Source organism: Phaenicophaeus curvirostris, chromosome 1, assembly GCF_032191515.1.
Source record: "Phaenicophaeus curvirostris isolate KB17595 chromosome 1, BPBGC_Pcur_1.0, whole genome shotgun sequence".
Lineage (NCBI taxonomy): Eukaryota > Metazoa > Chordata > Aves > Cuculiformes > Cuculidae > Phaenicophaeus > Phaenicophaeus curvirostris.
The window spans coordinates 6,945,497-6,995,969 of record NC_091392.1 but is presented as its reverse complement, the minus strand read 5'-3'; the positions used below and the strand labels follow the sequence as shown (position 1 = coordinate 6,995,969).

The 50,473-nt window shown below is 45.2% G+C and overlaps 1 protein-coding gene and 1 long non-coding RNA gene across 2 annotated transcripts; one reads left to right on the top strand and one right to left on the bottom strand.

The window, feature by feature from the left end:
• Window positions 1-3,628: 3,628 nt before the first annotated feature.
• LOC138716571 (uncharacterized) lies at window positions 3,629-7,836 on the bottom strand. The gene is made up of 3 exons (XR_011336685.1): window positions 7,745-7,836; window positions 5,102-5,210; window positions 3,629-4,715 (listed from the first exon to the last, which is right to left on the bottom strand). It is a non-coding gene; the product is annotated as an uncharacterized lncRNA (long non-coding RNA).
• A 644-nt stretch (window positions 7,837-8,480) lies between these two features.
• Window positions 8,481-49,746, top strand: CCDC3 (coiled-coil domain containing 3). Its single transcript, XM_069872031.1, has 3 exons — window positions 8,481-8,896; window positions 10,266-10,440; window positions 46,600-49,746. The coding sequence occupies exons 1-3, from the start codon at window positions 8,496-8,498 to the stop codon at window positions 46,873-46,875; spliced, it is 852 nt and encodes a 283-aa protein (XP_069728132.1). The 5' UTR covers window positions 8,481-8,495; the 3' UTR covers window positions 46,876-49,746.
• Window positions 49,747-50,473: the final 727 nt, after the last annotated feature.

Genomic DNA, 50,473 nt, shown 5'->3' with positions numbered 1-50,473 from the left:
CAGCTTCGTTGCTCAAATTAGTTAAATTCCTAATTCCTTCATTCCCTCCTTCTTTTCTTCAAGTTTTCCTTGACCAGCTACCTTCCTTGCTGTCCCTTACCTCTTGTCCTGAATCTTTTTCTGCTCTTCCTTCCACTTCCTTTCCCCCACTTGTTTTTAGCTTTTTCTTGGACTCTGCATCCCTGTGTCTGCCTCATTCCTCATGTTGTCACCTGTTCCCTTCGTCTGTTGGAATTCTTGGGGTGCAGGGACATTTCTCACCCTTGTAGTAATCTACAGTAATTATCACTCAGTAGTCTGTGCTGCCTTGTTCCTCTTCCCTACATGTCTCTCCCTCCAGATGTGCATGCACATCTGTCCACAAGGCACACACACCTCCAGAGCCAGGAGGCTGGAGTCAAACCCAGTTCAGGGAACTGCCAGATTCAGTGGGATTGTTTCCTCTAAATCCAGAGCTCCTTGCGTGTTGCATGAGGCATGGATGGTGGGCAGTTGTGTTCCTTACCACATCCCTGGAAAAAGCCAGATACTCCACTGATTAGTGCAATTTGAGACAAATGTGCTGAAAAATAAGCATACATTGTCCTACAATGGAAAACATGTTAAGTAAAAACATGTTTGAAGGTGTTTTGTAAGACAACTGTCATATACCATGAGACAACTTTACCGGAAAGAACATCTATAATGAGAAACAAATCACGCTGACCTTTGCTATAGGGCTTGAAGGCAGTTTTTGTTGGGGTTATGGAGGCTCATTTGCCCTCCAGCACTGGAAGAATTAAGATGTTATGTTTAACATAAACAAGAGAGGTTTAATCCCAAATCCTCATGTGAGAGCACTTTGTGTTCTCTTAAAAGTTCAGTAATTCCGTAAGTAAGATGGACAGTTGGGTTATTTTAGACTCAGAGAAAGCAGGGGAGGGACAGAAGGGACATCAAAGGGAATTAACTCATCAGAGTAAGTACCCAGTTGCGAAAACTGAGCAGAGTGTGAGTTCAATTGCATTAACTGTACATGGTGCCAAGGTCTCTTATTATAAAATGCCTTTCTCTCCTTCTGGTTTTATTCAGGCAATCTGCAGGAAGCAACATTGATCTGTGTGGGACCATCCCAAGTCAGGGCTGTGCAGCCTCCTGGACGCACGTGACTATTCCTGCTCAGAAATAGCATGACAGTCATGATTCTCATTACCATGTGAGCTCTGCACAAGATCCTCTGAGGTCAGATGCTGGTTTCCGAGAGATGAAGGAAAGGTAAAGTGGCTCCTGTACACTGGAAAGCTGCACAGGGAGAGGTGTTATCTCTGATGACCTGCCTCTTCTGGATCTACCTTCATATCATCTCAGCACTCGGTGAAGACAGCAGGCTTTGGTTCGGGAACATCTTGGCCCTTTTAAAGGGCAACCCCTTCCCCAGCTCAGTTTTGTTCTGCTGCTCTTCTGCTGGGGGCACAGGGAGAAGTCAGCCCTGGAAATCCATTAACATTTAGCAGCGCTAGATTAATTTTAGAAGACAACAGTGTCAAGCATGTTAGCTCCAGTTGTGATTAAAAAATTAAAACAGATTCAACTAATTGAAAATAGAGAATGGACATGATATAAATCCAGAAAAATTGAGCTATTAAAGCAAAGGCAAAACATTCACATCTCTATCTTTTACTTTCCAGATAAGAAGCTGAAGTCCTACAACATCACTGCCGCATTAGGACTTAGACACATACAGCATCACTCTCTTCGTCACTCTGTGATCCTGCAGCTGAAGAGAGCCAGGGTGAGTGAGTGGGTGATGGAGGGAGGATTGCTGTGGTCCAACCCCAAGCTGGAATTGTCTTCTCTTGACTGAGCTAGGACTGAAGTGCAAATTGTACTTTTCCAATACATTTTTCTTTCAGGAATGACCAATGTATCATGTTGGTCAGCAGAATAAATATGGTTCTTGGATAAAGGAGTAGAAATCCAAATAGGAGTGGTGGTACTGCCCCCTTCCTGGCTCTTTGGAGACCAGTCTGTAGAGTCCAGAGTTCATCTCTAGTCTCTGCAGGAGAAAAGGACGTTGAAAATCTGGGGCGATGACACTACAACCATGACTGACAGGCTGGTTATCCTGCCACTGCATAAAATAAACTGTATTCAATTTATTCAAGGGAGTGTTCAATTGTTGTATTATAAATGCCAAAACATGGCGAGGATTTCTAATAAAACAGTTTTTTTCACATAGAAGGCAACAATACAACATGACCCTATGCCTGGAAGCTGATGCCAGGCAAATCCAGAATGTGAAAAAGCACAGGATTTTAGCATTGTAACAGCTCACCTGCAGATAAGCTTGCTTCTCCACCATCTGAGATTTTAAAGTGAGGGCTGGATGTCTTTCTTTCACTTTCTTCTAATGTCAGTTATGGTCTTGACACAGGAGCCTCTGGGTGACATCTAGCCAGTGTGGCCAGATCAGGCTTTCCTAATGATCCTTCTGCCTTTAAAACCTCCGCTTTATAAGAAACACATTTACCTGGACCAGGGTTCACCCCCAGGACAGGGGAGTTAGACATCTTTATTCATTCTTCCACAGCTGCAGGAAGGATATGTTTAGATTTTCTTCCCATCGCCAGTTTTGTCAGTGGTATGTGTAATGCAGATGTGTGTGTCTACTGGGAGCTATGCTCAGACAGCGCATTTCACATTGATTTATGAACAGACTTCTGAGCACAATAACTTCTGGCCTCCGCCAGAAGCTGGAATCAGCTTGCATGTTGTTGCTATTCTTATTCTTGGACCTGCAGTTACAGCTTGTGAACCAGATGGTGCAGAAATGCAGAGCCGAGGAGCTCCTTGTCTCAGAGCTCTTCTGTGAGACCCTGGCATGAAGCAAAGGGTGGATGTGGGTAGCCGAGGAAACTCAGGGAAAAGTCTGATGTGAACATGGTCAATAGCGATGTGCTATAATAAAAGTGTAGCAACAAGTTGGGTGGACCATGGTGGGCCAAGGCTGGGTCTGCCCAGGAAAAGATGCTGCAGAACTCAAAATATGAGCAGGAAGAGCCTGCACAGCACCTTGGTTGCGTAAATTGTAGGAAAGGCCATACCTGAGAGATGTTATGGGGAAAGTGTCTACATGACCTTGAGAATAGAAAAGAAAGTCTAAAGTGAGGATGACATCCAGGTTGTAAGCCGAAATGATGGATAAGAGGAGGTGATTATGCTAGTGACTGAAGAAGAGAAAAAGAGTCACTTGGAATGAGAACAGTTCCCCCTAAGCTATGATGGGCCCAAGAGGAGGGCCAGATGTCCCCAGATGTTAGGGAGCCAGGCTGAGATGGGAGTTTGGGTAGGAGGACACAGCTAACAAGACAGAACTCCACATCCAAAGGAAACTATTTAAATTGGTGAGGTTTCTAATGGATTGGGGCAAAGGGAGAGGAGAGCAGGACCCTGTGGACACAGTGAGGGCAGGATGGGCAAGATGGACAGTGGGGAAGGGTAAAGGCCAAAGAGGCCAAGAAAGGCCATAAAGACACAGTGAAGGTGTAAGCAAATTTCTCTGTCCAGACCAACTCTTTCATCCTTCTACTCATTTTTCCATTGAAATTTTAAATGGCATTACAGAAAATCTTTTTACTGCTGTGCATAAAGTAAATCTTTGCAAACTCTTTGAGACAGCAGTGTATTCCCGTCTGATCCCCAAAGACATATCCCGTTTCTTCGTGGTCATTATTATTCTTCAAAAGGAAAGAAATGTAAAGAACTACAGGGAACTTTGGCTGGGGAATATGTTTTTGGTTTTGGGGTTTTTTTTCTTAATAGGAATCACCCAGCCCAGACATTGGTGGAAAAGTAGTTAAGTATGATGGACCAAATGTCAAACTATGAGAAGAACTAGACAAATTAGAGAAGCATAAAGAGAAGAAGGAAATGAAAACATCTTTTCCTGTGGGGACGATTACACAGCCTAATATTCATCTTTATAGGCTGCCCAGTTTAAAGAGTAGGCAGGGGAAAAGAAATCTGGGTTTAATATTTTGTAGCTTGGACTACAAAGGAATCACTACGGATCTATAAATACCAGACAGCCAGGCTGAGGTTTCAGATCACCTACGTCCATCAGAAAGGCAGGCAGACTCCAAACACCGTGCTGTCTTGTTTGATACCTGGACTAACACTCAACTTGGTCAATACTTTAAAGTCAAAGAAAGAGACAGATCAGAGCTATGTTTTATTAAAAGGCTTAAATCACCCACATCACCACAGAAGCAGCAAGGAAAATGACACAGCCCAGAGGGAGAAACCTTTGGTTTAAACGTTGGTAAAGATGTGTGGAAGAAAAGGAAGAGCTCCTGCCTGGGAAAACACAAGCCTGTCACAAAGTCTACAAGTCTATCAAAGTGGAGGAAGCGAATGAATAACTGTGGCACATGCATGAGTGGCTGAAAGCACAGCCTGAGCAATAATTGGCTCTATTGGTGCTTCTCTGATTAGCTGGTTTTGGCTACAGCACTTGTAAGACCCATGCTGAGTTCACAGCATAAAAGTATTCACTCTGCACTGAAGAACGTCTCAGATCAGCCAGTGGATCCCTGCAGAGAAACAGCAAACACAGATCTGAAGGATGCAGTCTCCCGGGAGGGTTTCTAAATCCTTCATGTCACTAATTCCTTGTTATCCAGAGCTGGAAGAGAAAGGAGTCCTGGAGTGGATTCAGATGCTCCTGCTAGTTTTCACTAGAAGGAAGAGAGAAGAAAATTGATAGTGCTTCTGTGCAGAGACATTTAAGAGCAAAATTACATTAATCACTGTGATCTGAATGCAGACGGTTCTAGATCTTTACTAAAATACCGATCTGAAAGTTGCTGATGAAGTTAAATAGTAAATAGCCCAAAGGACAAGCTTGTCAGGATGGGAAGGAAAATCTACACCCTGATGAACCCCTGGAGAGCCTCCTGACAGGGAGAGGTCTCAGCTGGGGAGGGAATGGGAGAAGATGACCCACCCCAACCCCTTACAATGGCACTGGGCACAGCACCAGCAAACACAAATGGAAGAGAACATGGAAATCGGGCACTTTCAGGTGAGAGGTATTTTTATTTTTATGTGAAGACTTGCATACATACTGCATCTGCTCCACAGTTATGGCCAAGACCTCCTTTCAGTTCATACAGCTCTGGAGTCATCTCCATGGACTCCTGCTGTATCCTCAAAACACCAACATGACCACTCTGCAGGATGGTAGAGAAATTCCAAAGAACATCATTAAATACTTGCTTCCACTCTCAAAAAAAAAAAGAAAAAAGAGCTGGAGATCATCACCCAGAGCCAGCGTACACCTGCAAATGTGTTTTCTGAGATGTCTCACCGATTCAAATACTCTGGCCAATATAGCAGTTTCATTTAGACTGTTAATAGTAACATTAAGGAAAGACACATCCACATTTTGGGTGTGAGCTGCCTGTGTCCTTCCTTTCCTTTCTCCCCCTGTCCTCCTTCCCAGCTGTTACATGGTAGCTAACAAAAATGTGAAGAACAGCAGAACAGATCACAGCTTAGATTAGGTATTTCAAAGTCGTTTGAAGACAGTCGAGCATTACTCGCTTGCAACACATAGCAAACCCAGAAGATATCAATTTCATACATATACGCAAAAGAAGTAGCAATTGTGTTTCACACAAGCTAAGAATTTGGTTCCCAGGACAAAACAAACAAACCTATGCTTGCAAATGTCTCATCTGCTTCCTGGAGTTCTACCTTCTCAGCAGCAGTGCTGGAATAATAACATACCTTTATCGTGCTGCCCACACCCAACGTGAGATTCATGTTGTTGAAGCTGCCAGGCTCTGATGTCAGTTGTACCACTTGGAGAGACATGGAGAGACCACCGTGGACGGGCTGAACATCTCTCCCATCACTTGCAGCACTTCCCTCTTTCTTCATGATCTTCATGTGTTTGCCAACGTCTTGAAGTGCTGTTTCTCAACAGAAACCTGAGGCTCATATCAAGGCCTCCATGTAAATTAGATTGCACAAAATACCTCCAGGGCTGCCCCAGTTTTGTCTTCATCAGTCTCAATTCTTTGTTTTTCTTCTTATTTATGTACCTAAAACATACTAAACAAGGCTCTAAAACCTTCTTTACCACAGGTAGTCCCTTCAGTTTCCAAAGCAAAAGCAGTGTTTCCTGGTGGTTAACATTAAAATAATATTGAGCCTGTTGGTGTGTTGGGATTTCCTGAGGATATTTTCTTAAAAAACTTCTTTACAGGATTGTCTTTTAAGCTTTTTTCCTGAAAGCTGGAAGGAACTTGTTGATCTTCAAGAAATAGATTTAAAAAAAAAATAGAAAAGCTCTATCTGTCATTCTGGAGTTTTTGTCAGGAAAAAAATAACCAAAATCTGTTTCTGTTTTAGTAAGAATCAGCTTTGCTTTTCTTGCGTAAAGCTATGATGAAATACCATGCAGGACCATGCCATCATTAAATATGAACATTTGCTTCGTTAAACTCTTCAGCAGTCCGATGAAACTATTCCAGAGGGAGACACTTGTCACAGGAGAAGCCTTGTCGCACTGTTGTGAACTTGGCTCAGCAGTATTTGACTGACGATTCATTACTTTGCACTTTATTTTGAACACCAGCCATGCACAAGGACCTCCCTACACTGGGCACAGCACAAACATGGAACAAAAAGGCACCTTCTGCTCCCAAGAGCTCCTAGTCCTTGTAGAGGACTGGAGAGGTAGATGTCAGCCTCACCTCTATGCCTGGGAAGATCATGGAACAGATCCTCCTAGAAGACATGCTAAAGCACATGGAGAACATTGAGGTGATTAATGGCAGCCAGCACAGCTTCTCCAGGGACAAATCCTGTATGACCAACTTATTGGCTTTCTATGATGGGGTAACCACAGCAGTGGACACGGGTAAACCTATGGATGTGATCTATCTAGACTTCTGTAAAGCCTTTGACACTGTCCCCCACAACATTCTTCTCTCTAAATTGGAAAGATATGGATTTGATGGGTGGACGATATGGTGGATAAGAAACTGGTTGGATGGTCGTATTCAGAGAGTAGTGGTCAATGGATTGAAGTCCATATGGAGATCCGTGACTAGTGGTGTCCCTCAGGGGTCCGTACTGGTGCTGTTTAATACCTTCATCAATGATATTGACAGTGAGATTGAGTGTAACCTCAGCAAGTTGTGGATGCCCCATCCCTGGAGGTGTTCAAGGCCAGGTTGGATGGGCCTTGGGTAACCTGATCTAGCGGGATGTCCCTGCCCATGGCAGGGCAGTTGGAACTAGATGATCTTTGAGGTCCCTTCCAACCCTAACTATTCTATGATTCTATGTAGACACACAGGCAGATGAAGGATGAGATTAAAGGAACCAGCCAAGACATACCGTCAAACTTTCAGTAACCATCAGAGTTAGGGAGAGTAACTGGGACCATGTCCCTATGATGTTCATATTCTAACAAAAGTTTTCAAGCACCTCATTCCTGACTCTATTACTCACAATGAGATAAGATGTGGGGGAAAGGAGAACACTGAAACGGAAAGAGGCTATTTTGGGCTGTGAGTTTTGTGGAGCCCACAGGGATCTTTGAGAGAAGCTCCACAGCAGTTTGTATGTGGGGAGAGGGTCAGTCTCTGAACCATCTGCCAATGAGCTGGAGAAGCCTGAAGCTGCCTCAGCCAGTTCCAGTAGAAAACATTGGAAAGCGAAGACATATTGAGACCTGTTTTTTTGTTTTTACCTTGCTCACCAGATGCACTTTGAAAAACGGCTGCAGGCTGCCAGGAAGAGCTGCTTTCCTCCACTCGCAGGTTCTCCTCTGCCTTCATCTGAAGGGGGAGAAGTGGGTGCCCAGAGTTAGAAGCCTTCCTGCCCCGCACATCTTCAGCTTCCCAGGCTCTTTCCCAGCAGGAGCCGCGCACACCCCCTGCTCCTCTGGGACTTCACACTTCCAGCCCCCTTACCAGCCACCCCTGCACCTCCCAAAGCCCTGGGTGCCACCAGTCGGAGGCCAGAGGCAGCCTGGCAGCGGCTTCCCTCACCCCGAGGTGGGTTTGCCCTCCGCACCCCTGCTCTTTCTCGTCTAGCCCCGTCCCGTCCTCCTCTTTCCTCCGCATCCCTCCCCTTCGTAACCCTCCCTTTCCACCCTCCCCCTTTGCACCTCTCTCGTTTCCATCCCTCCCCTTCGCCTCTCTGCCTTTTCCCCAACCCTCCTCCCCTCCGCATCTCTCGCTCCTCGCCTCTCCGGCCCCGCGCATCCCCTGCCCCTCGCCCCTTAGAGAACCGCTGCCCTCTGGGATCTCAGCCCTTCGGGGTTCCTAACTCCGCTTTCCCCTTCCCTCCCCTTCGCCCCCCCCCCGGCCTTTCCCCCTCACGCTCGGCCGCCTCCCTGCCTTCCCCACTAACCCCCCCGCCGCACCTCCCCGGGCTTCCTCGCACTCTGCTCCGTTCCCAGCCTCCCCGCCCCGGCTCCGACGACCCCTCCCGGCCCGATGCGCCCTCCTGCGGGGCTGGTGCTGCTGGTTCTGGGCTCGGGGCTGGGCCTGGGGGGCGCCGGGGGGGGCTGCCAGCTGCCTGCCGAGTGGCGGCCGCTCAGCGAGGGCTGCCGGGCCGAGCTGGCCGCGATCATCGTCTACGCGCGGGTGCTCGCCCTGCACCCCGACACCTACGGCGCCTACAACTACCTGCCCTGGCAGAGGGGCCCCCCCTCGGGCCCCCAGCAAGGGCCCGGGGGGCTTTTCTATTCGGCGGAGATCGAGCTGCTGTGCGACCAGGCGTGGGGCAGCATGTTGGAGGTGCCCGCGGGCTCCCGCCTCAACCTCACCGGCCTCGGATACTTCTCCTGCCACTCGCACACCGTCATGCAGGGATACGCCTATTTCTTCTTCCTCCGGTGAGTCCCGGGGCGGGGGGGCCCGGGGGAGATGGGGGTGGTGGGGCAGCATCCCGGGATGCTTCGTCCCGTCCCGCTCCCCGCGGCGCCTTCGCGGGCTCTTCGGGGGAAAACAACACCCGAATCCCTGAAATTCCAGCGTCGCCGGGCGGCAGAGATCCCGGGAGCTGCTGTCGGAGTAGCTCCCGGGTGCCGCCGCGTTTGTTGTTACGGTGGGACGGTCACAGCGCTGGAGAGGGGCCAGCGCCTTGTCTTAGAATCGCAGAATCACCAGGTTGGAAGAGACCCACCGGATCATCGAGTCCAACCATTCCTATCAAACACTAAACCACGTCCCTCAGCACCTCGTCCACCCGTGCCTTAAACACCTCCAGGGAAGGTGACTCACCCCCCTCCCTGGGCAGCCTCTGCCAGTGCCCAATGACCCTTTCTGTGAAAATTTTTTTCCTCATGTCTGAACCTCCCCTAGCAGAGCTTGAGGCCATTCCCTCTTGTCCCTGTCACTTGGGAGAAGAGGCCAGCACCCTCCTCTCTACAACCTCCTTTCAGGTAGTTGTAGAGAGCAAGGAGGTCTCCCCTCAGCCTCCTCTTCTCCAGGCTAAACACCCCAAGCTCTCTCAGCCGTTCCTCATAAGGCCTGTTCTCCAGCCCCCTCACCAGCTTTGTTGCTCTTCTCTGGACTCGCTCCAGAGCCTCAACATCCTTCTTGTGGTGAGGGTGTTTGGAGGTTTCTTCCCTTGGAGTTTAAAACTCATCCCCAAATACTCACCTGACAGCCTTCTCCCGAGCCCCAGCTAAATCCTGACTTTGGGCTCATATAAAGAATAAGAAAATAAACCACAATGTGGGAACAGAGCCATTGCTGTGACCTTTCAATTCAAGAGAGATTGTGAAATATTACTTGGTGGCTTGTCTCAAAGTACTCAGTATGTTCTTACACAGGGTGCGTAAGGAAATTTTGCTGTCTAGTTCTCAGTCTGTGGCAATGTCTTTAAACACCTTTTACAGAAGTTATTTATTGACTGCTTGAAGGAGTATTTAAACTCCAGGATCAAGGGCAAAGCGCTAGGAATTCAGTAGGAGCCAGGGGCTAAAATATGGATTTACCTTATTCATGGGGCTTAATTGAGGTCTCCAGGGCAGTGGGAGCGTGTTAGGTCCTGACTGCCTGGTCCAGTTCTTCTGGTGGCGATTGCGGTCTTGGATGCTAAGTGCCTGGAGAGCTGAGAACCACATGCTGGCTAGAAGTCTGTCTGTGCAACTTTGGTGGCACTTGTTGAGCCAGTCTGAGGGTCCGATGGGTGACTTCTCCTGGAGAGAAAGTGCTGTTGACCCTCACAGTGGGTTGTTTGTGCGATTTGTGTTTCAGAATGGATGAGAACTACATCCTCCTGCCACATGGTGTCAACTTCCAGGAGGCGATTTTTCCGGACACCCAGGAGAACAGAAGGATGTTTGCCAGCCTTTTCCAGTTTTCCAACTGCTCGCAGGCACAGCATATGTTAAGCTTCTCCAGTGACTGGGAGATCCAAGAGGACAACCGGGTAAGGGATTTATTTGCTCTCCCGTGTGGGTTTTCTGAGCAGGCACAGGCATATGCATGTCATTTGCAAACAGGTATATATGAATGCAGAGCAGCAGGTCCCTGATTTTCCTAGTATTTTGATAGTATCACTGGAAAAGTAACACGCTGGTGTGAAGACGTTAAACTCCTTTTTTCAAAGCTGACATCTGTGTTAGGTCTTTAGCTTCCCATGGACCTGAGCGAAGCTCACGAACAGATTGATACCAGTATTGCTTGCGATCCTGTCCTCCTCTACCCAGGTCCTTCCTGGGTTTGCTGTCTCTAAACCCTGTACTTTAACTTCGGCAGAAATGTTCAGGAACAGAGCTTTGTTTTTGTACTTCTGTGTTTGTCTCACATAGAGAGAGCGGTGCCTGGGCTGTGACAACTGTAAGGGATTATTCTTGCCTAACTCCATATAACAGCATAAACATCTACTGAACTAACCGCCCTAAGCTGTCTTTGTAGAAGCTGGGAAAAAAGAGAATCTTGAGAGCATGTTTCGTCTGAGCGATGAGGGCATGGTTTGTCTAAGTGAAGTCAGCGCTTATTCTGAACAAGCTGAATGAAATGCCTCTTTCTCCTCTCAAGGGAGGCCACAGCAAGTAGTTCACCCTCTAGGTGACCCTCCCTTAACAAAGTACATTTTTAATATGGAAAGCCCAACAATGCCAGTTGTTAGTGGCTTCTGAGACCCTTTATGGGTCTGTAGTGTGTGTAATAAATGAAGGATTTTAATAAATACTTCCTTGGCAGAGAGAAGCAACATGCAGTTGTGTGTGTTCATGTTCTGAATATGCCTATATATTTCTAAAAGTGGAACTTGGAGAGCTGTTTTAGTGCTAAAATGTTGTTTTATGAGGTTGGTGGTTTCCACAGATAGTCAAGAACGTTTTAAGCATCTCTTTAGATCAGGATGAATGGGATATGTGGCATTGCTTGCAGCTTCTGTGGATTCGTCCAAGGCGTGATATTTGTGTATGGCAGCAGATGCACTAGTGGCTTGTGTGATGGAGGGAAGGAGCTTGGTAGTTGGCAGGGCCCTTTTCCTTCTCTAGCTGACCGACCACCAGCATACAAATTTGAGCTGCTGTGTGGCCGTCTGGCCAGTGACACAACAGCCTTGTGGTGCCCTGTGAGTGAGGGAATGTGTGACATTTTGGGGAGGGAACGGGGAGCGGTGATGTTGAAATACATGTCTGTGGACAGCAGCAGGAGTTGGTGTTTAAGTGAAAATCAAGTATCTTACAATTAGATCGCAGAGCGGTGACTCTGGCTGGGCAAGAAGGGGAAGGTAGAATGCCCCAGTCCCAGCCCTGCCATCTCCTTGCCAGACCACAGGCTCCCCAGTGCCCCAAGCAATGTATTTGGCAAGCGAAGACTTTGCTGCTGCCAAACCCACAGATTTTTCTTCGGAGGAGCAAAGTTGCATTTGGAGACTACCAGATCCCATTTGCAGTGTCTGCTTGTGGTGCTCCTGCGCTGTTTGTTTAGCTGTGCTAAGTGTAGGGAATCTTGATGGGTTGGCTTGTTTATGCCAGCAGTGAATCTTGATGGTTAACTTTAATGGAAATGACAAGGCAGAGACCTCCAGCGCAAGTTAGGGCAACTGAGAGCATATGTATCGAAAGTGCATTTCAGCTGCTGTGCTTTTTGACCTGGTGCAGCTGTGAGCGGATTAGGAGGGGGATTAGAGCTGCTGGTCGCACAGACTGGGGCTGGGGGCTTTACATACTTCAACACCCACCCGCTGAGTGGATAAATTCAGTGCAACTGATGGACGCTTTCTCTATCCCCTTGGTAATGAAAAGTAAAAGCTTCCTCTGCGCCAGTTAAAAATAGTTCAGGCTGACTGTGCTCCCATTCAGCTCCTGCATCTGTGTTTGCCCAGCTGAGCGCTGTCTCCCAGTGCCTGGCGTGCCCTAGACTGGGAAGGGGATGGTGTTTCTGGCTGCCATGGTGTTAGGTATTTGCTCCTAATCTCTTCCAGTGCAGGTGCCCATGTCCAAGGTGCAGATCTCTTCAGTGTTTCGCTCCTCTCTTCGCCTTGTCACATCCGATGGTGACTTTCCCAGTTGCCTGCTCGCATCCCATCCCAGTGCAAACAGCTTCCATTTCCAAATGTGCTTGGACAAGCTGTTCCATGCTGGCTCCTGAGCCAAAATCTAAAGCATGTGCCAGCTTTATGGCACAGTGAGCATCACTCAGAGCATTATTCTCGAAGCTTTTTGTAAAAGAGGCTCCTCCTAGGGAACCTGGGGACATCAGCAATGGTGTCGAGTTGTGAAGAACTTAGAGAGAAAAGGGTCTTCTGATGAGGCTTACACCACAGCGCAGAGTCAGAGGTCTCACTAGCTGCTGTATACTGACATAAATTGCTAGTTCAAATCCATCACACATGTTTTATGCACTCAGAGGGAAGAGATGGAGGTGCTGAGATCCTCAGAGCAGAAGGCAGAAGAGGTGAAGGTCTGGTTCCAGGAGTTTATAGCTAAAGTCACAGAATCATCCTGCTGCTGGGTTTTGTGCCAGCTGCATGCAGGGACATCTTAAAAAGTGGCTCTGTCAAAAAGCAGCACGCTCTGGTAGGTTTGGGATAAAGGAGTGATGAAATCTGTTCACAGCTAGATCCTGTACTCCAAAAGACCTTTTGAATCCCTGTATTTCCTCATGGCCCTGTGCCATATTCTTCATGTGTTTCTGGGGTGCATGTTTTAAGGGAGAACTACGTACTGGAAGCATGTGCAGTTGCAATGAATAACTGATTTTTGCAGTGCTGGGACGAGGGGTCCCCATGATGTCTGAACATCTTTAGCCTCACATAATGCTGCTCGCAGCGAGAGGTTCATTCTGCAGGATGTGCCTGAGTAGACCGTGGAGTTGGGGACCCAAAGGTGACCGCTGATATGCTGTCTTCGTGCTCACACTCTTCTCTCTGCAGTGCTCCTTGCGTGCAGGCGGCCTCTTCTGGTCTATCCCAATGAGTGAAATGAGGACATTCCAACTACTTTTTTAAGCCCCTTGATGTCTGAGCTGAGTGTTAGATGCTGCTGGAGGGCAGCAGTAGCTCCAGCTGTTTCTTAAGGCGCTTGCATTTTGGCTTTCAGGTTTGCAGAGGCATTACTTAACTGGGCTGCATCCTGAGTTTTCTCACAGCCCTGTAGTGATGTTTGCAGACCTCCTGCTTTACTCCAACTTGCTGTCACAGCAGTTTCTGCAAGGTTGCTGAAGCCCCGAGTTCCCACCAGGCTTGGGGTTGGAGCTGGGTTTGTAATGAGTGGCTGCAACTTCTTGCAGAGCGAGGGGCCCCTTCTTGCAGCACGTTGCAGGTATGTGGGTCTCAGGCTTGGCCCAGTCCCAGAGCTGATGCTGATGGAGATAATTACACAGGAATGCTCCTTTTTCCCCCTTCAGAGTTACAGTTTTATGGATTGTTCCTGCCCTCTGCCTCTGGGAGAAATGCAGTATTCGCCTATCCAAGGAAACTTGCAGTCACAGCAGTTTCTTTTAATCAGGTGCTTTTATTAAAGAAAGGAACAATTAAGAAGTAATAAAAACCTAGTTGAAATTCTTAAAAGCTCCTTGTTTTTACCCAAGGCTCTTGTTGACCCCCTAAGGGAAGGCCCATAGCCAAATCAAAGAGTTTGCAAAGTCTGACAGCCTCCTATGTAGATATGCCAGGCTGTCCCATACCAGCTAGTGTGCAGCCTCTGGGCCGCCCCTGCCTTGGGAAACCACTCCAGAAGTCTCTTTTCTTTACCCGCTGCTTCCCCCAGTGACCCTGACATTGCTCACAAACCGCTGTGTGCCACCCAGTTACTCTCCAGTGAAGCTGGCAGTGCTGCTGTTTTATTACTGATGCTTTCAGGAAGCAGCCTTGCGACCTTCTCTTGCTTGACAGGAGTTCAAGGGGCCAGATTTTTTTGGGGGGAGATAGGGATGAGCATCCAGTGGCGCAGCCAACATCATCCTCCAGGGATGGAGAGGGGGGTATGGGAAAATTCCAAAGGCCTGGAGAGCATCCTTGTGTGTCAATGACTCTTTCTCATGACAAATTTTTCTTATGTGTAAGTAATAAACGACACTTTTCTACATGCAGGTGGTTGATTTCTGTTTGCTCAAGCTGGGAGGTAGAAATCACCCCTATGGTTTCCCTCTCACACTGCCTGCTGCTAAGCCTGGGGGTGATGCAGTGGGTTGGGACTGAAATCTCGTCCCCCTACAAAGTTCTACCATTTCAGTGCAAATCTAGAGGCTCTAATTTCTCCGCCTGACTTGCTCTTCTGTAGGGTGGTGCGATCACATAAGTAAGACCTCGTTGCCTTGTCTACACATGAGGGATTACAACAAAGTGACTCAAGGTTCAGTGATAATAAGGTCTATAGAAGTGTCAAACAGCACTTGTGGTTATTTATTCAGGGGGTCTTTAACGCTTGGTTTTGTCAACAGGTTGAGAGGAAAACACGGTCTTTTGGCCTCTCCTTTTTTTCACATGGGGGAGTTGCAAAATGACCCCATGTGCATCATAACAAGGGAATAATAGCAGTGTGTCAAGCTGATTGTAAGCAACTGTGAGAGCACTGTGATAAAGCCCACAGAAATTAAGGAGTCCAATAACTTCAACGAAGCTCAGCAAGATTGCAGGGGGAGATTATATCTGTTATTAAGCCTCTCTCCCTGTATCACCTCTTCTTCTCTCAAGCATCAGAGCTGCAATCATGCTGTTACCTCAATTGATTTAGATGAATGGACTTGCCTTCTGAGAGACCTCCAGAGATTTATCTGGGTAATAATAAAGCTTTTATGAGAGTAATCAGTGTCCCAAACAAAAAGCAAGGTAATTAGTGGGTTAGCAGGGCAGTCTACAAATATCTGCTTAGCATCTTTGGGCCTGGGTCCTCTTCTCTGGTGGCACTTTGGCTGATGCAACAACCTGATGACATGATTAGGACACCTGCAAGGCTTTGGAGCAGCTGAAAAGGGAACAAAATAAGAAAAGCAACCTAATTGCATAAATGGCCTTGCCATTATTATGCAAAGCAAAAATTAAATTAAATTGCATTCTTCCTCTGCAGAAGTGGAGGAAATAGTTTCAGAGCTATTTATTTTTTAGCAACGGTCGTGTGCGTGAACTTGGGGACACTGGGTTGGATCATTCCTTGAACCCGTCTACAATCAGCAGTACACGTGCTCTGCAGTGGCTCCAGCGTGTCTCTTCCTTGATGATCTCAACCAGGTGAATGGTAGCAGCCCCCATTCAGCAACACTTCACAGGACCATGAAGGCTTAAATCACAGAGAAATAGCAACTTACACAAAAGCTCTTTGGGGTACCAGAGATGGGCTTGCATGATTTTTGCTGTGGGGACCTGTTTTGCTCCATCTCCCCAGGCAATGTGCCCCTGGAAAAGAAGGAAAATAGTGTAAGTTCCCATAATTTTTCTAACCTCCCTGATTTTGAGTCTGGACAGTGATTAAATAGTATCCTGGTTAGAAAGTGTGAATGGGTACCTGCTGGAGAGATGCCCTTTACCTTTCTGGAGAGAGCGTGAGCTGCCCTGGGTACAGGGACCAGAGCTCTTCCTGCCGTGGCTGACTTGGACATGGGTGATGGCGAAGGTGACTCTGCTACATGAATCATGCTAAGCCCAGCTTCTTAGAAAAAATAGCTGATAACTGTAATGGATTTCTGCTGAGATTTCATCCACAGTATCCACCAAGATAAAATGAAAAAGCAATATGTTTTTTCTCTTTTAAAAGTTAAGAACTACTCTTGAGAACTACTCTCTGCTCTGAGTGCTAGGAGAGGAATCACAGGGTTGGAAGATACGAGTTGTGGAGTCCAGTGCCAGCAGTTTTAGGGTAAGGACTGGCCTAGAAAAGAGCAGGCAGTGGTTAACACAGTTTTCTTTAATTACCATGTACTAGCCTTTTGTGTTTGCTTGTGGCATGAGCCGCATAAAGGATCCTCCCTTTTCTGGTCCTAAGGCACTAGGGAAATAGAAAATACTCTCCGTTTGAAACACTGCTACGTGGCAAGGGCAGGGCAAAAGGACCATGAAAAAGGTGAAAGTAAGGTCCAATATCTAGAGATTTGAAAATCTTGTTTTCCATTCACTTTTTCACCCTGTCATTTATTAGAACAGTTGTTGCTCTATTAGCCTAATAGCATGATAGAAAACCTACATCACTTCTGGGTTGTTTTAATAGTGATTTACAGTACTTTTGTTTTCCTCCCAGAAACCTACCCGGAGTGTACCCCATCCCTGCAATCTGTGTCTAATTTGAATGCATGTAAACAGTATTAGATTAAATGGAGAACTGCTGACAAGTGTCTGGGATGAGGGGAGACCATGAGACGGTTAATACGTTTGGGTAACATCTCTGAAGAGTCTTTTGGCATAGAAATGGCATTGAGTCATTTCCAAATCTTCCCACCCAGCCTGTGGTAGAGGACTTTTAGAGATCTGATTGGCATCTCCCTATCAGTTTTCTGTCTTCCCACACTCACACAGACTGCTAAGATACAGAATAAAACGTCATGGAGGAGTTCCAAATAGTCTTATCCATGGGACGGTTCCATTGCATATGGTCTTTCTTATATTTATAGCACCCAGAAGGTGCTCTGAGTGCTTCCTAGGAGGAAGATGGGGAAAATGCTCTATTTTTAGGGTGTCTCTTAGAGGCACCTCATTTCCAAACTGGGAGGCAGATTGGCTGACTGCCATGTACAATGCAGGAGGGTTGACTTGAGGTAGCATGGAAGCCTTGAATTTGATGTCAGTTGTGAACAGTCTGAATTTAGAGTTGAATAAAGAGTTTTTCCCACCCATCTGAATTCTTGTCCCCACTGGCAGCCATGACTGGTGGGGTGATGCCAAAGTGAGGCCCTCAGTTTTTGCCTTCTTTGTACCAATGCAGATGCAGGATGAGGTGAGGGGAATCCCAGATTGGTGTCCCAGCCCCTGATGAAGAAGTCTGGACCAGCTTGCTCCATATCAAGCGAGGCAGGTTAAACCAGTGCACAGTTCGCTCTGACTGTGTCTAAGGCACATCCAAATACATGATATCCTTAAAAATACCCAGTTTCCAGCCTGCCATGTAAGGAAATGCCAGGACAGGCAAGGACATGCGTGTGCATGTACACATTTGCCTCCTCTGAAGGGTGAAACAGCAGTCCTTCCAGGAATTGGCAATGAATGAAGACCCAAATGGCTCCAGGCTGCTTTTAATTAACCAGAGCCACACTTTAAAGAAGTTCTGCCAAATGTACTAAATCATTCTGGATTTTGTGCCATGAAGCTGTCTGCTACTGTACATGAACTTGGTGGCAAGCAGGCATCTGACCCTGGCCCCGGGACACCTTTTCAGCTCTCCATCTGTCTTCTTCAGCTGCCACAGGGGTGGGAAACTGCTGGTGGTTGGTGATTGTGGGCTGAGCTTTGCATACTGAGAGACACAAAGATGGAGTGAAGGGACTTCGTTGTCCCTCCTGTGTTTCAGATCCAAGGGGCGCTGTACCTCTAGGGTTTCCAGCCCAGAGGTGCTTGAAAGACCTGTGGTGGTGGTGCTGAGCACGAATCCTGCCACAATGTTTGCTTAGCTGGACAAAGACTATTTTGCAAGCCCCCAACCACTGACTCTTAGCCAAGGACTGAAGCAATCTGTTTCCCAGTCATGTTAGAAAGATCACAGAATCACAGAATCACAGAACAACCAGGTTGGAAGAGACCCACCGGATCATCGAGTCCAACCATTCCTATCAAACACTAAACCATGCCCCTTAGCACCTCGTCCACCCATGAAAGATGCAGCTACCTGGCCAGGACTAGCTCCATAAAGAGCAGGACAGGTGTGGTGTTGCTGCTGTTGTCTCAGGGTAGGTAGGAGAGACGGAACTTTTGTTGAGCTGGTAACATTCCCTCTGTATTAGCATGGAAGTGGCTGAGGTGGGAGAAACCTCTCTCTGGGGAGGGCGGTGGAAAGTTTGAAGCCACCCCTGTGAGCATCCACAAATGAAGGTGGGCTGGGAACTGCAGTCCTGTAACAAGAGTCGGATCTTGTTACCCTCTGGAGATTACACTGTCGTGGCAAAAGCAGCAATCAGAAAACATGAGTAAGTCAAGGCTGACTTTGGTTTCTTGTCTCTTTCCCTATAAGTGAGCATTTCAGGGATTCCTCTTCTTTTCTGCCCTGATCTGCTGTTCATGGCCTTCCCATCATGGGAAAGTGAGTGAGGACATCCCACCACATATAAGCTGGAAAGGGTGAAAGCACTGGCCAGTGAGGGAGGCAGCTGATGGGAACCTGGGTGGTTGCTCAAGCTAGGAACTGAAGTGGTACAGAGCAACACATGGTTGAAGTCCACGTTGCTTTCTTTGACACAGATTCCTGTACTCAAGATGCTTCCCTGTGTATCCGAGAACTGGCCTCCAAAGAGGAGGGTTGGGGCTGATGTTCGTGTAAGGTGGGCGTATTATCTTACTAACCCTCGGCAAAACAAAATATGCAGCCCAAAGAAGCAGATTATGGGTATTTTTTTCAAGCCAGTCATGTTTATTATCCATACTTGTCCCATGATTTTTCAAACATAGAAATTGAAGATACTGACTTAGCCTGAGAGCTACTGGAAGATGCTCAGATGTGTTTCCTGGCACCCCACTCACAGTAACCGACTGGGACTATTTCAGCACTTTTGTTGGCATTTGAAACAGGAGGGAGAATCAAACATCTGAACTAGGTGCACCTGGAATGAATGAGGTCCCTAAATTTTGTGTTGTTCAGCCCAATTATGGAAGCCATCCAACCTCTTCTATAAATCTGTGGGTCTGTGGATGTGTTAGGTGTTTCTTGTTTGTAAATCCATGCTTTGTGTTGTTCAGGAGTTGGGAGGAATGATTCACGTGGACCAAGAGTCCTGGGCCAGGGCCTGTCCTTGAAGCACACGCTGCTCCTACAGGCACTGTGGGCAGAGATGGTCTTTGATTTAGTTGCTGGCCTCAGTCAACCTTGAATCCAGAGGAAAGTCTTTTCTTTCCACTTCTTTCTCTTTCCTGACTCACCTGTGAGATATGTACAGAAAAAAAAATGAAGGAAAACATTTATTAAAATCAATAGCCACCAAAATCCATCTGGCAGCTGGGAGACATGACACCTGTAATGCTGCCTGTAACTGGATCAGCCATTGTGGCTTGAAGGGAGATGAGATCTTTCAATTTGAGACGTATTTTCTCCCAGCCCATGCATTTTGGTGTTTATTTTTGCAAACAGCAAGCCAAGTTGGCTCCAAGGCAGCAGTAGTTCAAATCCCTGATGGAAGCTGCAGATGGAGCCTTTTAAAGCCTGTCCTACCTCCGCTAGCCAAGCACCTTTCCAGATTCCCCCGGAGAAGCATCCTTGCCCTGTTGCGCTCAGCCAAGAGCAGCCACACAGTGCCAGGCTTGGCTTCACCACTGGTCCTGGAAGCACGCAGCCCCTTACAGCAGCTAATGCGAAGTGACAAACCAGAGCGGCTGGTTTCGGGGACTGGGAGTATGAGATTTCAGTGTGACCAATTGCAGCTGGTTGCTGCTCAAGTCATTGCAGGTGCTTCTGGCAGCTGACACAGTGAAAACTCCTTTTGCTGCCCCAATTTGTGGTTTTGTTTTTTTTTTTTCTTTGGTAAGAACACTGTTACAAGCATTAGTCCAGTTATCTGTAAAATGAATGACAGTAGGGAAAAATATACCGAGGGAGAAGCAAGTTTCCGTGACACTGTATAATGTGGCGGGGAAATAACATGGCTAGAAGTCCAGGTCTGAATTTCCGCCTAAAAAACTTAAGAGTGAGCAAGCAAGCAAAAAAATATTTCCTGAGATCTGAAAGCACTTAATGGACTTGTACTATAGTATTTTTGCATTTCCTAGATCAGTGGGAAACCAGAAGAAATACTGTGAGGGGTAATGTCAGTGCAATCTTTTGTATTGAGAGAAGATGTGGGACAAAGGTGCAAGCTAGTACTTAGACGTGGTCATCCTCAAACTGACTCATCTTCACCACCATGCAGGGGTAGCAGGAGAACTATTCCTATTCTGTAGATGGTAAAAGAGAGGCAGGTGTGTCTCTGTATCCAGGTCAAATAGAGACAGTTCTCTTTGACCCAGGATTTATCTCCACTGGGATTAGAAACAACTGTCTGAACACTTTCTCTGTCTGTAAACTTGTTTGCCCTTCCCCTTCCCTCTCTGTGTCTTCCAGCATTCTTGCACAGGCAGTATCGTACTTTGAGTAAGGAAATATGTTCAGATGGATGACATGAGCAACAGGGGCTTGGTTGTTTGTTCAAACAAAAGCATATTAGTGATACGAAGCCTGGCTTCCTTCTTCAGGTGGACAGTGACATGTGTTCTCTCCATTGCCTCAAAATGCAATGAGTTTATTGCTTCCATTTGTCTTCACTGTAAACCTGTTTCAGACCACGTTCATTTGTTTGGCTTACTTTTTGTCTTTCCAGAGCCTTTCAAGTTCCAAACACAATTATGTTCTGGATGTTTTTGATTATAATTTTTATTATGGAAAAAATTCAGTTGCCTAACAGGGTGGTAGCTGGGGAGAGAAAGGAAGGAAAGTCAAAATGGAGGAACCACTCGTACTGATGTTGGCTAAGGACACAAATAGAAATTCAGATGCAGTAAGTCCCAATTTCCATTACATGGGTAAAGAAGTCCTTTTTCAGAGCCTTTTAAGTGTGAATATAGCAGCCACATCTGCTCAAAATCCTCTGTTTCATTGCAGAGCAGGAAAGCTATTTTCCACCTTAAAAACATCGTTGTGGGGTGTGGAAGAGGAGAGATAAAGAGGATGAGGCATAGCCACAGTGGGCTTGGGGTAGCTCTGCCAGATGCCAGTCATCCTTTAAAAGAACTATGAGGTCTCCGGAAACTTTACTAAGCAGTAAAAAGGATACAAGGGGTTTATTTTGTGCCCACTCAAACCTAGCAAGTTGGACAAGATTAAATAGTCCTTGTGGGTTTGCTGGTAAGAGTACAGGCAGAGCAGTCTGTTTTCAGGTTTTAATCATGGTCCACAAAAGACACCTTAAAGTGAGAATCTCTGTGTATGTGGTTTTTCTGTGGGAGGAAATAGGCTGCTTATTCTTGGTTTGTAAGTATCCCTATTGAGGAGGTACTGGTAAGCAGGGACAAAGGAAAAAAAAGCAGATGTAAATGAGAGAAAATTTTAAAACTTCCATGGAAGTAGGAAATAATCCACAAAAAATGTTTAGCCATTGGTGACGTGGTGAGATCTCCATCATTTACAAGCCTTGGGTCAAGCTACGGGATTGTGATGGGTGTCAGTCAGAAGAGGACATTCTCCTTTTGCTTCCTGCCTCTGGAGGAGGATCCAATGCACGGGTCAAGATACGGGTGTGACAATATAGGGCTGCAGAGCACTGCCATTTCTCAAACTGGATGACTTCGGTGACAGTAGAGATTTGCTCCATTGGGAGAGGGTTTAGATCCCTGACCCTGTGGCTGAGCAACTCCGGGAGGTACCAGGTAGCATCCACAGCCCACCTCCATCAACTGGATTCAAAACACAACCTGGAGGTGAATTTTTGTGAAAATCACTTGCAAGACCCTGGGCCTTTCAGACAGCTACAACCATGCTGGACATGAATACTGATGCTGGGAAAAGCTCATGGATTGGAAGCAAACAGTTTTAAGAATACCCTAGGGTAGGGTTGTTCTTACCAGCAGTGATTGAGTTTCTGCCCTTTATGTGTTTTAGGCTCAGGCATATTTTGTCTGAGTTCAGTGAACACTTTGCAGTATGTCCCTTGAAATCCTAATTAAGCCTGTGTTTTCTTAAGTGTCTGTTTCAAAGGGCGGGGGAACAAATGTGATTCTTGGTTCTTTTCCCAAAGGTGTGAAACTGTAGATCAAATGTATCCTGGAAATAATATTTTATGCTCAAATCTTTCCCGCTGCAATAAAAATGGCTCAAAACCACATCCAGTGGCAAAATTCTACTATATTTAACCCATGTCTAGAAACAGCTGAAATACTTCAGGGAAACATCCTGGTGCTTCCAAGTCAGTAGCACTCTGGAGCTGCTGGAATGTATCCTGCTCCTTACAGATAGCCGTTGCTCCAGAAACACATGACACATGTTGAAGATGTGAAGGAGCTGACTCCTTCTATCACAGCATCAGGACAGAGAAGGGCTAAAACCAAAATCCCAGACTGGAGGCATTTCTGAGATGTTTGTTCTGTGTCCGGACATCAGGAGTGACCTCAGGTTCCTGCTCATTGTCAAAAATGTCTGAAATGGGAGAAGCCTCCTGTGGTCCCTGCTAACGAAGTGGCGTTTATCACGCTCTGCTAATTGCATTTGCTGTGGTATTTACAGCATTTCCTATGTTTTGAAATGGAGAGATCTCAGGCTCGCCTAGGGCTAACTGTGTACTCTATCCTGTTCCTAAGCCCACATGTGTCTTTAAACGTTAACATACACATTGGCAGTGACCGGGATCAGGCTCAACTGTACAGCTACCAAACTGGGAATGTGGCTGTTGCAGTCTTAATCTTTGGTCTCAATATTTATCATGGGCAGTATCTTGTCCCTTTCCTCTACAGATGGGTACAGGGAGACAATGGACAGAGGGAGAGGAGGCAGGTTCTCCATCTAGCCAAATGAGGATTCAGAGCAATTGTGGACTCCAAGAGCAGAATAGAGGTTGCTGCAGACTTGTCTTGTGTTTCCAGGGAGAGGTTTATCTCCACCTACCCTAGGAGGTCACCAGCACCAAGCAGAGGTTAAAATGTAGTACTCTCCTGATCATCTTCTTAGAAATGTCCTTTCAGTTACTGAAACATGCTTTTATTCTATTAAGGGAGACTACAAAATTAATGAAAAATAAGATCTTATTTTTTTCCACCCTCAAGCTCAGAAAGAGATGGGGCCAACAGGGTGTCACTAGCTGTTCCATCCCTTGGAGGGAATCAAAAGTCAGACTGAGATACCTACCTTTATGGGAGAAATTCAACTGCCTGTTGCCATTTGAGATGCCATAGGGCTTCAGAGGGATAGGACACAAGACCTGGAAGAATAGGAAATGCAGTATTCGTGTCCTGAACATCACCTTCTCCAATGGCAGCTGGAGCCCACATGGGCATTTCAGGTGGCATTAGGTGTCACAGGGTGGGCAGCTGCATCACACTTAACTGTATTTAATAATGGACTTTTAAATATGAATCATAGAATCATAGAATAACCAGGTTGGAAGAGACCCACTGGATCATCGAGTCATCATTGAGTCCAACCATTCCTATCAAACACTAAACCATGCCCCTTAGCACCTCGTCCACCCATACCTTAAACACCTCCAGGGAAGGGGACTCAACCACCTCCCTGGGCAGCCTCTGCCAGTGCGCAATGACCCTTTCCATGAAAATTTTTCCTAATGTCCAGCCTAAACCTCCCCTGGCGGAGCTTGAGGCCATTCCCTCTTGTCCTGTCCCCTGTCACTTGGGAGAAGAGGCCAGCACCCTCCTCTCTACAACCTCCTTTCAGGTAGTTGTAGAGAGCAATGAGGTCTCCCCTCAGCCTCCTCTTCTCCAGGCTAAACAACCCCAGCTCTCTCAGCCGCTCCTCATAAGGCCTGTTCTCCAGCCCCTTCACCAGCTTCGTTGCCAATAGAAATAGAAGTACTGCTCACAGAAATGCCTGAGATAACTGAGCTACCTGGTTCCAACATTGTGTCCTCTGCTTTGCAGCACTGATGCTTTCTCCATGTGTAGATGCTGAAGTGAGAGATAAATAACTTGTGGCACATAAAACATGAGGCAGGGGGGCAGTCCAAATACTGAGATTGGCTCATCCCAAGATGTGAGTTGTGCTTGCAGTGTCAGCTGCATTTGGTATTCCTGCCTTCTTCTCTAGAGCAGCACAGTGATTTGGAAATCCACACGCAGTGCAATATGTGACTTGAAAGAGCTCCTGTCTTGCAGCCAGTGGTGAGGGTAGCCCTGCAAATTTCAGATTCTGCTTGACTTTTGAGTGAAGGCAATATATTAATGTTGCAGAAACATCTTATTTGAGGCCACATTGTGGTCTTGCCTTTGCCACCTATGGACTTTACTGACACAGTCCTGAAACATTCGTGCTACAACACCCTGACCATGACTATGGTTCTGTCTCACCAGATGCTTTTTCTGGATATACCAGCTTTGGACTTAGTTCCAGTGGATTCTGGAAAAGTCCAAAGCTTGAAACAGGCAGTGCAACCTGCCTGGGGTTCTCCTTCCATGCCTATTGCTGTGTGGAGCAGATGGCTTGAATTTGGCTGGAGCTTATGATGCATTTTTGAGTCTTTATCTTCTAGCTTATGAAGTCTTTTGGATAAGATTTACTGATTGCATGTAAGACGTTGAGTTTTATTTTGTGGATTTAAATCCAATCTTCTGAATTGCTTTAAAGTAGTTCCTTGTGTTTTGAAACTCTAGCCCCCCTTGGCCCTGTTTTTTTTTAAATGCTTGTGGTCAATTACAGACTGATTTAGGAAATTGTACAAAATGTGTAAATAAAACTAAAATCATTATTTTAAGTGGTGTAAGGAAAAGGAAAAAAAAAGGCACACTTGTTATTAATACTTTATCAAAAGGGAAAAAAAATCTCTGACTATAGAAAGTCTTAGTCTCCAAATCTTTCAGTAACAATGGGAATAAGCTTTCTAATCTGAGCAACTTTGTTAGAACCATAATGTAAGATGATGTTTTTGTATGAGGCTCTCTGAATCACTTTAACATTGATTTTAGGTCTTTTACTGTTAGATCTCTAAGTATATGCTCTAGATGGGACTCCAAACATAGTTTTTACATGCATGTATAATGTATAAATATTCTGTTGTTTGTGATTGGCTGCTTGGCTGGAATTTTAGAAGTCGTACCTGAAATGAGCTTCTATTCTTCAGTATGGCTCCCAAAATGTGAGTAAAGGCTGAGTTTCATGGCTTACAGGGCTCTAAAGTGCTGCAGCCAACAGCAGGATGGAGTTTAGAAGTCCTTTTGACAAGTGCTCCACTATCAGAAAGCCTGAATTGGTGCAAGATATTGTCTTCTGAGGAAAAAGTGACAGGTTGGGGCTTCAAAAGTTATCTTCCATGAAGCTGTCAAGCCTTCTCTTGAGAATCGCCACTTTTTGATTGCCTTGAACCTGGTTCCAACTATTTCATCTGATACCCCCATTCTTCTATTGGAAGATGCTCTCAGTCTCTATTTACCCCCTTCATGGTACTTGTGATTGTGTAGACCTCTATCCTATATCCCCTCATAGCACAGGACCCAAGGTTGCAGACTGTTCTTGATGTCTGAGCCTCAAAGAAGGTTGTGTCTGTCGTATCCTGGATGGGAATCAGCTACCACAAATGCTCTGCAATGCAAGTCCATGAGAAAAGAGAGAGTAAAGCCCCTTCCCTGACTGTCTGGGACCTCCCACTGCTATTGCCACAGGGAAATTTTAAAGTTTTGCCTAGACTGCTGGAAGTGCCAACAGGGAAAGCAAATATTTGCGTGAAGACTTAACTCCAAAAAGATTAAGTGCAGATGGATGTCAGTAGTGCCAGCAACCTGCAAGAGAAAGTGAAAACTGAGAAGGACGTAAAACCAGAACGGGGTGGGGGAGGAGGGGAGAAAGAAAGAATAAAATGCAGAACACATTAGAGGCAAATCAGGGAGAAGGAAAATTTCAACAGGGCTTTTTGCTTTCCCAAAGAAAGGCAGCACAAAGACCAGCAAGAGGAGCCCTGCAGCACGGCCTCGTTAGGGTCAGCAGCTTGGGAAGCTCCAAGGGTGAGCACAAAATAGGGATAGGAATATCAGCACGAGGGATGCAGCTTGGTGGGATGGTGCATAGACAGTAGATACCTTTGGAAATTGGGAAGGGTCTTGGAGGTGATGAGTATCTTGCATGGCCTTCATTTTCCACCTTTACAGCTCTGGAAGTCAATTGCTAGCCAGGGAGATGGCGATCCATGGGAAGAGGTTTGATTTTGTGAAGCTCGGCCCATGTTCTGTGGGAGGAGAGCTGTGGAGCTTGGAAAGTGTCCATCTCAGGAAAATCATAAGTGGTAGGGCTGTCTAGACTAGTCAGGAAGGCGTGAACAAATAACTAGGGAGAAATAGAAAAAGAAGAAAAGAAGGCATGATTCCTCACCTAGAATTAAATTAAGATGTCAGAGGAAAAAAAAGAATCAAAGCTTCAAAGGATGCAAACAGAAGATCATCTTAACTGACTTTATTCTAATGCTGTGAACTCTGTTAACAAGGAGGGGAAATCAGACATGCCCGTCGTTAGACTTACATGCCGCTGCTGGAAGCGAGTGGGGAGATTTGTGATAGGAATGTTGCAATTAATTATTATAAATCTCTTCGTAATGACCATGTGGGCAGCATGCAGGTGTGCGTGAGGACCTTGGCAGCCTGTCAAAAATGTAATTATTGGTTACAGAGTTAGCGGCAATACAGAAGAAAATGCTCTTTGGCGCTTTGTCAATCAGCAAAGTGCTAATTAGTGATTGCTAGAGGCCACCATGTTTCTCTGGAGAGGAAAGTAGCACCTCCTTAAACACCTGGATGTGGCGTGGGTGGGAGCGCCAGGGAAAGTGTGACTTACCTGGGAGATTACAGTGAAGGCTTCCTGACTCAGAAATCAAACGAAAACTATTCTGCCTTAAATCTTTTTTTGATTTTGACCTGCAACCGGAAACTGGTAGCAATATACGTCCACTTAAATAAAGTGGGTTTTAACCTGAAGTAGATCGTTAATCTTTAGTTTGCCAGGAGTCATGATTGCCTCCCCATCACTGAAAAAGGGGTTGGGTCTTTTTTCTAGGAAACATACACACGTGCAGAGGTCATTTGGTGAGCATAAGGGATAACTTTCAATAATTTTATATGGGAAGTCAGATCTAATCTGGTTTAAACCGGATTAGATGAGGCTTTGAGCAACCTGATCCAGTGGAAGTTCTCCTGCCTGTGGAAGGGGGAGTGGAACAGGATGATATTTAAGGTCCCTTCACACCAAACCATTCTATGATCCTATGATTCAACAAAACTGATTCTTGTTGCCTGTATTGCCCCATACTGGACCTGAGCTTTCAGCATATTATTATCTAGTTTGGCTAACAGAAAGCGCAGTTTTGGGGGCTATACATCATGTAATGGAGAATTCTGTGTCCTTGCCCATCCTTATGAAATTTTCTCCCTGTGGGCCATAGGAAACATTGTACAGCTGTGATTAAAAGGAAATCTCAGCCACAGGAGTGAGCAAGAAGCAGCCCTGAAAGCGAGGTCAGAAGTTGTCCAAGGCACCATATTACCAAGCTTATATATAGCTAAAGAGTCAGGGTAAGAAAAAGCATATGGAGGCTGTCTTTCAAAATCTCTTCAGAACAGGAGCCTTTAAAGTTCCCCATCAAACGCAATAAAACACGTACAGCAGCTTTAAAAATGGGAGGGAAGCAAGGGCTGATACATCTCCATCACAACAGAAGAAGTTGTCAGGCCTGGGTTCCTCTAAAAATGTGCACCGAGCCCTTTTGCACTCCTAGTGCTGTTTAATGAAGCATTAAGGAAATGGGAAAGTATCCAGAAAACTGGTTCGACTCAGCTGACACCATGAAGTTTGAAAAAGTAGCAGGAGGGAGACTGAGATCTGCAGCGTGCCAAATAACCTGCCACAGGCTGGGGACACCACAATGTATCGTGCTGGTCCCACCAGCACAGCCCCACACTTGGAGGTATCTGGCAGCTGTTGAAGAAGAGATTGAAATAACATCTGCTTATGGCTGCTATGGGGTTTTTAGGATCCTGCTGGAAATAGGGAGAGGGATTTCTGAGGTAGCCTTCAGGAAGCTTTTGACTCTTTTGACTACAAGGAGCGAGAGTGCTCCTTAACACCACATTGCCTTTGAAGACTCGGAAAATCTGTAACAGTGAATGGATTATAATTTATCAGAGCTAAGCAGAGCTATGTTCTCTTTCTCTGACCTTCTGAAAGCCTCATAGATGCTGTATGTGAATTATTTGTGTGCTGTAATGCTATAATGGTTCAATGCATAACACACGGAATAAAGACTGAGGAATGTCTATCTGCAGTTCCTACAGACATGCTTTGTCATGGCCATTACTGTAACTTCATTGTTTCTTAATCAGGATATTTAAAGTCCAGACAACCCACATCTGTATCTACTGTGTCACTGTCCAAGATTAAAAACTCAGCTCAAGATTGATTAAATATAACTGCATATAACCTCTTCCTGCAATTTAACATTGAGGGGACATAATACTGGAAGATGCTTACCTGTCTTTTCAGGTAACGTAGAGTTTATTACAGGATACTCCTCTTCTCTTCCCTTGTATACGACTTTTTGTAGACCTCGTGAACTATGAGTTATATGTACAAGAACGAAGCAATAAATCAGTTTGAAATCTGAAACCACTTTCAGAATTTTTTGAATAAAAGTGGCTTTGTTACTTTAGGATATTCGTCTACTTTGATAAGTGGTAGATGTGGAACATCCGTTTGTGAGCTCTTCTTTCACCACTTGCTGGAGTAGGCTTCAGTTTGGGGTTGGCTAAACAAAGAGGCAAAAGGCTGTCTGCAAACTCAAGGAGGAGGCTGGACTTTGAGGTTAAGCCCAAGAATTGAGTCAAGTTGCTTGTGTTGAATTATCCCTATAATTTTCTTGATTGTTGTTATATATGCATCAGTTCTATTCTAATTGTCTGAAAAGGGCTTTGAGTAATGAAGCTTCAAAATGCCCGGGAGATAGTCCCTCAGCCATCAAAGACACACACAAGGATGTGGCATGCATCTTCAATAGTCTTCACCAAATTTAAGTATTCAAACTAGTTACCTAAGACATGAGTTTAAACCTACCCAACAATGATATTGACTTCAAAGGCACATGTAAGCTACCATGTGATTGCTGAAAAATAGCAGTTTCTTTAGTTGCTGTTGTACTGCTTTTGATCTCCTTTCTGTCATCTTATCCAACTTAGTCATGTAAGTCAGTCTTAAACTCATTGCCTTGAGTCTCTAGCAGAGCATCTTCTGTGATCTGTCACTCTCCATCCCCTTACATGAAACAAAAGGTCAGGACAAACTCCATTTCTTGGCATTTTTGAGTAGATCTGAACATTGGTGGCTTTTACTGAAGTCAGACCAGCTCCAAACTGGTTGTATCTGAGGGACTTACTTCAGAAGTGGAATATTGAAACAATTTTTAACTGACTTTAAGGCATGCACAGTCCCAGAGCTGGGAGGCAATATGGGGATCTTTGTATCTACTGACTTATTGCTGCTAGACATCCACCTTTCTTAACACGTGACTCTGAAACCAATATCCCCGTCTCTTTGCCTGTGTTTCATGTGTGGTATTTTGGGGAGAGCTCATTACAGTCAAGCTCAAGTGTAGCCAGTGCTTAGTTATAAATGCAAACATATCACAAACGTCTGTCTTGCATTAGGCATGCCTTCTTTCCAGAAGGCATTAAAACACAACCAAGGTGGCTTCGTGAGCTCTGCATTGTCCCAGCACTTGTTGATTCAACTGTTCTTAAAAACTGTAGGAGTTCGGGAGAGCGTGGATGTCAGCACCAGTAAGGATTTGCAGTGTGTCATGTAGAGGGAAGTAGGTGGGTAACTTTAGAGCCAAGCCAGCCCTCCTCTTTCCTTGAGATTTCAAGTGAAACTTTAGAGAGAGAAACGTAGTGAGTTCCAGTGGTAAATGGCTCTTTGGGGAGCTGCCAGCTGCTGTTTGTGAGTTACAATTGGATTACACAATCCTGGAGCTGCATTGCACATCCATCACCATCTCCTGTCCACAGCCAAGCTGCGAGGAGCCCCCGCCAGCCCAGTGCCAAGACCTCCAGCGGCTGGAGCCAGCCCATTGGGAGGGATGGGATGGAAATGTGACACCAGTTTCACTGTGGGCTGTTCAGTGGTTGTGAGGACTACTGTTTTCTGCAGTTTTCCCAACACACAGAACTCAGGGAAAACACCTGCGGGAACAGCAGCTCTCCCAAGTTTGTCAACAAGATGTGTCAATTCTGTGCATTCTCCTTCATAACAGGGAACAAGCCTGCTGAGTAGCACATGTAGTTTTCTTGGCGAATGTTGGTTGGTGCATAGAGAGGTTTGAGTGCACATCAAGTAGGTACCTCCAGGGGGAAACACAGTTAGGCTGCTCTGGGTACGGCTGATGTGCACTCCAGGGATCCACAACCGGTCCTTCATACACCTTCTCATCCCCTTTCCCTCTATATTTGCTCACCCCAAACACATCTAGAGTTTCAGTGTGCCAATACTTCCTCCAACTGACTTGCTAAAATGGACATAGCAAACAGCCCCAACTTTTTTGCAGTGTCTCACCCGAGACCTTGAGTTTCAGGCACCTAAGTCTCACTGTGTGTTTCCTGCATATGGTTACTCATTTCTTCTGCCTCTTTGCTCTTCCCATGAGCCAGTCCATGAACAACTGCTCTGGCCACCTTACTGCTCAGGCATGGTTCTCAGACCATCACCATCACTGCTCTGGCATGGAAAATGTAACAGGAAGAATGGAGTAATACAACATTGCCCATGGCTTAGTGAAGGATTTCTGTGTCCTTTTGCTGGAAGGCATGACCTTCCAGTTTACCAGCATTGAAGTGAATAGGAGTATCTTTAAGGTGTTACATCAAGGCATTTGATCTTAGATTTCCTAAAAAGCTTCATGCCTCAAGCAAAACTCGGCTTCATTTTATCCATAGTCAAGTGCAACTTCTGCCTTACTCTTAGTTTGTATCCAAAGCATTTAAGAGATATGGGTTCATCAACATGTTTACCGGTTTTTATTAAGCTAGGTCTGAATTTCTGCTTTCCGACAGCTCTGCGTAGACTGATGTATGTTCTTGCCCTTCCTTCTGCACAGGAATGAGTCTCGTCATTTCCATTGGAAACCTCCATGGTGTGGAGTCTCCTATTATTTTGGCACATATCAGGAATTGCTTCATAAAAGTCACTGAAGAGGAGAGTTGGAAATATCTTCAGATTTTATAACTTGGCTAAAAAAATCTGTCTGCAAGCTAAAACTTGACATACAAATCTCAGCCAGGAAATAATTTAGTTTCTCTCCTTCCATCAAAACAGCAAACAACGCCTCCTGGTCCCAAAGACTTGCAAATTTTTCAATGGAAAAGTGCTATTTTAGGAAGGGATTAAATAAAGAAATCTTAGTAAGTGGCAGGATCTCTTGGGTGGGGAGCGTATGGAAGGAAAAACACTTGAAATGGTGCAATTTTTTTTATGATTTATGATTTTGTGCTTCTTCACTTGAAATGCTTCACAGATATCCTGAGGGAGCAGTGTAGATCACCAGTTTGACTGTCTTTCCGTAAGACTGGCTGCTATGAGAAGTGTAGGTGCTGTACGCCAGTACAGTGATGTACTTATTAATAGGATTAAACAGACCAAAGCAGAACTGAGGCAACTGTCTGGATGGGAATCAGATTAAACAAATTGGTCATCCAGTCTTTGCAGCTGAACTTGTGTTGCGGTTCACTTGTATTAACCCTAAATCACACCTAGTTGTTGGAGAGAGGCCTCAAATACCTACAGGAAAGGGTCTCTACCAATCCTTCAGGGGCTCAGTGCCGTGTTCTTGCTCAGCTCTTCCACACTGGCTCAAACTCTCCTTAATTTCTGTCCTAGACAATGAGTGAGAATAAATGTTTCCTTCCCTTCCTATAAAATGTGTAATGTGTAATGTTCTGCTGGCTTTTCTGCTGGCTTATTGACCTTTAGGTCCAAAAGAATAAGAAGTATAACCATTGGCATGTTGTTACAAAACCGTTTGCACCCATTTTGCATTGATGCCCCCATTAGTGAGCAGAGCCTAAAGAACAGATGATTTTATAATCCATGTCATGCTCGAAACTTTTGATCTTGGGGCTGTAACACCCACCCATCTGATCCTCCAGTGGGTACATTTGGAGCCAAGCAAAAGTATGATATTTTCTATGTCCTCTCCAATGCTCATTGTTGAGTCAGTGATCATGCATGAGGCAGAGGGCCCAGCTGCCCCATCTTGATGACAGATAATGGCCTGGCTGTGCCTAAGTGACTGATAAGCTGTTGAGAAATGACAGTGTACAGTTTCTTAGTCCTTTTCAATCTGCCAGGCACTTGTACATGCGATGGTACTTTCCTTCAGTTGAGCAGTTCTAGTCCTTGTCCTGCAGGCAAGCAGGGTTTACAAATAAGAAGTGAAAATATACAGAAGTTAATAATTACTTAATGACACAGGGATCCTTGTTTTTCCAATGTTATAAACTGCTCAGATTGAAACCTTGTTTACGTCATCTACAGCTCATTCTCCTCTCTTCGGTATCTGAGGGAATAACGTTCAGGATTGTAGGACATTTAATCATGTTACAGTTCTCTTCAAACAGAACTTAAACTCTTGATTTAGACGTGTGGAGAGATTTCCCAAGGTGTCCAAAGATTTTGAGTGGGATCTGTGATCCTCCCAGCTTTGAAAATTCCTCCTGCCTGTCATGAGCATGATACAGCACACATCCCAACCCCATGGACATTGCTGATATATGCAAGACAAAAATCCATGTAGCCAGGATTTTCCCCTTCTCTGATAATGTGGACTTAAATGCATTGATATGTGATACTTAGAGATGCATCTTTTACATTACAAACTTCTATTGACTAGACCCCAAATTACTGAATGCTCACGCAGTCATGTTCTTCGGTGCTGGACCATTTATCAGAATCTTTCGTGGAAAATGGGTTCACAGATCACCAGAGATGAGGATGTAGTGGTAGGCAATGTCTAAATGTACCATTCACGCAAAACTGCGGTTTCGGGGTTTATATTCTGAATTTGCACAGAGAAGCTCTGAGCCCTTTCTGCAGGCAAGTGAAGTATCTCACCATGGATCCTAGCTCCCTGTTGCTCCTATCCCCACACTATCCAGACTTTGAATATAGACCTTTATTGTCTGGAATATAATGGCCCACAAAACTCTATAAATCACAGATGTCCTGTAATGTTTTCGGAGATGGGGGAATCTAAGCACAGAGAAACTCGTTCCCAGTGGAACTGCTTTTCCCCTGACTAATTGTTGCCCTCTCTGTAGTGGAGACATCTAGTTCCCTTCCTCTGACTAGGACAGTAATTTTATCTGCCCTCTTTGATTAGGTGTGAAGTGCATGTGTTACTTAATGAGAACAAGCTGTTCAGATAATGCAGCTCAGAATAATTGCTATTTCACTCTTCCGAAATTATCGTTGCCAAAAGACAAGGTAAGAGTCCCAGTCTAAGGACTAGACCTAGTCCAGGTGCTGGCCTCATCATGGCGGGTTTGTTTGTTTGTTTGTTTTGTCTTCTTTTTTTTTTTTTAATTATTGCTACGATATCAGGCAATTCTTGTGGGATTGTGTGATTAGTGGCTGGTGTGGATACTGTCGCTGCAAATGCAAGAGAGGTGGAGGGCAATTCAGATCACCTACAGTTCAGGGCTGTCCAGATTCTGGCTCTTGCTATTGCTAAAGTGATGCAAAACAAAGCTGGTGAAAGTACCAGTAACTTCTGTGTCAGAGAAGTGTGAGGAAAGCCAAATGAATATCCACAGAAGAATTTTGTCTGTTAAAAAAAGTTACTTTCATAATCAGATTTAAAGCCCTCATATGACACGCAGTAACAGTAGCATAGACTTACAGGGATACATTTGTGCCCTGCTCCTAAATATTAAGCCAAGAACAACAGCAGATTTTACAGGTAAGTACACATGACAGCAGGATTATGCAAGGTTTTGCAGACCACAGGGTAGTTATTCATAAAAGAGCCAAAAAGCAAAGTAGCGTGTGATTGAACTGTAGCTCAAAGATATTGCCATGTATTCATGTGTGGTGATGTGGCACTTGCTTCATCATTATCTCACTCCAACACAATTATTAACTTGGGATTAAACAGTTGAGAGGCACCATTGTAACACTAACTAGCAGTGGAGTGCATGCTCTATAACTTAGCTCTTTGCAGGGAAGAGTTCAGCCTCATTTTGTCTGGCATAGCTGTCGATGCAGTCATCCTGCTCCTGAAATCAGGCTGGAAAGAGAGCTCCGTGCTTGTGTGTGTGTGAATACCTGACTCACACTTACCTTAAGACCTTATTTTCCACAGGCATTGTAAGGAGTCCTGTGTGAAAAGTTTTTCCCTGTTTAAGGCAGCAAGTTGTGCAGCACGTGAAGGGAGTTTCTGATGCTTCTATGTCTCTATGAAGTGCAGCAAGGAGAGACTGGCCATTAAATATGATGCTGAATTTCAAATATGACCCTATATTTGCTGACCCGTCATTTCTACTGACAAATGAAATACTGGCTTGGGAACAGGATCCCATCTCTGGGATTTCACTAGAGTGAAACAGCAGCTTTTAAATCCTTTGGGAACAGCCATTAATGCCGCGAATGCTTAGGGCCATTTGAGCATAGGCAAGCAAGGAGGATTGTCCTCTAACTACCACATCTCAGCACCTTGAAGGTTGGTTATTTGCCAAACCCTGCCATGCCTGTTGCCCACTTGCCACTTCCAGGGCCCTTTCAGGATTTACAGCCCACACAATGGCTGGAGTTGTGGACAGGCTGTTCTGGGTTGGGATGGGAATATCTGTGAGTTGCAGTGAGCTCCCATCAGCCAGATGTTAGCGCTTGGGTCTTGTTATTCAGAGCTGCTGATTAGTCTCTCAGGCATTTTGCCTCCTCAGTTCCTTTCTTGGCGTGCTGACATTAGACAGAGAGCAGATCGCACATGTTTGGTTTTCCATCCTTTTGTCTTTGCTCCTTCAACCTCACCGGAGCTTTTCCACTTCACCGCTCTGGCAACCTGTGGCACTTGTGTGCTTAGATGAGGGCTTTGCTGTGCATGTGCCTGTTTATCACCACTTGCTCAGCCACTTCTTCCAAGGCTGCTTGCATGGGGCACAGCAAACAGATTCTTGTTGCGATCTCCTCTTTACTCTGGGCTTGCAGAACAGCTCAGGACCAGATTCATATGCACTTCATCAAACCTCTGTGCTTCATCCAGTCTGATTTCAACTCTGCTGCCGTCGTTTCTCTCAAGGTTTCACAGACTCCTTATTGTTCACTGGGAAAGGCTTCAGTAGAACCTCTTGTCCTTCTCCTGCTATGGCAGGGGCGTCTCTGGCTGTGTTCGTAAGCATAGTCAGAGTTGTTTCCATATTGTTCAGCTCTGTTTTAGTGCTTACTTCCCTGCTCTAAATTAGTTTCTCTGACTCATCCTCTGCAGGAATTTCTGTCTCTCCGTTTACTGTAAAGAAAGGGAAAACCAATGTTTCCTACACAGCATCTAGGTTAAGTAGGGTGGTGCAAAGACCACCCCAAGTGACCCACCAAGCCCAGCTGAATATGGATCTGTGTATGCCCTTTTCACTCCTGCCACTTACCTGCGCCCAAGTGGACTTGAAAAATGAAGTAAAAGAGTTCCAGCAATTCCTGCAGATGCTTGGGAATGATGCAGACACCTCTACTTCCCAGCAGCACTGGAGGAGAGCAGGTTGGCTTGGGCCACCTGAATTTGCTCTTTGAAATGCAGAAGCTGTGCACAGCAGCAGAGCATGCTCAGGGCTTCTAGCCAAGGAAATCCTGTCTGTTTATAAAGGTAGCTGAGCTGCCGCAGCTTATGTGAAGTGTGAAGCCAGGACATCCAGAGTGGAGGGATTTATAGGGGAACATGACTTTTATAGATGTTGCGTTAACTTTAAACATTTGCCTTTCTCAGCACAGATTCTCCTTCTGTACATAAAACATCCCCTAGGTATGGCATATTTGCTGAGGAAGAGACATGAACTCCACTTACAGTACATGTCCCTATTTCTCTGCTGTTTTGAGAGACAGAATTTAACGCGTTGCGCTCACTCTGGCCATTTGCAGACACAATTGCAGCCTACTGGGATTTGCTTTGCTTCTCTCCTTCCCTGTTTTGGCTTAGAGATGGCAGAGAAGCAAAGGTTTTTTTAATATCATATATAAAATATGTTTTATCATTTATTTACTGATCCCAGTCCTTCCCTGCTCTTCTCAGCAGGAGAGGATGCAGGCACTGAGCATTTGCACTCTTATCTCTGTACATGGAGGTCTGGATTGCTTTACCCACAGGAAATTTTGAATTCGTTAAGCCCTTAATCCATCTTGTTTCTCTGTTTCCATGTGCCCACTGTCCTCCCACAACCCACATCTCCCATCTCTTATTTTGTACCCCTATAGTTGTGCTTAATCTAACGCTCAGCTTGCAGACATCCATAAAGCACCTGCCACACCAGAGGATTCATCACCTCAATTAGGACCCCCAGCAAACTTCTACGAGTTGTAATACATTTGATTGAAATAAACCATACATAAACACCCCAAACGAGGTATAATCTTGGTTTAAAATAGTATTGTTATAATGAAAATTACTACTGATAAAGGTAAACATGTTTGCTCACCAGCTGATGCAGGTTCCTAGCTTCAGCTGCATCTGGGGATGGTACATTTGGATATATTACACTTCCCTCAATGCTACCCTGCGCTAGGATGTGTCCTGTCTATTTAACAGGACCATTATATTAAAAGCAGTTTCTAGCAGCTGTTGTAAGGTCAGCTCATTCAAAAATCAACATTTCAATAAACAGGAGCAAAGTGTAAGATGCCGTGCTGCTCTGATCAGCAGTTTCTCATTTCCCTGTGTTCCCATGCATGAGAGGGAAGGACACAATGCACTGTTTATGAGTCTTGCTGATTTTTTCCCTTCCTTGATATTTAATTAATTCGCTGTGTGTACGTGTGGGGGGAATGGTGACCTAATCCTATTGAAATACAAGCCAAGTAAAACAAGTTTTGATGGAGACACGGTTACATAGCAGCCTTCAGTCAGAGAACAATACACTTGAGGTAAGGTATATTGGCAAAGTAATTTCAGACATATCAGACCTAATTAGTTTTATTGTGATAATACTAATACTAAGTGGGAAAAAGCTATATTGGAAATTAAAGTAGATAATAAGTTTTGAGAAGTTTGGTAGCTGTGGAAGTGGAAGGTTTCTGGACAAGTTACGGAAGAAAAAGCCTCTTAAAGAAACTTTTGAAGTCCAGCTGAAACGGCAACCCTACCTCTAAGACATAAATGAAAAAGAAGAAAAAGAAAGAAAGAAAAAGCAGTAACTCAGTCATTTTCAGCATTCAGGCATAGCAAAATGCAGAAATCTATGAAGCCATTTGTCTTGTAAGGTAGACTTAAAACCACATTTGTTCTCAGCACCTAAATTGCTTCTAGCAACAGAAAAGAGATTTTTTTTTCCCTTACTCAAAACATTTTCCTTTAAGCCCAGCATAGTTGTGCTGTGCAGTGGACTTCAACGTTCTGTGTCATTTACCTCTAGTCTCAGAATGGTTTGGGTTGGAAGGGACCTTAAAGATCATCCAGTTCCACCCCCCTGCCATGGGCAGGGACACCTCCCACAGACCAGGCTGCTCAAAGCCTCATCCAACCTGGCCTTGAACACCTCCAGGGATGGGGCAGCCACAACATCCCTGGGCAACCTGTGCCAGTGCCTCACCACCCCCATTGTGAAGAGTTTCTTCCTAATATGTCATCTAACTCTCTCTTCTTTGAGCTGTTAATTAAGTAGCTTAATCCATGCCTGCACTGTATACACTCCAGGAACAGGACAGAGGTATATCAGGAATATCTTACCACCTAGGTATGGTACCTGGAAGGCACCAGATCAGGTGCTGCATTGCCTTGGTTTGTATTTGCTGTTTGTATCTTGCAAATAGCTGTGTTGCAGAGTCTACAAGCTATCTGTCCTTGCAATGAGCACTGTAACAAGGGTGGAGAGTGAGGAGCACTGTAACAAGGGTGGAGAGTGAGGAACACTGTCCTGGCTGTCGTCTCTGCTTTTGGATGCTATGGAGATGTGTGTCACCCCATGGTTCATTATTTCACTGGCCACTGTGGGTATTTTTGGTGGAGGGAGTCAGGGCGGTGACATGGGTCTCAACAAAGAGGCTGTCAGAGTGGCACCACCTGTCCCTGACAGCCAAACCTGTGGGATGGCTGAAAGGCTCTCCACTTCCCCCCAGGCCTGACCCATCTCAGAGGCCATACATTGCTCAACCTCAACCCAGAAGCCAAAGGCTGGGAAACCCTTGAAAACGCAGAAAACACAAGGTATGGGGCTGGTGGGGCTGAGCACTGAGCCCAACTCTCAGCGGCTGCAGTCAGGCGAGGAGGAGGATGGCTATTCCTGCTAAACCACTTAGACACGAGGCTTCACTGCCGCTCCCCTCCCAGATCCACCATCACATTCCTGTGGTATCTTGGGCGAATCGCTTGGAAGAATGTTTTCAAAGGAAACAAGGCGGGAACGGAGCCCCTCCGCCTCAAAACAACAGGGAAAAGGAGCCAGATGGCTCTTGGTGTGCCTAACTTGCTGCTTGCGTGGTCAGTGAGGAAAGGGACTTGGAGATGCCCCAGAGTGAGGTCCTGTCCTCTTGATTTTTTTTTCTCTTCCTGGAGATTTTCTGTCTCCTACCGCCTAGGCAGAGAATTTAGGGATTTACTGTTGGGACTAACTTATCTGCTCACTTGGCACAAGTGAGGTGCCTGTGGTAGGCAGCCTGGCTCATACCCTACACCTTTTTTTTTCCCTTTCCTGTCTTCTTGATTAGCGTAGTTTCTATTCTTGTGAAACCATCGCCCTTTTTCCTTTGCAAGTACAGGGAATAAGATGTTGACTCCTTCCTGGGTACTGGCAGTAACCAATACAAGTGCTGTGGAGATACATTGCCATCTCCATCTCCAGTCTTGGCAGAGGGAACCGGGTGCGGCTGTCACTTGGCATCATTGCATTCTCCTCCTCAGCGGCATTTCAGATTTCAGTGTCAATGTGTCTGGGAAAATGCCCCAGGACATATGCTACATGTGGCTTTGGGGCCGAGGACCTCTCTCCAGGTGCCCCTGGGACTGAGGGTCTTCTCACTAGCCCTGAATTACCTCCTATTCCCCGTGTGTCTTCCGAAACGAACCCCAGTCTGGGAGCAGGGGTGCAAGGGCTGCAAGTTTGAAGGCAAAGGGAAGGGTTCTGAAATGGATGCCTGCAGATGAGACCGGCCAGCGATTCAAACACCTTACCAAAGAGGAAGGTCTGGGTTTTCAAAGTACTTAATCACAGGGAAGTATCCTTTTTAAAAGATCTGTTGTTCGACTCAAGATCGTCATTTAAAAAATAAGCTCAGAAGAAAAAGAATAAGTTGCAAGAAAAAAAAGGCCCGAGAATCACTCAAGAGACCTGTCAAGACACTGTCCAAGAGCTGCCCCTGTCAAGCCCTCCCAAATCTTTGAGACGGCTTTCCACCAAGCAGCAGGTTTGATGCAGGTTGGAACAAACAAGGCTGTTTTCAGTGACTCCCGTTTGCCTGTTGACATAGATTTGGGTCTGTTTATAGGGCAAGGTTCTCCAAACTCCAAGAAAACTACCTGTATGCAGCCTTTGCAACCTGCCCCAGGTAGTCAGTGATGCCAGCTGGCATTTGTGGGACTCGGGGTGGGATCCATCTCAGTCTGAGCTAGTTACCTAGCCAACAGAGAGGGATCCCCAGAAGTGGTCCACCCAAGGGAGGTGTCTAAGGGAGGCAAGAAGTGTCCCCTTGGACATGCCCATTCCTTTCCAATGTCAGTTGTGAAAGGTGAGATGACTTGCCTTGGCTGGCAAATCTGCTTTTAGTGAGCTGTGAAATGGGGAAGAAAAGTATGGTTCAAAGTGCTGAGACACCGCGAGGACGGTGTAGCCTGGCAGAGGCTCCCTGCAGGCAGTGCTTCATACCCCAATGAAGTCCCCATCTCTAATATTTTGAATGAATTGGAGGCTTACATCTTCCATGGCAAATGCTCACCCAGCATTCAGTAAGATAAGTAAGATAAGAGCAGTCACAATAGTTTCTTTCTCCATCCAGGTTTTATGCATCTCAGTGAAATAAATAGGAAGTCCTAGGGTGTAGTCCCAGCTCATCTCCATTAATGCCAGCAATGCTGGATCTGCCTTCAGGACCCTAATTTGGGACTTCTGAAAGCTGCAGTCTTGCAGCAGGCAGAGGTAGTTTAATCCAGCACTGCCATGCCCCCATCACTTCAATCAACATGATGGTTTAGCAGTGCTGACAGCGGCTTTTCCACTCTGCAGCAGGAGTGTTAATCTTGGCTGAAAAGTCACAGGAACTGGAGGTTAAGTCACTCCATCCCAAACCCAATACCCTTCGCTGCCAGACCCCTCCTGCTATCCTTTGCCACACCATCCGCCTTTCCATCCAACACGCTCGCTCCCACGTAGCCTGCCCAAAAGGGCTAAACAAAAGGAGAAAGTGATGCTCAGTCTGAAATGTGGCCATGGCAAAGCAGTGCTCAAGGGGGGCCTCTCTGGCCAGGATAGGTGAAGATTGTGTGAGCTTATTGGCTTCTCCAGGTCACAGAGCCCTTCATCTTGCTAAGAGCACAGGAAGGGCTGGGAAAATAATTCCTGGTGGATTTATAGTAAAAATGAAGAGCTATGTTTGGCTCCTGAGCCCCGTGAGGGAGAGCTCATGAATTATTGCTGTGCTGAGACAAATAGAGCTGGAGGAACACACTTCGTGCTGCGTAAGTTTTTGGCTTAAGATGTTTTATATAACTTGAGCAGTGGTAAAATACAAAGCAGCAAGTCAACGTGCAACAAATGCAGACGATTTTTACCTTCTCTGTGGAGCTGTTTTATACCAGGGAAGGACAAGAGGAGAGCAGTGTGGGGATGTAGCGAGCTTGCTGGGATGCTGTGCAGAGGAGGCTCAGCAACAGAGCAGGAGCTGCGCTTCCCTAACTTCAGTGCTTGGCCTGTATTTCCAGTCTCATTTCTTCCACCAGAAGGTCTCAATAAGTTGGGCTGGGGTGATGCTGGCTCTGGGATGCTGAGGGAGCATCCTGGTGCTGCTCCAGTTAGCAATGCGGGTCATGAGGAAGATTCGAGGGCAAGAAACCAGTGACCCATGCTCAGGTCTTCTAAAAGCACATCAGGTCCATGCAGAGATCAGATCTTACTGTCACATATTTAAAGACATTCCTACAGACCTCTTGTGTGATGACATCCTATATCTAAGCGTTCAAAAATACTATTGGTTGTGAAAGATTTATTTAGGAGACATGAAATAAAGACTTCTAGGTAGTGGGTCTCACATGGTTTTTAGCCGTGCTGCCCATACAAAGCATGCATAGGGAGCTAGCTGGAACTCAACTTCTCTGCCTTTGGTAGATGAAGGGCAAGGCTTGGGTGTCATTGCTGGATTTTGAGCCACTGGAGCTCTGTAGCACTACCTTCAGCCATTCATGGATGATTTGTGGTGGATGAATACTACCACTGCATCTTTATCCATGGGGCGTTTCCTAGCCACTATATTGTTCAAATTAAGCTTGTAGAAGGCAAACGTGTGTCTGTCAGCAAAACAAATGTGTAGATATGTCAGTTCAGGGTGTTTTGTAAACAGCTTGCATGCCTGCAATGTGAAACACTGAAAATCAGTTTGATTTGTTACAATGCTGATCTGTTTGGCACATGGATAGATTGTGTAAATCATCTAGATGTGGCAGAATATAAAAGTAAGTATATTTGTGACATGATGTTTCAGACAAGTAACGAAATGTATTTAATTTTTAGTTTAACAGCTGTAGGCTGTCTGAGATAAATTCTAAGGAGCTGTATCTTGCCTTATACCTGAAATAGTTCTGCCAGCCGGAGCAGGAAAGTAATTGTGCCCCTGTATTTGATGCTAGTGAGGCCACACCTTGAATGCTGTATTCAGTTTGGGACCCCTTACTGCAAGAAGGACATTGAGGGGCTGAAGCACATCCAAAGAAGGATAATGAAGCTGGTGAAGGGTCTGGAACACAAGTCTTATGAGGTGCAGCTGAGGCAACTGGATTTGTTTAGTCTGGAGAAAGGGAGGCTGAGGGGAGAACTTATCACTCTCTACAATTGCCTATAAGGAGGTTGTGGCAAGGTGATATTGGTCTCTTCTCCCAAGTAACGAGGGATAGGACAAGAAGAAATGGCCTCAGGTTGCACCAGGGGTTGTTTAGATTGGAATTAGGAAAAATTCCTTCACCGAAAGGGTTATCAAATATTAGAACAGGCTGCCCAGGAAAGTGGTGGTGTCACCATCCCTGGAGGTGTTTAAAAGATGTGTAGATGTGGTGCTTAGGGACATGGTTTAGCAATGGTCTTGGCAGTGCTACATTTACAGTTGAACTTGGTGATCTTAAAGGTCTTTTCCAGCCCAAACAATTCTGTGATTCTATATGGTTCTTATACTACCTTTCTTGTTACATCTCCTGCTACTGCTCTGGACTCTAGTTTAAACACTAGTGAGGATGTCTGGTTAACAAAACTGTGGAACAAGCAGACCTGCAGACAGAGATCTCTAGAACAAACAACTCTTCTGGACTGTGGGTCACTAGAGAATGTAACTTTTGAAGGAAACTGAGAAAAATAACCTAGAAGATTTTCTGAGGAGCCATGGAAGTCGTGGAAATGTCATGTAAAGTGCCGCATTTCAGAGCTGTTGCTTAACTGTCTGCTGTTGATACCTTATGGGAAAAGGAGTTGTCAGCTATCCATCCTTCCCAGTCCTTTCTTTCAGTGACACCAAGCGGAACTGACTCCTCAGTGACTTACCTTGCTGAATGGAGATTTCATTATCCCTCAAACACGCATAGAACTTCCCCTCCTCTACTTTCTCTAGTGTACCTGATGTGGCAAGAGGGAGTGGGAGCACAGGCCACTCCCAGAAACAAAATCCAGTTCTCTGTAGCTTTCAGCAGTGCTTTTGGACTAAGGTCTGATCTTGATGGTCATCGAGTGCAAAGTGTGCACATTTATGGGTGCATGAGATCAGACATGGGGTGTGAAATTCCTGTCTGTAGATATGCTCCTTAGGAATGACCGTGCAATGCAGGGATATCTCGTCTGACTGTGAACAGGTATTCAAGTAGCAACATGAACCAAGTGCTGGTTAACTTCTCACTCATCTGTTCAGTAGCTGGGTTAGTTACACAGTCTGTGCTGAGCTTCTAGCTGTCGTGGTTACACAGTTCTCAGCGCCACATTAAAAATAACTTGGTTGCGTTCATGTGAACCTCAGCCCTAGCGGTAACAGCAAGGGTAGGACAGCACTCACATTTAAACATCATTCTCACTGGAGAGCTCTGTGAGAAATGCTGTTTGCAACCAGCTGGTGAGAATGTGAGGACTCCATCTTATTATTTTTCCCCATGCAGAAGAGAAAAGGGTTTATTTTTCAGCTGATAGTCATGCAATTGCAGGCAGACATCCAATTATCAAGCTGAGCTCTTCCTATTGCCTGCTCTGTTGGTAAGCAAAGAAGTGTGTGCCTCACAATACCTCAGTTTCTTATAACTGTGTTGTTTCAGTGATCTCTCTGGACGCTCCAGGTGATTTAAGCACTAAACTGTGGGTTTCAGCCTGGACAGTGAGGACCTGGCATTGGAACAGCATAAGCAAATGAGCTGGCTAGCATTTTGATGGTGTTTGAGAAGTTTCTGACTGGTTCTGTAGAGCTGGACTACCTCTGCTGGCAGAGAGCCAGCCTTAAAAGGTTTCGGAATGCCTCTGGAATGAGGCTGGTGCCATCCCTGATGTCTGCCACCAGACGCTGCCATTTCCCCACCAATCAGCCCAAACGGATGAGATACAGTTGGGTTCACAAAGCCTCACACCTCAGCCACATGGATTGTTTGTTCCTCCGCATTGGACTCTGTTGTATGCCATGCCTCTCACTGCATCAATGGAAAATGCAAGAAATCCTTCATGAAGTAGAATTTCCACATCCTGTCTTCCCAACAAACGCCTTCTCCTAACTCAGTGTTCTCCTTTGCAGGGATTTAAGTCCACAAAGTGTTTTGCTTGAAGTTTTGCAAGGGCTTGGCAAACACAAAAGCCACAATGTGCTGGCTGTTTTCAAATAGCACTTGGAATGATCTGTGTTCAAAACCAAATTCCCTCCTCTTCAGTGAAATTTCTGGCCCTCTCTCTCTGAGCTCCCAGACTCCCTAGAAGGCATTTATAAAAGAGCCCTAGTGAGAGGACAGTCAGGGCAAGCATTTGCCTTTTAGCAAAGCCCTGCAGTGCTTTCATACAAGAAGCAAGACCTTATGGGGACTGGAAGCAGTTGCTGTGTTTGTGTTTGTGTTGACTGGACGTGGGTTTTGGCTGCTGGGGATTTTCAAAGCAAACAAAATCTTATTCATCAAACTGGGTTCCCTCCCCTACTCTCAGTTGTTGAAAATACTACAAAGTAGGATGGAAAGAAACACGTAATCCTTCATCATCACAGTGAGGATTTGCCTGTTTATTTAGATTCCCTGTCTGTTCCAAATGTTCTGCCAGACAAAGCCCATCCAGGCTCCAGGAGTGCTTGACACGCGTTAAAAAAAAATCTAGATGTATGTAGAAGATAAATCAGCAGAAGACACTGCCTTTCCTCACAGCACACCAGAGCAGCAATCAGCTGAAAGTCCCACTTGCACAAGAAAATACCCCAGGATGCTTTTTTAGGACAAAAAAAAGGAAGAAGGCACATCACCCTGGGCAGAAATTGATTTTGGTGTTGGCTCCAGTAGGTCAGAAACTTTATGGTAGGTCTGTCTTTGAGCCCCTGGCAACTCCTCTTTTTCTGCTTGGAAAATGTTGCTCAGGTAGAAAACATGGAACTTGGTGCTTTCGTAGCCAGTGAAATGAGTGAGTTGTGTTCCTAGGGTTTGTCCCACTGCCCTTTGAGGTGGGGATCATCCTCTGGAAGTTGTCTCACTCTGTGGTCAATACAGCAGAAATGGGAAGACAGGAGCCCAGACCTGAGTTTCACTTTTAGCTGCTTAAAAGAAGGCAGCTGAATTCTGTCCCAAGTGATGCTGTGTGACAGGAACACAAGTCCTTTGCAATGAAACTAGTCAGCAGCCTTTGCAGCTGGTGTTTCTCGTCTGATTCCTATTGCTGTACTTACAAACAAGAAGCAAGTCAGAAATAGGAGATTGTAAACACAACAATCACACAGTTGATATGAGATAGACCTCTGGGTCATCATAGGATGAAGTAGCAGAAGGTGAACAGTTGTCCAACAGTTGTGTTGCATTTGGACCATCATCCAGCCCAGCAGATTTGAAAATGCCCTGTGAGAAGCTTTTCTAGTGGTGCTGCAGGTCCAGCACCTTTGAAGCTGTCTCCTTTTCTTTTTCTCCAAGACCCACAGGCATGAGTGGACATCAACAGCTTGAAATAAATTGGTAGTGGGTAGAACAGGAGAGGCAGGTTTCTTCCAGTGACTCAAATCACTTCTGTTAAAGTTATGGAATTTTGAATGCTCCTAGAGACAGCTGAGATTTTACCCTTTAGGGTTGCATCTGAAAGATCCCTATATAATGAGATGTTCTTGAAAAGGCAAACCCAATCAGATCTGTGTTTTGCAGGCGCTGTCCTTATCTCACATGTTGGCATAAAGAGCAAAGGGCAAGTTCACATCAAAATCTGAGGTTTCTGAAGGGCTGCTATGCCGAATCAAGTCTAGAGGTTTCCAAAAGTGACACCCCTTGGCCTGGTCTCCAGTTTCCAGAAATATGGCAATCTTCCTCCATAAATTGAATGTAGCTTTAGGGGACTGGACAGGTCTGTCAAAGCAGTTCATGAAAGTCTTATCTAAATACAGAAGTGCTTCCATGACTTCTCTGGACAACTTGTTCCAGTGCCTCACCACCCTCACAGCAAAAAAATTCTTCTTGATATCTAATCTAAATTTCCCCTCTTTCAGCTTAAAACCATTACCTCTTGTCCTGTCACTGCACTCCCTGATAAAGAGCTCCTCCCCAGCTGTCCTGCATGCTCCATACTGGAAGGCTGCTATAAGGTCTCCCTGGAGCCTTCTCTTCTCTAGACTAAACTAGCTCGACTTTCTTGCTTTAATATGTTGTTGTGTAAATCTCACCTGTTGCTCTTTCGTTTCTGCTGTCCCCTCAGCTTATGTGCTCCTCAGTCCAGAAAGCCCTGTTTGAGGAGGAGGACAGAGTGAAGAAGCTGCAGCAGAAAGTGGCCACGCTGGAGAAGCGCAACAAGCAGCTGCGAGATCGGGTGAAGAAAGTCAAGAGGTCTCTCCGGCAAGCCAGGAAAAACACCAGGCACATGGAGCAGATAAACCGAAAGCTCAGCGAGAAACTTTCCTCCGCAGGTGGTCAAATCCCCTATATTAACTCTTTGAAGCAGGAGAATTCCCATGCTACCTATCTGAAAGTATAATGCAAGAGTAAGCGAGGCCAATGATAATGGCGACTTTGCCTGCATTAGACCAGGATCTGGCCCTCACACCTTGTCTACACTGTGCTTCAAACCTTCAAAGCAAATGAATCTGAACTTGCTATAGACACCGTGGCTCGGTGTTGGAGGTACAGCCTAAAGTTGTGGCCGCACTGTCCTTGGTGGACATAGGGCCAGTCTATAATCTGTGCTTCTCCATCCTCACCCCGCTCCATCTCCATCACCAATTCTAGGTTGTCTTTGATGAAAGTGCCATTTCAGCGGGCCCATTGCAGACGCTTGACACAGGAGATCTTGGAAAGATCTGATGCCAACTTACCTCCTCCAAATAGGCTGGGTAAGCAAGGCCAGGGGGGTACGTGGAGGCAGATCCTGTATGAAGATTGCAGGCCTGAATGCTTTTTGCTCCACCATAATCCCCAAGCTCTCAACCTCCCTTAAGCTTGACTAAAGTCTTCATCCAGTGTCAGAGCAAAGGCAATGTCTGGGACACAGTCAGTTTGGGCCCCTCTTCAAAATGAAGTATAGACGTGCTCAAATTGTCTTAAGACCATTGCTATATATATCTAAATATTATAAATAAAATATCTAATATTTTATCTTTTACCAGGAAGTGCCTCAAGGGGCTCAGTAACTCCATCAGGTGCCTTTATCATTGCCCAGCTAACAGGGTTGGAAACCACATAATTTCCCGACTGTGTCTAGGACCTAATCCAGCTCCTGCAGTGAGAAATTAATTTAGCCTGACATTAGTCGATGAGGCCAAGCAGACAATTTCAAATCCTGTTTTCAAGCAGGTTTAATTTAGAGTGTGGACAAGGCTTCAAGTTTTGTAATCACTGAGGTATAACAGAGGTTGCTGGGCAGCCTCACTTAGTTACACTTAGATACTGTAGAGACCACATCAATATCAACAGGGCATTAAAAATTAACGTAGTTTATATATGTATATATTTTAAAATCCTATAGAAAATATTTTTATTACACATTTGATATAGTCTAATTTCTTAAAATATGAAGTAAATGCCATTTCTTGATTATCTCATATAAAAAGTAGTCCATCGTGTCCTTTATTAAATACTTACTAACTGACTTCTGCTCAAGCAGCATAGGTTAAGACATCAGTATCTGTGGCTGATAACTTTTTCAGCTGTGTTGATGTACCAGAGCATGTCTTGGGGCTTGGTACTCAACCAACCTGCTTTATGACAGGGTGCAATAAGGAGAGCAAGGCAGAAGAAGAGGTTTTGTATTTTTCTTCCCTTTTAAAAACAGTTTTTCTTATGCCAAGCATGAAGCCCAAGTGCTTTTTGACAGGGGCAGCAGGTCCTTGCCTAGGCCTGGGCAACCCTGACAATCCACCAGGGCTAAGTCTGATTTGTACAAGGAGTACTGATCCAGATGATCTTTAAGGTAAAGGTAACGTCCTCAGAAATAGCAGCGTGCAAACCACCACTCTGCTCCTAACTCTCTCTGAGCGGATCACCGCGTGGTCTCCATGCTGTGTCTCAACACTCAAAATTAGATTATATCCAGGCTACAGCCCTGATGGACCATGCTTTAATTATCCCTGTGCTAGGAAAATCCCATATCAGCTTTGAACCATGAACTTCAGTCCAAGCTAAACTCAGAAGTTAAGCCTTGTGTTGGCTTCTAGGATGCTGCTATGTTTAATTACCTTCCAGTTTTGCTCCTTTTGGAAATAGAACTTTTTTTTTTCTTTTTCCCTCTTGAAATAATATTGGCATTTCTTAAGATTCTGACTCCTCTACAAGCTCCACTGGTTTCAAAAGCTTTGCCTACCAAATCAGCACAATTTGAGTTGTTTTGTGCTGTAGTCAGCAATGGTGTTTCCTGAGAATTACTACAGACCTAAGGCTTCTCTAGAAGCCATCAAGAGATTTTAACTCCAAAACTGAAATTCATAGGAAAGTAACTAATGCTTTTTGGTTTGTTTCTGGTTTCTAAACTGCTGTTTAAATAAATGAACTGTTTTCCCTAGTATAGGAATTGAAAGCTTGTGTTATAATTTTTTGTTCATAAAAATATTCCCTCTGGTATTCATTCATATTTTATAGATGTTTGTATAAAGCTGAGAAAATATAGTTAATATAGTTGCACCTTTGCTATTCTTACAAGTTTTCCATACACAATGTTGAAAATCTTTTCTCTTCTGGCTGATATTTTTGTCTCTTGATGAAAAGATTGGAATTTTCTTCCTATTGCCCCTTTCTTTAGCTTAAAAACAGAAGTAAACCATTTAGTTCTCCTTGACAGCTTTGTGAGAAATTTGTTACTTTGCAAAGAAAATGGAAGAAAAACCCCAACTGCAAAATCCAAATGCAACCCTGAATGTCCCATCTGGGCACGAAACCAACAAAAGGTTGATTCCTTTTGAGTATTTTCCTTTTATTCCTTCTTTGTTTTGGATCAGAGATACGGACAGGCAGGCAGATCAGATCACAAGTTAACACTCTCAACAAGTAACAGAGGATGCCAAGCCCAAATAGAAATACTATTAAAGTGTTACCATTGATTGCCTGGCCCTGCTGGTGACAGATTCCAGAGAGTGGCCAGGGAGGCTGTATGGGCAGGAAACATGAGTGCGAAGAGGGACTTGGGTTATGTCTATTCAGGTTGGTGTACATCATGTAGGGCATTACACGGACAGTGATTTTAGACCAACTCTCTATGTATTTCAGGGGCCAGGTAATCTGGAAACCCACAAAAAGAGCAAAATGTCATGCCTTTTTCCAGATTAGTGTGAATAGCATGATTATGTTCCTCCTGAAGAGCTATGCAGGAGACACTGGGGTGCAGAAGTGCAGAGGAGATTGACATAGCTGGATGTGTTGGCAAGGGATATTATAGAAATGCAAAAAAACATCCTGGAAAAAGAAAAAAGGAAACAAAAAAAAAGAAAGCTGAAGTGTTCAAATGAGGAAAGCAATTGGTTAGAGACAATACTAAGTGTGGCAGCTTCTGAACTTCTCACCAAATGAGAAGTTCAAAGATGATTTACAAATTAATAACATCTGCTTTTGCAAACACATCAGGAGCTTGAAGGCTGCCAGAATGTCTGCAGGGCCAGTGCTAGGGGTTCCCAGAGCAGATGAAGCCAGAACTGGAGGCAAGGAGGGGCTTTTTGGCATCTCTGTTAACTGTGGAGGAATTTAGGGATGCTCTCACAGACGAATAAGTTTTTTTGTGGTGGATCCAGACAGTGGCAAGAAGAGAAAGAGCAAAATGAATAATAATAAATTGCAAGGGCAAATTGAGTATGAACAGTAACAAAGAGTAGTCTTAGCTGAATGATGCTGAATCGTTGACAACACAAGTGAAATGCAATATAGATAATATAAAAAGATATTAATGGGGGAAAAGAAAAACAGTTCTGTCTTTTCACATGGAAAAAGGTGCTCTGAGCTGGCCTTAGTCAGCTAATATTGTATACAATTAGTGGTCGATTAGTCAATCAGTTGTATCAATGTAGTATCATGAAGATAGAGAAGTTATGCCGTATCATTTTATGCAAACATCGGCTCAACACTTAGCTGCAATCAGAAAGGTAGGTGAAGTG

Coding starts and splice junctions, on each gene's coding strand:
- CCDC3 (XM_069872031.1), top strand. CDS start 8,496: ATGCGCCCTCCTGCGGGGCTGGTGCTGCTGGTTCTGGGCTCGGGGCTG. Junction 8,897..10,265: donor GCCTATTTCTTCTTCCTCCG/GTGAGTCCCGGG, acceptor TTTGTGTTTCAG/AATGGATGAGAACTACATCC. Junction 10,441..46,599: donor AGATCCAAGAGGACAACCGG/GTAAGGGATTTA, acceptor CTGTCCCCTCAG/CTTATGTGCTCCTCAGTCCA.